Below are 72,089 nucleotides of genomic sequence, written 5' to 3'. Positions count from 1 at the left end.
AATTTGTCCGCCCAACTCCCCCCACAGTTTTCAAGTGAGGACCATCTTATTTTGTGGAGTGTTTGTATGGGTATTGAAGATGTGCATCTGGGGAAGGATTTTGGTTTTCTTTCATTTTTGAAAAAAATTACAGGTTGTTGAACTTGGTCCATTTTGAGGAAATCTCGATTTTTAAGCTAAGACCCTTTGTTCATATGAAAGTTTGTCACAGCCTCATGATGGTTGATACTACCTGAAGCAAAGTTATACAAATTATAGCACAAGAAAAACACCCTATGTAAGCATTTCACTGGCGTATTATGTACCGTTTGTGGTACTCTTGTTAAATGCAGGCAAGCTACTGACAAACAAGTTGATGGTGCAGGGGTTTCAATAGTCCGAAATATCTTAAGTTTTCCTGGCTTATTTATGATTTTGATATTACGTAAACTGGACATTCCGATTTATGGGTTCTTTTATCACATAAACAATGTCTTGAAAACATTTTAACACACTTTCGAGCTTTGTTTTGAGTCAAGTGACTCGTTCGCTCAAATGACAGCAAAAATTCGGTTGACTACAGTTATGTGCTTCTGTTATCGAATTTTGGAGTGATATTTTCCTTTAATCCATATTAGTAAGTACAAGAAGTATCGTTTTATGAATTAGTTGTGTGTTTATCATTGAATTCGGTTCGCAAGTATTTAAAATCGGTTCGAGAATGCCGCCTCCAGTGGGGGGCAGCGAAATTTCCAGTTACTGTAATGGCGCCGGTTCTGACGTTTTCCTGTCACGGTAAATATCAAAATCATTTTTTTAAAAAGCCAGGAAAACATCAGATATTTCGGACTAGGGTTTCAACAGTCTCGTTTATACTCAACATTTCGCAAATTCTATGGTCGTTATAACGATCTAGTTTGCCAATACAACCTATCATTGGGTCAAATGCTGTCTGACTTGTTTCATACCGACTGTTAGTCCATTCTTGGAATACTGATTTTGACTACGGATAGCTCCGTTTGCGTGGTCGGGATATAGGGCTCACGGCGGGTGTGACCGGTCGACAGGGGATGCTTACTCCTCCTATGCATCTGATCTCAACTCTGATATATCCAGGGGTTCATGTTTACCCAACTCTCTGTTTTGTATTGCTTATAGGAGTTGTGAGATTAATCACTCTTCGTTATTTTCACCTTTAATGAAGCAATTATGGGTCATTCTGCAGTCTGGACGCGCACAAATGTCGTTATTAAATCTGCGGCATGTTTCACGACCATTCGGTAGGAATGGTCCTCTTCCCCGCTTGCTGGGTGTTACTGTAAGAGAGATTCCCGGCTTGTCTATGGTAGCAGTGTGTTTTGTCATGTTTAGTAGAAACTGTGTAGTTGAATTATCTCTCTTAGGGATGAGATTGAATTCCCGCAGTTGGACACATGAAGTGTTCCACGAGTAGGAATGTCTTAATTGATTTTCACGGTACTCCTTATCATACAGTAAGATACACTGCCACACATAGTTAGTAGCCAATCTAAATATAGACTGGGTGTAGGGAATGTAATCAAGGGAATGATCAATTGTACATGACCCGTCTGCCAGCATCTCGAACAAAATCTGAAGGCTTGGATAATCCCACTGTTCAATAGTTACTTCCCCTAATGAAAGTTTTTTGTCCCCCACGTTTAGTTTCACATCGTTGCCTATGTCAATGGGTTTGGATTCATCAAGGTCAATATAAAATCTTGGATTTTTCTTGCCTTTTGTGACATTATTGTTACCTTATGAAACTGGAGGGCCGGGGTTGGTTGAGGGCCGGGGTTGGTTGAGGGCCGGGGTTGGTTGGGGGCCGGGGTTGGCTGGGGGCCGGGGTTGGTTGAGGGTCGGGGTTGGTTGGGGGCCGGGGTTGGTTGGGGGCCGGGGTTGGTTGGGGGCCGGGGTTGGTTGAGGGCCGGGGTTGGTTGGGGGCCGGGGTTGGTTGGGGGTTTTAGGGACAGTGCTGCTATACGCACCTTGGTTAGCTGTCGTCTGCGAACTCTGTGACTCGGCCTTCAACTACCGCTGCAGTTCCCCACATCTGTGTTCTAGTCTCATCAGTTGATTCTCGAGGTCATGGCACTTTAATTCAAGATCCGAGAAGTCCTTTGGTTTCACATACCCCTGTGCCCTTTGTGGTCGCACGCGTTGTCCCTTGAATTCAGATGCTCGTGATGGCGTGGAGAACGAATTGTTCTCAATGTTTGCATTATCTCTGACATTTTTTAGTCCGCATTGGGCCTACGGCCCCTGTCATGCAAAAATTTCTCACAAACAAGAGGCCCATGGACCACATCGCTCACTTGAGCAGCTGTTCCGAGCAATAAACAAGCTTGAGCAAAACTATCATTATACAAGCAGCTTGGTTCAATAAAAAAAAATTCAAAGGTAACGACTAAAAATTCATTAATCATCAAACTTAATTATTAAAGCTGTATGACCCGATGTTCATGTATTATTTTTGTGCATAATTACTTTAAAGCAGATTAATTACTTTATAAATTTATTAACTTTCCCTTAATTACATGCTTGAAAATATCTGCATGTAAAAGAAAACAGTGATAATATTATTTAGAAAGTAAATATAGTGTGGTACATAAATAATTATACAGTGTTAGACGTCTATAAATAGACCCACGCGCGTAAGGGGAATCCCAACATGATGTATTAACTCATACGCAACTGTCTAGTTTTAAGGCTGAAAGAGCGTAAAACAACGAGTTACTAAGAGGTATTTGATATTTTTATTTCTATTAAACTTATGGCACGGTACCGTCGTGACAAAATACACAGCTTTACACAGATAAGACCACCAATGATCTGAAAGTTTGAACTGGTCACGTGACTGCCACTTGAAATGGCAGAGTGACGCGGCTATTTGGAAAAACCGATTTAAAATAAAATAATTTTGGTTAAAACAGGTGAAATAATGTATGATATGTCATACAGCCTCATAACTACATACGTGCGATGATTTAATAGCGTTTTTACGAGATATAAAAAAAATATTGTAATTCGAACCATACAGCTTTAACTTGACTACAAATTCATTAGTTATCATATGCCCTTGTAGACATGTATCACCTTTCATATTTAATTTTTTTTTTTTATCTAAGAATGCTTTGTGTCAAGTTTAGTTCCCTATACATTCGCATGTAAAACTTTGATCCCCTATTATGGTCCCACCTTAACCCCAGGGGATATGATTTTTACAAACTTGAATCTCCACTTTGTAGGGAAGGTTCATGTATTTCAGCTTTCTGGCCCAGTGGTTCTTGAGAAGAATATTTTATAATGCCCAAGGGCTATTTTTGCATTTTGTGATTATCTCCCCTTTGAAGGGTGCATGGCCCTTCATTTGAACAAACCTGAATCCCCTTCACCTAAGGATGATTTGTATCAAGTTTGATTGAAATTGGCCCTGTGGTTCTGGAAAAGAAGATTTTCCTATATATCTGCAAGTAAATATTTGATCCCCTATTGTGGCCCCAACCTACCCATGGTGCCATGATCTGAACAAATTTGAATCTACTCTATATCAGGAATCTTTTACGTAATGTCAGAAAGCTTTCATATAATTGTAAACCTTTCTGGCCTAGTGGTTCATGAGAAGATTTTAAAGATTTTCTTTATATATTCGCATGGATAACTTTGATCCCCAATTGTGGTTCCAACATACGCCAAGGAGCCATGCTTTTAACAATATTGAATCTCTACTATATCAGAAAGCTTTCATGTGAATATCAGCTTTTCTGGCCCAATGAGTTCTTGAGAAAAAGATTTTTAAATTACCCAGGCTATTTTTTTTTTTTACATTTTTGTGATTTTCTCCCCTTTGAAGAGGGTATGGTCCTTCATTTGAAGAAACTTGAATCCCCAGTACCCACGGATGCTTTGTGCCAAGTTTGTTTGAAATTGGCCCAGTGATTCCGGAGAAGATGAAAATGTGACAAGTTTAAGCCAACGACGCCGACAGACAACGGACAAATTTCGATCAGAAAAGCTCACTTGAGCCTTCAGGTCAGTTGAGCTAAAGATGGCACAATAGAGGACGGTTAAATATACATTCATTCTTAATGGAAACAAGCATTCTGAAAGTGTTGCATAAGCAATTAATATATGTCCACTACTGGCACCCCATTAATTGACGACTGTACTTAATATTCGAGGAAATGTTCATTTGATGTTTGACCTTGAACTGTGACCCGATACATTGGTACCAAGTCACCATGTTTACCAGTGTCGAATTCATTTAATGTTTCGTTTATACCGTTGATGCGTGTAGTTTTTATCAGGGATGAAATAGTAGAATTTGCACAAAATACGTGGGGAAAATATCTAGATAATCGTGCAAATAGGACAGAAAACAACACACCGATAAAACATTGATATCTGTATGTTAAATACTCATAAAGGACTTCAAAATACTACTTACTACCAATAGCCGTGTTTCGAGTTCCTCCGGAACGCAGTTTTTATTCTGTATTTAGTCACGCCGCTTCATGGCAAATACACTACGCATTTTTACGCATCTCTGATAGAGTATGTGGAAGATTTATATAAGGGTTATAACATTCAAATGATAGGGGAAATTCAACAAATAAGAAAGAAAACTTTTGCTGATTAAAATTTTAAAGTGTTAAATATTATAATTTATTATTAAATTCATGGAGTAATAGGTTAATCAAATTGTATTGTATTTGCGATATTTTTGAATTCGAATTATATACCGTATTCGCTAGATATTGTGCCGTTTTCAAATAGTTATGTGAAAAGTCATAAAATCAGAATAAAGTTGACATAGCAAAAGATCATACAGTTGTTTGTAATATAGTTGATGAAAAAAGTTAACTTTTGGAAAACAATGTCGATTGTTATCATTGGTTTACGTGACAGTTCATCATCGTAATATTACATATAGATTTTATGACACGTGTAATAAAATCAACACATATATGATTTAAAATTAATTAACTTGATAACACAGGAACTTATTCCTTTTTACATATCTAAAATGAACGAAAACTAAACCATCATCAAAATGTGTCATAAAATATTTCATCGGGATGGGTCAAGATCCACTTGTCAGTGGTGTACTAAGCAGGGTGAAAAAAGGAGGATGTACTAGTTGTAACAGGCATTTTTGTTGTGAACAATGCTTCCGAGTATTTCACTTGAACATGAATATGTGAATTATATTGTTTCGAGTAAATAATTTCTTTAAAATGTTATAAAGTATTCCGTTTTATTTCGTTCTATATTATGGTAAATAAAAAGAGAAGTACTTGGCTTCAATGAAAACATTACACGATCTGACCCGTCTGTTTTCATTAGAATCTCTGTAATGTATTAGCATTTTATCATGACATTGACATCGAAATAAAGTGTGTATGACCTTGAACTTTGGACCAAAATTAAATCTAACTTATTTTTGTGATATTGTGACCTTATTAGCATATAATGAATAGTAGTTTGACTTCATTTGGCCCAAGTTCACACTAATCAACAAAAGTATGAGAACTCACTGTTCACAGTTCGTTATCTTCACCTTAGTTAGCAACTATATTATTTCTGTAATATATTTGTTTATAGTGTTCCCACAATACTTTCCATATATATATATATATGCATTTGATAGCATTGGTCTGATTTTATTATCACCATTTATTTCATATCTATAAGAAATGAAACTTAGAATATAGCTATCGGAATGAATTTCCACAGTATTACTCAGTTCTTGTTGCCATGGCAACAAAAAACTTTTTAAATGTCCTTTTCAGAAAGTTCACTACCTAACCTTTAAGGAAATATATATTTCATCATAGGTAAATAAGACCAAAGCTACAGAGAAAATACATTGATTATATATGTTGCTAATTTACAAGAAACACGCCGAGTTTTCTCTTACATGTAAGAGGTGAAAGGCCGATTTCGAATACCGGTAACTGCAGTATCAAGGACAAGTGACGCATGGCGGAGTCCATCCCTCTCCATGCCTGACCACAGCCGATATTTGCACATCCAAGTAGTTAAAGGCATGGTATTGCTTAATGATTTTATATAGATTTAGTCCATGTAGGCAATTTCAGCCCATCCCCTTTCAAATGTCTAGATTCAAGTGAACGAAATCCATTTATATTTACATTTCCAACTGTTTCATCTGTGATAATCCTTTTTTAAATGTAAATTTGTCACCTGCATGCAAATGTGTGTGTGAATATTTTTTTGTATTTGACCTTGTATCCATACTGTGGATCCGACACTTCTAGGTATCGGGAGTTGTTGGAACTTAGTGCTTTATATATATATAATATATATGTGTGTCATATATATATATATATATATATATATATATATATATATATATATATATATCCAATAATAAAAGTCAAGAAACACAAAACTCGAATAACATTTCACTGTTAGCGCTTTCGGCTTTAATGCCTCTTCAGACAGTTATAAAAAAATTTATAACTGTCTGAAGAGGCATTAAAGCCGAAAGCGCTAACAGTGAAATGTTATTCGAGTTTTGTGTTTCTTGACTTTTATTATTGGATGTATTTACTGTATCAAATACCGAATTCTTTATTTACAAACTATATATATATGTATATATATATATATATATATATATATAAAGCACAAACAAACAATTATAACACCCAACCTTACGTTTACCCCTAGGATCTAAACGATACATGTGATAATCAATTAATTAATATATAAAGCACTAAATAATCACAACTAGGTACTGAAAATTTTCGCCCCAGCCCGGGGTCGAACCAGTGACGTACGGCACCCACCGCCTAGCGAGATTGTCAAACCAGTGCGTAAGTCCACTCGGCCACAACGACTTCCCTTGTGGCCGAGTGGACTTACGCACTGGTTTGACAATCTTGCTAGGCGGTGGGTGCCGTACGTCGCTGGTTCGACCCCGGGCTGGGGCGAAAATTTTCAGTACCTAGTTGTGATTATTTAGTGCTTTATATATATATATATATATATATTATATATATATATATATTTGTGGGGATGTGAGGTAATTAACAGCAATTGGAAAACGTGGTAATTCAGGCATGATCACGAATTATAACGTTTTTCCATTAATGTAGTTACATATGTATATCGCCCCCTTATACTCAACAAACTAGACATGCAGGGATTTCTTAAATAGCCCCCATTTTTACACAGACAACGCTACTAATCTTGTTTGATTCAAACTTCCCATCCGATCTACATGTATAATGGCGGTTGGTTAATTGATTGTACAAAGGAGTGTATACCGAATTGGCAATATTTCAATCACAGGCAATTGCATCGTTTGGAGTCGAATTTTACTATTGAAGAGTGCAATTGCCTGTGATTTCGACAGCAAGCATAAACACTATTATGCAGATTCTGATTCAATGGCAGCCACCTGCAGACGAGAGAATGGAACCGCTAACAGAAATTCAATGTCCGCTAAAAGGGATTCAGTGTACACGTACACAAGGAGTATTCCAAAACTAATGTTACTTACATTGTTATCCTATACATCATTTTAACTTGCCCTGTCCTTCCTCATATCCTCCCTCACTATGTTCGTCCGGTTAAAAATTAGGCCCCAATTATCCTCTTAAATTTTTCTGTATTGATATGAAGAAAACAAAACCCCCAGAAATACAATCTGGAATGATGCTTGTTAGAACGTTCACTTGTAAACCTACAATCTTATCCCACCACCATGACAAAACACGAGTGCATGTAGTAGTTACCCCATATGTTATTGTTGGTTATGTGCAGATACCCGATGGGTGTGGTCATTATGATCACGCCCATCGGGTATCTGCACATAATCAACAATATCATATGGGGTAAGCCATAGGTAAGTGACTTGTACCATAGCTTACTATTATTCATTATATTTTATTATAGCTTTCGGAAGCGCGATCACCTGTTTACAATATTATGCCAATTCTTATGTCTTTAAATCACACTTTGTACACCATATATTTCTATCATAATGACTTTCTATCACCGAAAAATGTATGCTCATTAATTGTTTTTAAAAGGCCGTTTTTGAAGTGTGTATAAATGTTTGGATATTTTTTATTTAACATTTACGCATTCTCCGACTTTTAGTACCGGTATTGGCTTTAAAGAATTGAAATTTAAAAATTCAAATAAAATTCTAAGAATCCATATTCGTGCATTTTTCTGTTTAAAAATTTAGCAATATATTCAACTGATGATGATGGTTACTCTTTTGAAAATCCTATTTGATATCCTTCATTCTAATACATATTTTGACTAAATTGGCTGGATTTACATGTACATGTATATACAATAGATTTTTTAAAACAAAATGGTGAAACATAAGAGAGAGAAAAAAAATTAAGAATTGTAAGACGCGAAACCATAAAAGAAACACAAGTCTGATTCGCTCTGTCCGCTCAACAAGTTTATCTTTCAAACGCGTTCTTATCACGTTACTGGGTCTTTTATAAAACTCTTTATAAATGCTACCCGTATTTCTACGTACACGTGTTTCTCGACTTGAGGAGAATATGGAAATAGAAAGTCTTTGGGACGAGACCATTGACGATATTATCTTGTATCAAGGTTTAAGTGAGATTCAGTGCGAATATCTATAATGTATTTGGAGAACTTAGTCCGAGTCAGTTATCCGTGTGTGATATGTGCAATTTCGATCTGGAGGAACTTCATACAGTGGACAGTGATGTTTTGTTTTTTTTCTTTCGAGAATGTGGGCGGGGTTTGAAGAAAAGTGTGGGTTATGTACAGATAACCCACACTTTTAACAAAAGAAAGTACACCAAACTATGATACAACATATGATAACCTTACATATAAAACTGGTTTCCATAATCGCCACCCGATTCTTCGTTCTAAACGAGCTGTAGAATGACCTAATACAACGCGCATTTCTATTTATATGAACATATCACGTGACGCACTGCCCACATGGCATTGTACACCTGTAAGCGAAAGATGCCCATAACGAAAATAATATTTAAAATACTCTCCATCTGACGGAATACACCCTTTAAGTTGATCGATTTGAGGCACAGTTCATGCTCTTTAATGGGGGCACAATTCAGATGTAAACATACAACAGATCCATAGGGATTTATCGAATTATATCTCTTTCCAGGTACAGTGTAGATGAACAAAGTCGCACTTAAGCAAATCTGGTGAATACGGAGGACGTGGAAGGACTGTAAACTTCTCTGACTCCAAAATTCTGTCACAGTAGACACGGGAATTGGAGTCTCACTTCGATATTCTGCACAATCCATTGATAGAAATTATTTTGTACCAGTGTATCACTGTTTGTGGCAAATTGAAAGACATTACTGTGTCTTCCATGTCTGCTTCGTATTTGAATATTTTATTGAACATAAATGTTAACGGCAAACTAAAAACTCAACTTTATAACAAACGGTATAACTTCAGCTCCCCCACTGTCAACTTTCCACATATATGCAGCAATATTCCATTATCACCTGTATATATGACCCCATCCTCACAAGTCAAGGTTTTGTGATTATGTACTTTGTGTGGAGAGTACGTAATCACAAAACCTTGACTTGTGAGGATGATATGATCCTAATGTCTCTGATTCAATACGCAAGAGCATGTTCTGCATATGATCAAAATGTAAGTCGAGGCAGGCTACTAACATAAAATCGATGTTACAGAGGTTTCAACAGCTTCGTTTAAAGTCAGTATTCAGTCGCAAAATCTATGGTCGTTATAATGATATAAATACAACCGTCATTTAGTTGAATGCTGTCTGACTGTTTCATACCAATAGTTAAGCCATTCTTTACGCATTAATTTTGACTATGGATTACTCCGTTTACCTGATCAAAATATTTAGGCCACACGGCGGTTATGACCAGTCAACAAGGAGATGCTTATTCCTGGGCACCTGACCCACTTCTGGTATGTCCAGAAGTTCTTGCCTGCATGCCCTACTCTTCATTTTGAATTCTTTATAGTATTTACGAGGTTGATCACTCTTCGTTTTCATCACCCTTTCACATACTATTAAAGAATTGTTCTGTGCTTAAAATAACAGCTAGTTGTTTACGGTGTTTTGTCAAATAATCAATACTTTCATAAATAGTCATACATGAGTGAAGTTCTACATGTGAACAAGTACTTGGCATATTTTCAAAAAATTGGAGCCGGCGTAAAATACAGAAAATTTCCAGGAATTTCATAATTCGGAAATACTGTTTCAAAGGCAAGTGCACTTGTCGGGTTTCTATCGATTTTACTTGAAAATGAATGGATAAATAAATATATAAAAACCCTTGGAAATGACGATTTCACTCACTTGTACAGTGTGAATTATATTGACTTGTCTGAGTTAATGATTTTTGGCATGTACATGTATACCTCTAATGAAGTCATTCAATTATTATTGCTTCAAATTTATTTGATTGGGGTATTGGGGAGGGGTTTGTATTTTTTTTTTTTATTTACTCACAGGATTATTTCTTATTTTATTTTAAAACTATTGAATGAAAGTTTGCTCAGGTTGATTAATAACAGTTAATTTTCATTCGACATGCAACACATTTTACAAATTCTTTTTTCTGTGATGTTTGTTTCTCCATCAGTGTTACGAATGTTTTAAATATCTTCTACTTTCAATTCTGAGATCATGTGCACTTATTCTAAATTTACATATAATCTTTCTCTGTTCAAAATTACTTTTAAAATTTCATCTAAAAGTCAGCTTACCTGACAAACAGCCCCCCCCCTTTTTTTTTTATCTAAACAAGAATTGTTTTAAAAAATATATTTCTAATAATTTGTCAGTTTCGTTGACTTAAATGTATACCATATCCATCTTGCTACACAGGTTTGTTACGTTTTAAACCAACTATTCATACATTTTGTATGTTGCAATCATTTAGAATCATGTGTTCTTTGTATACACTATATAATAAATGATTTCAAGTTTATGCCAATAAGACAAAATCGCAATGATAATGGAATGATATATTGGTATCCTATATAGAACTGCAGTATCGTAGTTGTTACCATGTCCAACGATGAATTTGCAAAATTCCCTACGTAGATTTTCAGTCCGTTTTATAGTCTTTATCTTGACTTTCTGACCCATAGGTAAGTATCGATTGCTCTAATCATATGATCAAATACATGTAGATGTAATCAGGTTTTAATAGGTGGGTCAGTAGATTTTATATCTGTGTATATCTGACGACTTCAGGGTTTTGTTAAACAGTTGAGATTTTTTCTCCTTGAAAGAAGGAAGTATTAAACCCGAGTTTTTGTATTGTTTTACACATTCCATATCTATGTAAACTTTTTGGATATTGAATGCCCACGTTTGCTGAAAGTAATTATTTTTGAATTCCAAACGCAATTTTTTGTTTTTGTTTTTTGACAGTAGTTGTAAAAGATGTTGAGGTTTTTCTTACAAATATTGTTGATTATCAGATATTACTGCCAAGTCACCCGCAAGCAATAAACTTCGGTTGTGGTTAGAGTGTGTAACATTGTCCCGATTGATCGATATTTATAGCGCGCTTTTATATAAATACATCTCCTTGGTCTTACTCTCCTGTAGGGATCGAGTTATAATCGGTCCTCAGTACACCTCGCTTGTCGTAAGGGGAGACTAAATGGGGCGGTCCTTCATATGAGACCGCAAAACCCGAGGCCCCGTGTCACAGCAGGTACATATATGTCACAATAAAGACCCCTCCCTGCTCAAAGGTTATATGCGCCGAACACAGGCCTAAGTATTTTGCAGCCCTTCACCGGCAATGGTGACGCAAGGTCTTTTAAAATATAATCTCGAAAGGGACGTTAAACAATACACAATCAATAAGACAATCGAAACCATTCTTCAAAGTTTTTGATTACTTGTTATCCGCTCAAGTCATACGACCCAGTGAATCAGAAACCGCGCTACCATGTAGAAAGATCATATATTGTATATGTGGACCTTTAGGGAAACAGGAGTGTCAAATCTGACATGCAGTTTTTTGCATTTGAGGTCTACATGGAGTTGCGCGTCAGTAAAACCATGGGCTCCAAATAATAAAGGCCACAGACATCTTAATCTATTTTAAGCTATTGACAACAGATTTGGACGAGATAATCCCTTCAATGCATTTGTGTTCTGCGCAGTAGAATACCCTGCTTCGTATTGCTCAACAATACGTAAGTATATACACGTACATGTCACCGTGTAGGGTGTATATATAGTGCATAGTGCGTAATTCTTCTGGCTGCGGACACAAGGACCCATTGAGTAATGCAGGAAAGTCACGATAAACAGTAACTATAATACATTACTACCGCCTGACCGTGAATCATAGAGAAGTTCCACGAATTTAAAACATAGTCTGTTCATTGTGTCGGTAAAATTATGAAAAGACCGAAATTAAAACTCTCTCTCTCTCTCTCTCTCTCTCTCTCTCTCTCTCTCACACACTCTGTAGAGACTGCACGCATGTTATTGCAGAGGCAAAAATACCTCTAAAATTTATCTAGCACTCGCTTTCGATCGAATTCTGAAGAAAAAATTTTTTTGAGAGAGAATTTCAGTTGGGACATGTTCCCATACCAAATTGGTATATCTTGTATCTATTTCACATTTGTGGGTCATGTTTATGGGGCATAACTACAAAGACAAAATTGTCTTCAAAGTGCGTTCCTCGTGCACAACGCAGGGATTGTCCTCATTTTGCTCGTTTTATTAACAATCTCCTACACCCTCTCTCTCTCTCTGATTTCATCTATAAAATGACAGCAATATCCGTACACAATATACATGTATAGATGTGAATTCCACAACTCTCTGGCCTTTTGTTGGCCTTCTTAGTGGCGATATCACACCGACCTATCAATATTTACTTGTTGTCAAAATTAGGTCGGATCCTAGCCAACGAATCACACGATTGGTTAAATAAGACATACCTCCATGTACCACATTGAAATACACGTGAGTAATCCTCTGACATTTCCCTACGTTTTCAGTGAAAAACCTAGAGGTCGTTATGCAAACCTCTATGCACTGTTATCTGTTATTGAAAAAAGTAGGTAACTGTGTTAAATGTCTGAGTGCATGAGAGACGTAAACAAGATTTTTGTTTTTTGGTAAGTAATCTTTTTTCTTCTCCCATTAGAAAATGGTGCTATATAGAGTAACGTGCAGATACATGTATTTAATTATCTGTCTTATATCTATGGAAATGTTAATTGCACATAATTATGTGGCTGTACGAGTTGGTGAAGAAATTGTTTGACAATTTGACACACTAAGATTTACGTTATACTAAATATTACAATCACTGTTATAATTTATAGGATTAATAGAATTCAATATATCAGTCTTCATGATCATATACTGCGACTGGTATAAATTGGCAGTCTTTGACTATACCAGAGACATACATTGTATGTAAGCCTATACAAAACTTAATATGCCTCTGACCATATATATGGCTTTGTGAATGTACTGTCGTATTTCATACAAGCTATCAGGTACTCCAAATCCATTTTAACTGTCTATCTTTTGTCAGTTATATGGAATCCAAATTTTATACTTTATCAAATAAAAAAAGTGAATTATTTCAGATTTAGATCATTAGTTAGGCCTATTCTTCAGGCTGAACAAATATTCACTCGGCGTTTTTAAAATAAGAATCTGTGTCAGATGAAAAAGCAAATGAATGTAAAAACAACAGTAATTGTATTACTTTTTATTAGAAGAATATAAATGTCATAAATTCATATTGTGTGTGTGTGTGTTTGTGTGTGTGTGATTAGCCTACGTAATGTTAAATAGTGTGTGATTATACATGCAAGGACGAAGTTTCATTGCCGCCTATTTATAGAAGTGCCGCAAACTTCAGTTTTAATATCACTTGCTACAAACAAACCTTTTATCAAAAATTATGAAAATAAAGACAAAATTCATGTTTTTATACGTAAAATTGATACAGGTTACCGTATTGAATGTAATTTATGCAATATGTGAAAATTATGTCTCAAAGTTTGTGCATCATAAAATTTACAATCCCCTAAAAAAAAAATTTATTAACCCATGCATCCATTTTTCGTTTGTTTGATATTAAGTGTCCTGGGGGTGTTTTTCTTCTTGTCACATCTATTTGGACTTTCCCTGTCTTTTTGTCTGATGGTTAATACTTAAGTTTTAATTTATAGGCCCACAAGGGCCCAGAATTATCGTATCTATGAAAGATACAATTAAAGATATTTTTATTCACTAATCGTGAGCTCCTTGAGGAATAAGTTTACCTGTTATAAATGATATGAATTAAAAAATAACAAACAGGATATTTATTTATATATTTAAAGAAAAGGAGTGTGCTGTTTAAGTAAATAGCTTGAATTGTTTTAGTAATTACAGCTTATTTGTCTGCACATTAAATGATGTTACAAGCTTATAACGTGCCGAGTGCGTCTTTATAATTATATTATTATAAGATAGATCTACACTATACATTGTGTAATCTAGGCAATGAAGGGGTGATGGATTAGCTGTGTAACTACTGTATATAAATAATTAGATATGTTATTAATTGAGACCATCTGGTTAGTATTCACTAACATTTTATCAAATATTGGATCCCTGCATCATTGAGAGAGAGAGAGAGAGAGAGAGAGAGAGAGAGAGAGAGCGAGCGTGGATTTTGTCGCATAATCAATGATATATGTAGTTTATGTAACGTGTTATTCAGGGTTACTTATAAAGCGAGCATGTGATATATAAATTATATTACACACAGGTACATATACAGGTTTCATATTCTGTTGGAACGACTTGAAATAGAATCTATTTTAAACGTACAGAGATCATAATATAAAGACGAAACTGCGTCTGCGCACGTGACTAACTGTACACAAATGTTTTGAATGAACAACCTTTTTCATCATTCATTGTAATTGGCTATATTTAGATCTATCTATTTTTAAAAATAAATGTTATTTAGGTCTAGAAAAGTTTTCTTTTTTAAACGACCTAGTGATCATATTTATGAAATTATGATATAAATAATTATATATATATAAACATCAATTAGAACTTGTAAAATCGTCTCAAACTTTCCTTTGACTTTTAAACCACTCTCCCCACGATCCACCTATTCATTATTTGACCTTTCACCTCATGCGTCATGTGATCGGGTGATACTGAAAATGGTGGAATGACTGCAAACACAGCTCAGATCACAGGTGATATCACTTGGCCTAACGTTAGTGTGTGTGTAAATACGGTGTGTTTTGATACCTGCTTCGTGATATCAATTGTTATCTAGGAGAGAATCCTTAAAGGTAAACATCAGCTTGAGTTTGAGAGAATTCATTGTGAGGAGTTCTAATCGAAGTTTGCCGGCAAATTTTTTTGTGTTTTGCAAGTGTTGCAACTTGCCGAAAAATAATTAGAACAAAAATCTTTAACAAATGGAGTTTTCCGATGACAGGTTTGGTAAGCTTTTAGTAGTTTTATAAAATCTAAAGATTAATAAAGGCTAGTACGACGCAGAATTTATTTTTAGATTTGCCCCCGAGGGGTCGCATATGGCCTGGGTGGTGCTCATAAAGTGACATCGATTGTATGATTATTGTAAATAAAATCCCAGCTGACCAGACGGTGTTAGAAACCTCAGGGGTCCTCAAACCGAGAGAATAGAACCATACCCAGCAGAAGGTGTGTGTATAGGAAATGTTTATATTGTACTTGGGCAAGCAGCTGGCAAGTACAAGTGCTTCAATGAAGGACTGGCACCAGCAGATCAACTATTAAATGAATTTCTGTAACCAAAATAATCACTCAATTTATCTTTGATTTTATTTTTAGAACTGTGATATTCTTGTGCTACAGGTATCTAAATATGAAATAAATAGATACATAAATAGGAAAAGTACTCTGTTTGCAAATATAAATTAATATTGATATCTATATTTGGACCAGATTTGGCCCATTTGGGGCCTTATATTGGCCCCAATCCCAATCTGAAATTCCCTGAAATTATCCCAAAATCTGACCGAAAAATTCCGAAAATTCTTTGTATGCCGTATCTGAACAAAATGTTTATATTGTGTACACTTAATCTCTTTTAAGTGATGGCACTTCTGGTGATGAAAACCTTGTGATTTCTGGTACAGTGGACACTGTCACTGAACTGGTATTTATTAGATATGAAGCATGTTTGTTATACACAGGGATGTAGTTTTTCCTCTTTTCAGAGGAAATCCTCTGATTGGTTCAATTTTTGAAAAAAATTAAACACTCTGGGACAGTTTGGGTGTAGTCTAAAGTGATAGTGATAGAAAATGATATTTTCCTGGGTAGGGTGAGGTATTTTCCTCCCATTTTGACCAGTTTTCTTCTGATTTTTGAGATTAGATAAGTTGAACATGCTTTAAGATAAAAGGAATGTTGCTAAAAATAGGTAAAGACACATGACTATGATGACAATACATGATTGTTGCATCACTTGTATGTTAGAAAAATTATACAGCATATTATCCGTTAGAATTTGTTCACAATGATATTAAATGATGTGCTATCTTTTGTATGAAAAAGTTTACTTTTAACTTGACTGGGTATAAATTTTAAAAAATCTAATATTACTTACTTACTTTTAAATCCTCAGGGTTCCCTGAGGAACATAGGGCCGCAACCACACTCTTCCAACGTACACGGTTCTGGGCGATCCTCTTTAGTTCAGCCCTTGTCATTCCAGCAGCTTCACTTCTTGGTTTATTCTTCTGCGCCAGGTCTGTCTGGGTCTTCCTACTTTTCTTTTGCCATGTGGGTTCCATTCAAGGACTTGTCTGGTGACGTTTGACGAGGACTTTCAAAAAGTGTGACCATTCCAGCTCCACTTTCGTTTTCTGATTTCCAGGTCTATCGGAACTTGCTTGGTCTTATTCCAGAGTTCTGAATTTGGAATAACATCCAGCCATCTGCTGTTAATGAGGTGTCAGAGACATCTGTTGATGAATGTCTGGAGCTTGTGGGTGTTTGTTTTCGTTGTTCGCCAAGTTTCATAGCCTTAAAGAAGGACAGATTTTACATTGGTGGTTTTAGAAATTCTGATTTTGTTGTGGAGTGAAAGTGCAGAGGAATTCCAGATTGGTCTGAGGACAATATAGGCACGTCGGACTTTGTTGATGCAACTCTTTATGTCCTCGTCTGATCTAACATATTTATGTGTTAGTCAAAAGTGATTAGATTTCTTACTGCTTTCTGTATTTAAATACAAGAAAAGTTATTGAGATGTGTTATTTTATTTCTAAATTCAATGTGAAGTATGATAAGTAAAGGGAGTAAAATACCTCGGAGTGTATTTTATGTTTGATGAGATGTATTGATAGTTGAGTCCTTCTTGGAAAGTGTCACAGTATTTTTCTTGTGTACTTCTGTGTTTTATACATCAGAATATTGTAGGTTTGTAATGATGATTTAGACTCGCTAACAGTGTGTTGGAATATTGTAGGTGTGTAATGATGATTGAGGCCCGCTAACAGAGTGTTGGAATATTGTAGGTGTGTGATGGTGATTGAGGCCCGCTAACAGTGTGTTGAAATATTGTAGGTGTGTAATGGTGATTGAGGCCCGCTAACAGTGTATTGGAATATTGTAGGTGTGTGATGATGATTGAGGCCCGCTAACAGTGTATTGGAATATTGTAGGTGTGTAATGATGATTGAGGCCTGCTAACAGAGCGTTGGTAGGGAGAGGTGAAGTCACCACAGAGTATGAGTTACTTCAGCTATGTGGGCAGAATCTTCTCCAACGTCAAAGGTTTCTACAATGAGATCAACGCAGCTACGCTAACCGGTGCTATTGATGCCGTCATCGTTAAACAGGAAGATGGGTCTTATCTGTCCTCCCCGTTCCACGTCAGGTTTGGGAAGTTGGGGGTCCTTAGAGCTCGTGAAAAAGTGGTAAGTAACTACACAAGTACTTTTTGTAATTCTTGTAATTGAAAATGAGTCCCTGAATTTTCCCTTCAGCAGAGAATACAAGACTTCTGCAGCATATACATGTAGTAAAGATACTCAAAAGAAAGTTAACACTCTGTTGTGCAAGTATGATCCATCATGATGACAAACGGTCGGTCAGTTTCTTTACATACTGAGTTTATCTGGTGACAGGTTGACATAGAAATCAATGGGGTGCCGGTGGAGATGCAGATGAAGCTTGGAGAGTCGGGGGAGGCATTCTTTGTGGAGGAACTACCGGGGGAGGAGAACGAGGAGGTAGGTTTTATTTCCTGAAGAATCATACGATTTACATGTCTAAACAAAGATCATCCCTGGCTTGATGCAAAATGGTTGAATTTATAGGTTTATTTCCAGAAACATGCACTAAGCAGTAAACATGTAGGAATGTTCAAGAGTATGTTTATTGATAATGGGCATTTTGATATGTAATGTACACAAGATGATAGAAAGTAGAATCCTGGAGAGGTCCAGGCCAACTTTATAAATGTGTGTGAAAGCAACTGACTGTGGTAATCTTTGACTGTAGGATTTTCCTTCCTACTTGGCCACTTCCCCCCTGCCGTCGACCTCTGACCTGATGATGGAGGGGGTGAAGGAGATGAAGCAGGAGTATCTGAACACAGCAGGGAACACAATCCAGGTGATTCCTCCGCAGACTTCCGAGAGCAATATCAGCATCATGATAGAGGATGAGGATAGCAGGAAGAAGAAAGTTCGCAGGAAGAAGCGCCCTGTAAGGCGGACCTCCTCCAGCGAAGACACCTCTAAGGTGATTAAATGTGGTATCCCTTGGTACAGAAATCTGAATGGCACCCTTCTGTACAGAAATCTGGAAGTGGCACTCTCTCCATATGAAAATCTAAATATGGCACACTTCTGTACATAAATCTAAATGTGGCACCCCTCTTTAAAGAAATCTGAATGTGGCACCCCTCTTTACAGAAATCTGAATGTGGCACCCTTTTTACAGAAATCTGAATGTGGCATCTTCTCCATATGAAAATTCAGATTTGGCATTCCTCTTTTAATACAAAAATTTGAATGTGACACCCCTCAGTTCAGAAATCTGCTTCTTTGTGCAAGTTCATTTGAGTGTTATCAATAATATTGCAAACATGGTCTTTGAGGTTTGAACAAAAAATTTATGCTGTAATTAATGGTTTAAAGTGTTGATATTCTTAACAGCAAAGTGCATAAGATACAGTTATATTCCATTTAGGCAACTTGTATATGAGTTTTGATTTGTACATGTGTTGAAATGAATGTGTTGCTTTAGAAGGCTGTTGAAAAGTCTGGAGATGAGATATTCAATATGGATGATGTCTCCACGGATGATGAACTGGCCAATCTTGAGATGAGAAAACCAAACGTGTCTCCACGGTTGGGAAAGTCTGTTAGCCTGTCAATGATGGACGAGACCCAAGAAAGTCGTCTGGAGAGAACCAGTCAATGGGCTCTGTCTCAGTATTCTTTTGGCCACCCTTTTAGTGATACAGACATGTCGCCTTTAGCTAGGTGAGTCAGGATTAAATACACAGAGTCTGTAACACATACTGCTACTAAATTATTGAATTAGCTTCATGTTCTCTGCATTATATCCAAGTTATGAGAGGAAAATGACACCAGTCTATTTTTTCAGAAGCGAAACCTTTTGTTCATTGATATACAGTGTATATCTACATTTCCAATGTTTTTGCCTTTGATATCTTCACAAATTGTAATGATTGCCATTTCCTCATGAATGCATTGCAATTGTGAATAATGTGTGCATGAATCTTGATAAATAAAGTATGTTTGCTTTAACGCTGGGAATATTCCGTTGGAAATGAAAGTAGAATGGAAAAAAAAATGTATTTTCATTTTTACATAATTTGTGAAATGAAATTTATTTTTAAGTGTCATAGAGTCTCTTAATTTTGATTATTTAATTTGTAGCCCAGCGAACACTCGGCCCCCCTCCCCTAAAAGTGACACAGAGGTGGACCGTCAACGACAAGGAGAGGTAGACCAATCGATTTTGTCTGAGGAGGACAGCACGATGTGGGAGTGGGGAGACCTGCCCCGCCGCTCAGAGCACAAGGTGTTGCCCATCGAATCCGGCAATAAAGAGGCAGGAGCTAAAAACGGTGCGTATATCCATTACTTGGTTCTGTGTCCTATGCTGGTCTTTATTTTTATTATACCCCCCGCAACAAGTTGTGGGGGGTATACTGGAATCGGGTTGTCCGTCTGTCAGTCCGTCCGTCTGTCTGTCTGTAGATGCAATGGTTTCCGGGCTCTAAAGCATTATCCTTTCCACCTACCGTCACCATGTCATATATATGGACTACCCATGGGATGAAGATGTTCCCTATCGATTTTGGGGTTCAAAGGTCAAGCGCACTGGACATCGAAGTAGCAATATGGTTTCCTGGCTCTAAAGCGTTATCCTTTCCACCTACAGTCACCATATCATACATATGGACTACCTATGGGATGAAGATGTTCCCTATTGATTTTGGGGTCAAAAGGTCAAAGGTCACGCGCACTGGACATTGAAGTAGCAATATGGTTTCCGAGCACTAAAGCGTTATTCTTTCCACCTACAGTCACCATATCATACATATGGACTACCCATGGGATGAAGATGTTCCCTATAAATTTTGGGGTCAAAAGGTCAAAGGTCACGCGCACTGGACATCGAAGTAGCAATATGGTTTCCATTTAAATTCTTTAACGGCTTATACCTTTTGGATCATAATACTGAAGTTTTACCTATTAACAACACCCTTTGGGAGATTGGGGTAAGCGGGGGGGGGGGGGGGGGGGGGGGGGGGGGGGGGGGTATTCTTAGTGAGCATTGCTCACAGTACCTCTTGTTGTCCATTGTAAAAATTGCATATACTTATGTATATGCATATACATACAGATAAATAGAAAAGATTTCTGTGATTTCAAAAATATACACAATGAATTTTTATATACTCAGACATTCATACATCGACTTGTACGTTTTGTCAGTGGTTTTGTTGTCTTACACTGGGCTTATTATTCTACACTACACTAACAATTAGAGGGGATATTTAGTAATCATTCTCTCTATCCATCCAATTTTCCCTCTCTCTATCTCAGCTATGGTATTTTAACAATGAAGCATCAAGTTCTTATACTTCACACAAAGATGTCTTATAACCTAAGATTGTTTAATGACCTATGCAAGGTCATTTGCTCAAGTTCATGGTCACTGGCAGAAAAAGTTTAAACCTCGTAATTGTATGGACAGCAAGTTTATTACAAAGAAATATTTGACACTCTCTGCTTGACATAAAGGTTGACTTTGACCAAAGGATGTTTCATGACCTTGGCTGAAGGACATTTTGATAGGTGAAGGTCACTAACATGATTTATTTTTTGTATTTACCATATCTTTGGAAGAAAGCTGGACTATGGCAGATAGTGTGAATATGGCCCTTAAAGTTGAACTATTTCAAATGTGCCACTTCATTGGGGTATTAATCCCATTAGGAATACATAAAATTAGAATTCTCATGTGAAGTAATTTTAAATACTAGTAACTCAAACAGGACAATTAATTAGGCAATCTTTAGAACTCTGCAGAACTAAAATTTAGAAATGGGATTGTAATGGTTGAGAATTAGAGCTGTATAATATTCAGGACTAGGGCTGTAATGGTTGAGCATTAGAGCTGTATAATATTCTGGACTAGGGCTGTAATGTTTCAGATTAAATTATAAATTCAAAACTAGTACTGTGATGATTCAGAATTCTTATTGTTTCAGTATTTTTCATTATGTGGTTTAGTGTGATTAACTATTCTGTTAAATAAAATTGAAATCTATATAAACAATACAATCACCCATACAAGGAAATGAAGACATATTAAGACATACACACCATTGTTAGAAGAAAAAGAATCCCTACCTTCAAGGATGAAATTTTTAAGAAGATAATCAATTTACAAGGCTAAAATGAAATAGTAATGGCCATATCATGACATAAATATTAGTGGTGTTTGCAGAAAAAAAGGGTTTGGATGCAAGTGGAAATTTAAACTCTGTAGAAAGATGTCAAAATCTATAATTAAAACCTAGTCCAGCTGTACTTTTGACCACAGACAGTCAATATAATCATCATGATTTAGATATAGTTCTAGAATATTGTAATGATGTAAAACTTCACTTCTTTGTAGGAGAGTCCCAAGAAAATAAGGGTTTGTTCAAGTTCATGAAGAAGACAAAAGCTGTGCGACACAAGCCGGAGGGGGAGGGGATCTACCTTGATGACTTAAATCTAGAGGAGATGGACCCAGAGGTGGCCAAGTTGTACTTTCCTAAAAGGTACTCACTGTGCACAAAATCAGCTTCAGTGCTGAATTTTTTACAGTCAAACCTTGTTATCTCAAATTCAATCAGCCTCAGTACTGATTTATATACAGTCAGACCTCATCTGAAACTCAATAGCATTAAGAAAAACTAACGACATATCTGAGGGTTTGAGATATTGAGGTTGAAATACACAAAGAAAATTTAGTTGGGACTTCCAACTCACTTTGAGATGTCAGTAGTATTTGAGGTATCGATGTTTGAGATTATAAAGTTCCCCTGTATAGGTACTGTAAAAGTAGTTATTTATGCATGGGGGAAATTTACACTAATTATGCAGTCACGTAAAATGTGTGTAAATTTCCCCCATGTGTATAGTTTTAAATATTTGATAATATATATATATATATATATTCAGTTACTGGATATTTTTCCCCACGCATAAGGTTGGATGTTGAAAAATGCATGCTTAAACCCCAGCATAAATAACCACTTTTACAGAAATTGTAGCAATATTTCAGGAAGAAAAATGGAGAGAAAGATATGTTGAAGCTTTGTTGATATATTGGTCCTGTCTTTTTAATGACTCCTGGCATGCTTCTTGCATTTGTATGACAGTTTAGTCATGTCCTGTGTGGGATATAAAGATAATAACAATACACTGAAAATGCTGAGTATCGAACTATAAGTCCTGTGTATTATGTGTCGAGAGAATGCCGAATATTGGACTATAGGTCCTGTGTTTTATGTGTCGAGAGAATGCAGAATATCGGACTATAGGTCCTGTGTATTATGTGTCGAGAGAATGCCGAATATCGGACTATAGGTCCTGTTTATTAAGTGTCGAGAGAATGCAGAATATCGGACTAAAGGTCCTGTGTATTATGTGTCGAGAGAATGCCGAATATCGGACTATAGGTCCTGTGTATTATGTGTCGAGAGAATGCCGAATATCGGACTATAGGTCCTGTGTATTATGTGTCGAGAGAATGCCGAATATCGGACTATAGGTCCTGTTTATTATGTGTCGAGAGAATGCCAAATATTGGACTATAGGTCCTATTTATCACGTGTCGAGAAAGCCTGGAGATGCCTGACCTTAGCTTCAGCCTGTAATTCATTAGCATGATGCCTCCAATTTCATTTCAGACTTTCATATCAGTAAGTAATGCTTTGTTGCATGCATTTATCCCTATTTTGTGTTTAATGATGATACATGGTACTCAGATACACGTAAACTTAGAATTAACCCGAGTCTTTTAATTACCCACCTAGTTAGCTGGTTCTCTGCTCCTTCTCTTCTCTGTATACACTCTCTAGGATGAGGGTCGATGGTAATCAATAGGCCAGGAAATCCTGCAGCATTCCTCCAATAACAAGGCTGTCTGATACAGGGTTATAGCATTGCTAGTATAACTACACTGTAAGTTATTAACAAAACTTAAACAGTACTCCACAACCACAATCTATATGAATATATGAAATGTGAGGATTTGGAGAGTGTGTTTGTTTTGTTGAATGCTAGAAAAAGTATCCAGTGGCGGATCCAGAGGGGGGTGGGGTCCGCTGGTTGGAACCCCTCATTTCTTCAGAAACAGAAAAATTGCTTTAAAAAAAGTAAAAATAGAGCATTTTGAGGGTGGACCCCCCCCCCCCCCTTTTAAAAACCAAAATTAATGGTAGACACCCCCCCCCCCTTCAAAAATTGCTGGATCCGTCCCTGCTATTATTCAAAATCTTTCTCAACTGATTTAATAATAGAACATAATCTGAAAATTTAAAAAAAAATATAATATGGAAATACAGGTAACCAACTTTGTTTTATCCTTCATGTGAAAAGACAGTGCTAAGGGTACGTTTATAAAAGATTTAACTTTCCTTGCACAAAGTTGGCCATCTAAGAAGTAATTTTACAGAAGGCTGATTCTGCTGGTTATTATCAGATCTTAATACACTGGACACTGTCCAATTTAGCACTCATACGATCCGTTTCACTGTGAATTATGTCCCACACTGGACACAGTCGAATCTGACACTCTCACTGTGTATTTTGGATGAGACAGATTTTACATGAGTCAGTTTCACACACAAAAAGGAAAAATTGTAAATCTGCAGCTAGAGGTGACAGATACAGTATAACATGGTTATAGTGAACCTCCAGGGCCAGCCAAACACAGTTCATTAAAACCAAACATCATTATACAGTAAAACACGGTTATAGCGAATCGCCAGGGCCAACTTATAACAGTTTCTTATAGCCAGATTCATTATACAGTAAAACACAATTATAGTGAACCTCCAGGGCCAGCCAAAAACAGTTCATTATAACCCAACATCATTATACAGTAAAACACGGTTATAGCGAATCGCCAGGGCCAACTTAAAAAACAGTTTCTTATAGCCAGATTTCATTATACAGTAAAACACAATTATAGTGAACCTCCAGGGCCAGCTAAAAACAGTTCATTATAACCCAACATCATTATACAGTAAAACACGGTTATAGCGAATCGCCAGGGCCAACTTAAAACAGTTTCTTATAGCCAGATTCATTATACAGTAAAACACAATTATAGTGAACCTCCAGGGCCAGCCAAAAACAGTTCATTATAACCCAACATCATTATACAGTAAAACACGGTTATAGCGAATCGCCAGGGCCAACTTAAAAAACAGTTTCTTATAGCCAGATTTCATTATACAGTAAAACACAATTATAGTGAACCTCCAGGGCCAGCCAAAAACAGTTCATTATAACCCAACATCATTATACAGTAAAACACGGTTATAGCGAATCGCCAGGGCCAACTTAAAAAACAGTTTCTTATAGCCAGATTTCATTATACTGTAAAACACAATTATAGTGAACCTCCAGGGCCAGCCAAAAACAGTTCATTATAACCCAACATCATTATACAGTAAAACACGGTTATAGCGAATCGCCAGGGCCAACTTAAAAAACAGTTTCTTATAGCCAGATTTCATTATACAGTAAAACACAATTATAGTGAACCTCCAGGGCCAACCTAAAACAGTTCATTATAACCCAACATCATTATACAGTAAAACACAGTTATAACAATCCTCCAGGGCTAGCTAAAACAGTTCGTTATAACCAAATTCTTCATAATACAGAAAAGGATGGTTGTAGGAAACCTGTAGGGCTAGCTAGCCAAAAGCAGTTCATTATAACCAAACTATATCAATAAAAGTTTGGTTGTTTTCCTTTCATAGGGAAATAAATATCACTTCACAATAATTGTGAATTTGTTAAATGCATGTTCATTATAAACATGTTTTACTGCAATATATTTGATGAAAAATAGATGTTGTACTCATTACAGATTTCACAGCAACAAGTTTGTATCAATCAAAGAGAGAACAACAGATCAGGATGAAGATACGGAGTCAGGGCGTGGACCTTCACTTCCTGTCTCTCCACACTCGGTAGAGGGCGCTATTGGGGGCCCACCAGGGGTCAGCTTCCTGAAGTCAGAGGTTCAGCACCTGGGTAATTACTCGCTGTCCCTGTGTGGGGGGCTGAGTGACCCAGATGGTGTGAACCTCGAGAAGTTCATGACCCACATTGTAACATTTGGAGATCTATGCGAGAACTTCAACATGATCACAAATCCTGACCTTGTGGTCCGCATTGGAGAAAAGTAAGAACTTTGAATGTTTGAAAAATTTACCCTTTGGGAGTAAAACAAAATGTTGATAAAAGAATATATTTATTTATTGATTTTCCGTGATGTGTGCTTTAATGGCAAATTATGTTTAGATACCATTTCATGACGTTTAGTAACTTTTGATGTGATGATTTGCTGTCTATATTTCACTGTACTGACATCTTTGGTTTGTAGCTATTACAACTGGCAAACAGCTGCTCCGATTATACTGTGCCAGGTCTGCTTTGAGAAGGATCTGCCAGAGGTAAGTTACACTCTCTGCTTTGAGAAGGATCTGCCAGAGGTAAGTTACACTCTCTGCTTTGAGAAGGATCTGCCAGAGGTAAGTTACACTCTCTGCTTTGAGAAGGATCTGCCAGAGGTAAGTTACACTCTCTGCTTTGAGAAGGATCTGCCAGTACATGTAGGAAATGGAATTCAATAAAAATTTCTTGGAAAGATTTCTTTGCATGGAAAAGAAATAAAAGTCTACTCCATATATATGGAAATTCAGGGGACCAACCTGAATTATTCATTATATCCAAAGGCCAATATAACAGATAGTACAATATAACCTACTTCAAAATAACAGATTTTTCAATATAAGTGACTTAATACAACAGATAGTTTAATATAAGTGACTTCAATATAACAGATAGTTCAATATAAGTGACTTCAATATAACAGATAGTTCAATATAAGCGACTTTAATATAACAGATAGTTCAATATAAGCGACTTTAATATAACAGATAGTTCAATATAAGCGACTTCAATATAACAGATAGTTCACTATAAGTGACTTCAATATAACAGATAGTTGAATATAATGGACTTCAATATAACAGATAGTTGAATATAATGGACTTCAATAAAAGTGGAGTAGATTGTATCATGATATTAAAAAAGTTGTAGAATTTTATTGAGTACAAAAAGACGTGTATATGAAGTGGAAATTCATGTCATCAATATTTATAAAATCTTGTCAGGAACATAAGTTATGCCTAGCTTTTCTTTTAGTAATAGAAACTTCTTTGTATTTCAGAAAAGTATGAATGACCTGATGAAAGAACACATGCCTAAAAAGAAAACAAAGAAGGGGGGCATGTCTTCGTGGTTTTCATGGCGTCGGACAACATCAGATACCTCTAACCCTGCATCAGCTGCCAGTCCTGAGACAGACGTACACACTACTAAATCGGTCAGTTTTACAATAGAAGATATTGACTCTGGTTCAGTGATAAAACTAACATTTCATTGAAACTAAGGATCTATATGTTGTTTTTTGTGCAGGGTTTGGTTGAAATTCATTACAGTAAAACATGGTTACAGTGTACAGGCTTATAATGAATTCATGCTTACACTGAAGTGATTTTCATTCCCTGTAGTTTTAAAACATAAGTACATGTATGAACTTAGTGGATCTAATAAATTATGTTTATAATAAATAGTTCATCCTTAGCTCTTCACTTTAATCGTGTTTTATTGTAATTGTTGTAAATATCATGCACTGTAGAGGAAAAAGCATTTCGATTATTTTATACTAATGTAGATCCATTTTTTCATCAAAGAAGCTGAATCAATTATCATTGTTTCTTTTAACGTAAGATCTGCTTATAATTTGTAAATTTCATGTTGTCGACAGGCCGAGAGCTCCGCTTCCATGACTCCACCAGTCAGTCAACCCGGAAGTCCTCGCAAATCACAGCGCAGAATCACAGACGAGAGGTAGTTAATTCACATTGTCAGTTATTACATGTCCTGAGACGAGAGGTAGTTAATTCATACTGTCAGTTATTACATGTCCTGAGACTAGAGGTAGTTAATTCATATTGTCAGATATTACATGTCCTGAGATGAGAGGTAGTTAATTCACATTGTCAGTTATTACATGTCCTGAGACGAGAGGTAGTTAATTCACATTGTCAGTTATTACATGTCCTGAGACGAGAGGTAGTTAATTCATATTGTCAGTTAGTTCACATTCTGAGTCGAGAGGTAGTTAATTCATATTGTCAGCTAGTACACATCCTGTCAGAGCTTAACATTGCTCAGTAGCATTCATATGATAGTAAAATGAAATATTCTTTCATCTGTTTAGTGCTTGCATATTTGATAATATGATAATGATATTTTCTGTGTGGTTTATTTTAATCGTAAATTTTCCTTTAGTCATCTGTTTATTGATTGCAATGTGATTTTGATATTTTATGTGTGCTCTATTTTGCTCCTTTAGTCAGAAGAGTGAGTGTAATGACACGTCCTGTGATGACCTTGACACAGAGGACTCTGACCCAAGTGGTCAGTCAGCTCAGCCCAACTCAGAGAGTCCCCTTAGCAGTAAACCCATCGATGTCAAGCCCTCTAAGGAGAAGTTCAAAAAGACCCTCCGATTATCCTCAGATCAGATAGTAAGTATTTAATTGTAAAGTAATCATGAACGTTATTGTATGTGTATGAGCTGCATAGGTTCAAATAGATTCAGATGTGGAGCATATGGTTCTCTGATCACAGGTGTTCGATCAGTTACCCAGCGGTTTTATTGTGCTCTCTGATCACAGGTGTTCAGTCACCCAGAGGGTGTATCATGTTCTGTTATCACAGGTGTATGGTCACCAAGAGGGTGCATCATGTTTTGTTATCACAGGTGTATGGTCACCCAGAGGGTGTATTGTGTTCTGTTATCACAGGTGTAGGGTCACCCAGAGGGTGTATCATGTTCTATTATCACAGGTGTTCAGTCACCCAGAGGGTGTATCATGTTCTATTATCACAGGTGTTCAATCACCCAGAGGGTGTATCATGTTCTATTATCACAGGTGTTCAGTCACCCAGAGGGTGTATCTTAGCCTTGGATATTTAATTCAGACAATATTTTATTATGTATAAAACATAAATGGATTGGACAACAGGCATTGCCTATATAAGCCCTTGCCTTGGATATGACATAATCTCTGTAGTTCTTTAGGTATTTACTTTGGCTTGAAATAAGCATGTAATGGACCTGTGTCCAATCTAATGGTTAGATAGGCATGACCTGCAACGGATCTACAGTCAATCTAGAGGTAGGCTGCAGGGCAACCTGTGATGAGTGTCCCGTGTCCCATCCAAAGGTTGGCTTGGAGTTGACCTGTGGTGGTTCTGTATCACATCTTTTTGTTAGCTCGGGAACTGATCTAGAAGTACCTGTCAGGTCCTACACATAGCACCATGGCAACTGGAAATATGATCTGGCCTTATGTCAAAGTCTGAAGGCTTTAAGTAAATGTATAAAGAATTCCAGAAAACATAGAGAGAAAAATAGGAGTGGGGTCCATTTTATTCTTATGATGTTACAGAAAAAGCTCAATTTACACGAGGGTCAGAACGAGATCTCCTTCTCGGTGACGACGCAATTCCAGGGTACAACGCGGTGCACATCACACATCTACCTGTGGAGATACGATGATAAAATCGTGGTCTCGGATATTGATGGCACAATCACCAAGTAAGATCTTGTGTATTTATCGTAGCAAAAAATTCCTCTCTTTCTCCCTCTCTGAAAAAGAAAATGCCAATGTATAGTTACATACATTTTTAGCGAAAGCTCCAGGGCCAGTGGAAAACAGTTCAATATACCCAAACTGTTATCTCTGATAAAAACAGTTCAATATACCCAAACTGTTATCTCTGATAAAAACAGTTCAATATACCCAAACTGTTATCTCTGATAAAAACAGTTCAATATACCCAAACTGTTATTTCTAATAAAAACAGTTCAATATACCCAAACTGTTATCTCTAATAAAAACAGTTCAATATACCCAAACTGTTATCTCTAATAAAAACAGTTCAATATACCCAAACTGTTATCTCTGATAAAAACAATTCAATATACCCAAACTGTTATCTCTATTAAAAACAGTTCAATATACCCAAACTGTTATCTCTAATAAAAACAGTTCAATATACCCAAACTGTTATCTCTAATAAAAACAGTTCAATATACCCAAACTGTTATCTCTAATAAAAACAGTTCAATTTACCCAAACTGTTATCTATATTAAGAACAGTTCAATATACCCAAACTGTTATCTCTAATAAACAGTTTAATATACCCAAACTGTTATCTCTAATAAAAACAGTTCAATATACCCAAACTGTTATCTCTAATAAAAACAGTTCAATATACCCAAACTGTTATCTCTGATAAAAACAATTCAATATACCCAAACTGTTATCTCTATTAAAAACAGTTCAATATACCCAAACTGTTATCTCTAATAAAAACAGTTCAATATACCCAAACTGTTATCTCTAATAAAAACAGTTCAATATACCCAAACTGTTATCTCTAATAAAAACAGTTCAATTTACCCAAACTGTTATCTCTATTAAGAACAGTTCAATATACCCAAACTGTTATCTCTAATAAACAGTTTAATATACCCAAACTGTTATCTCTAATAAAAACAGTTCAATATACCCAAACTGTTATCTCTATTAAAAACAGTTCAATATACCCAAACTGTTATCTCTGATAAAAACAGTTCAATATACCCAAACTGTTATCTCTGATAAAAACAGTTCAATATACCCAAACTGTTATCTCTAATAAAAACAGTTCAATATACCCAAACTGTTATCTCTAATAAACAGTTTAATATACCCAAACTGTTATCTCTAATAAAAACAGTTCAATATACCAAAACTGTTATCTCTATTAAAAACAGTTCAATATGTGGTGTCGGTTGCTGAGTGGTTAGGCCGTCAGATTCTCGACCGAAAGGTTAAGGGTTCGAGTCCTGGCCGCGGCAAGGCTGACGTTGTGTCCTTGGGAAAGGCACTTTACATGAATTTCCTCACTCCACCCAAGCGTAAAAGGGGTACCTGGCTATAGACAGTGAAAGATATTGTTAGAATGTTAGTGCTCTAGCGCTTGTAATGGCAGCTTGCACTGTATGCTTCCTAGGAGGCTGAGAAAGTTCTAGATTGATATAAGGTCTGCTGGGGTAATAATGTACATTGATTATTGTAAAGCGCCTTGAGCAGCATACGCTGGAAAAGGCGCTATATAAAACCAATCATTATTATTATTATCATTAATATACCCAAACTGTTATCTCTAATAAAAACAGTTCAATGTACCCAAACTGTTATCTCTATTAAAAACAGTTCAATATACCCAAACTGTTATCTCTAATAAAAACAGTTCAATATACCCAAACTGTTATCTCTAATAAAAACAGTTCAATATACCCAAACTGTTATCTCTAATAAAAACAGTTCAATATACCCAAACTGTTATCTCTGATAAAGTTTTCATCGTTTTCCTTTCATACGGGAATAAATATCACTTCACAGTAAGCGTCAATTCATTATAAGCATGTTCGTTGTTAACTTTTATTGTATCTTTTTCGGAAAGATGAAATTTAGAGAAAACTGTAAATGAAAATGAGTTGAAAGTATTTTCAGTATGTGTGTATATTGAGTGTTAAATTGATCATAGGTCTGATGTTCTGGGACAAATTCTCCCCATCATTGGGCGTGACTGGTCCCAGTCAGGCGTGGCTCAGCTGTTCACACACATCAATAACAATGGTTACAAGTTCTTGTACCTGTCGGCTCGGGCCATTGGTCAGTCCAAGGTGACCAAGGACCTGCTAAGGAGCATTAAGCAGGAATACCATGTACTACCAGATGGGCCATTGCTTTTGTCACCAACATCGCTAGTCAGTGCTTTCCACAGGTAAGAATTGATATAATTACAAATATTCTGTCTTCAACATCACTAGTCAGGGCTTTCCAAAGGTAAGAACAATGGCAGATGTTACAGAATCAGCATCATTTGTCAGAACTTTTCAGAGGTAACTAGTTAAAGACATGATGTAAATGGTGAATTGATGTTAATTTCTGCTGTTAATTTCTATTTTTCTTGACAATAGCAAACTAGAAAGCTACTCTGTCTGATATCTTTAGATTAAAATTCTTTCTGACGTAACGGTGATGTTACACAGACGAATCAATAAATCAAACAATGTTTTCTACTGCTGATGATGTGGTGAATGTTGCAGGGAGGTAATTGAACGTAAGCCGGAGGACTTTAAGATAGCCTGCCTGCGCGACATTGGGGAGCTGTTTACAGATAGCCAGCCATTCTACGCAGGATTTGGCAACAAAATCAATGTAGGTCATCTTTTGATTTATCTGTTTGTAATTCTCAATGTTTGTTTCATTACAATTCCTCTGTCCAAGCTACTCTCGGTGTTTGTTTTACTGTAATTTTCAATAATAAGAACAATATGTATTTTTGCTAGCTCACTAACTTTGCACAATCAATCTATACCTATCTAGTTTATAAAAACTGCATTTGAAGATGAAAAAAATCTCTTTTAAAGACCTTCTGAAACATAAATAAGGAAAGTAAGGGGAAAGAAAGATAACTCTGCTATATTGTGTTTTTAGATGGGAGCAGGCTCAAGACCTCATTTATTATTTTAGATATTTTTAGGTTGCAATTGGTTTTCGTCCGTCGTGCGTTAACAATTGAACATTTTTAACTTCTTAATAACTACCAGTCCAATTATTTTCAAATTTGGTATGAAGCATCATTGGGACAAGGGGGACATAAATTGTAAATTTCAGGACTCCAGTACCTCTGGGGGCCCTAGGGGCGGGGCAAAAACTGACCAAAATTGACAAATTTTCAAAAATCTTCTTCTCAAGAACCACACACATGTAAGAAATACTAAATGCATAGTAATGTAGAGCAGGAAGGCCTCTACCAAAATTGTAAATTTCATGATCCCCGGGGTAGGGGTTATGACCCCAAGGCGGGGCCAAACTTGTTATATAGTGTTTATGTGTAAAACACTTAAATAACATTTTCTTTATTGCTTTTGATACTAAATTGAAACTAAATGGATAGAGCAGGAATTGTAAATTTGATTTTCCCCAGAGTAAGGGTTTTGACCCCAGGGTGGGGCCAAACTTAGTATATATAGTATTTATGTGCAAGTTTGTTGATACTGTATAAAATCTAAGTGCATACTTAGAAATAACAGAAAAGGATGTACAAAAAATGGTGAATTTCATAACCCAGGGTTATGACTTTAGGAGGAGTCCAAATTAGTCATATATTTTGATGTTTTAATGTTAATACACCTATTATTTAAAGCTTTCATCAGTGTATGCTCTTTTGAGGGCAGTGAAGTTTTAAGAACACATCTTGTTTTATACTGTTGCTGAACATTAGAATTTAGCTTAGGTATTCAGAACAGGAATTTTTTTCTAGATTTCATAGCCCATGGAAGTAGTGATACTTTTTCACTAGTATTCAGGTGACCGATAAGGCCTGTGGGCCTCTTGTATATGAATAAATGAGATCATTTAAAATATGTTGCATACAAATTATCTAAAACAAGTGAAACATAGCAGACTATATAATTACTTTCAATCAATTCTACTCGGCTTGCTGAAAATAGCCCACATGGCGGATGGTAAACATTAAACAAAATCTAAAGTTGGTTTAGCAAATTGTTAAGAATAAAAGTTAATTTCATTTATCTTCATAACAAATGACCTGCATCAATGCTTTCTGTTCGATTTATACAATTATAACTAGCATTTGCAATGATACCCAAACCCTATTAATCTCATAACAGTGCTAGAAATAGCTGGAAAATCTTCACCCTATATGTCAAATTGACATATAGGATTTTTCTCAGAAAATGGCTATAAGTGAGTCTTTCTCTCTATATATACTCCACATCGACCCTATTTCTGAAATTCACTGTACATACAATTCTTTTGTCTTTGCTTTTCTCAATGTTTGTTTTTATATGTGTAATGAGCAATTTCTTTACAAATGAAATTTACCTGTACAATTAAATGTCGTGTTTTTCAGGATGTATATGCATACAAAGCAATAAATATTCCTACCATAAGAATATTTACAATCAACCACCGTGGGGAACTGAAGCAAGAATCTTCCTACACATTTCAATCCTCGTAAGGACCTGCAAATTTTATAACTCCAGTTAAAATCCAGAAGTTAAAGAAGTGCATCACTTTCACTTAGGCTTAACGAAGTGAATTACTTGGTTCTCAGTCCTGTCTGCATCTGTTTCAACAATGCACATTAGTCATTTTTATCCATAAAGGAATAAAATAAAATTTCTCTCATGTGCACTTCTGATGCTAAAAAAAAAAGTAATTCTGGAATCCCCGACCACATTTTAGATACTTGCGTATGTAAATGTATGACCAAGTCTGGGTCATCCTGATGTTTGCATTAACAGTTAAAATTATGCAAATGGCCGAAATATTGTAAGTTCCAAATATTTCTTTGCGATGTCATTAATGTATGTACAGATACAAATAGGCACAATGATTATTCTTCCATGGCACATTGTAGGAGGTTTTTCCAATGCTTGTTTTATGTTGGAACTGCTTACATGTAAGTGTCGTGAGTTTTGAATTGAAAAAAATAAAAATCCCCCTTTTTTATTGGATAAATATATAGATATCCCCTATTCTATCTTCGACAAAATTGGCCTGAGAACCAAGTACATTATTTTGTTTTGGCATTAAATACCTATATATCTCATGATTTTTATGAATTTTGTCTTAGTACGATACAAGTTATGAATGTATTACATTGTATGTTTGGCTCTACATGGTAGGTATTACAGTCTGACAGAAATTGCGGATCATTTCTTCCCACCACGGGAACGGCTGGGAGTGTACGACAGCCACTACAGCACAGTGAGATACTGGAGGGATCCACTTCCCAAAGTGTTAGACCAGGAAATCTCCATAGTTGAGGTGGGAAAGAAAGAAGAGAAATGACAACTACCAGCCATAGATAAGCAGTCTGTCTCCGCCCCAGTAGATGTGCCCCGGGCCACGCCCCCCAGAAAGAGTATCCTTCAGAGTAACAACAGCTACGATCTCCTGGAGACTTTTTCTGAAAGTGACTCCGATGAGGAACGGAAATTGAAACTAGCTCTGGAGCCGAGACGTGAATTTCAGAAGACTGGGAAGTATTGGATTATGCCCTTTAGTCTCTATATGTAAAAATTAGAAAACTTCTCTACATTTAAAAGTTTTTATATTGCTACATGTAATAGTTTGAGGATCTTCCAGTAAAAACTCCCCCTACTTCTATTTACAATGAAACTTGTTTAAAGTAGATTACATTAAGAAAAGAAAATTGAAAAGTTAAGAAAATATCTAGAATACAGGCTATGTCTTATATTATGAAACACGATTTATTCTGTCACTTCTAATTGGTCGAGAGTACAAGTAATTTCTGTTAAGTACCTTGCAGTATCAGGAAATTTCCTCTGGTCCGTAGAAATTGGTGCCAGTCTTGGTGTATTCAGATTACAAAAGATCTACTTTATTTGAATTACAAAATATCTGCTTTAGGCAAGTTAATCTGTACTGAAAGTAGTAAGTCATGAAAATTAACTCTCTGTTTTCCTGATTAAGTTGAGAAAAGTTGGTGTTAATCTTTTTACTGTAAGTCACAATTTTTTGTATTAAAAGATAACTATACATTTGTCTTAGTGGGGTATTTCCTATGGAAAAAAAAAATCATTGTTTTTACATTTTTGTGGGTTTTTCTTTTTGTTAGAGATTTGGCAATCTCATATTTTTTTTTTCAAAGTTAGGGATTATTGTGGTGTGTTTTTTTCTTCTTGGAGAGTTGAATTAGGTTGCATATTCCCAGTGAACTAACAAGAAACACTGTTTGTCTATGGTAGTATTTTTGCATTTAGCCTTTTTTTTTTTTAGATACAATGAAAGGGAACAAGATTTATTTGTACATGTATATGTTTTTGCAATTCATCAAACAGTTCATGAAAAATGGAAATGGCTGTCTGTCACATAAATTAGGCAGCTGAGATTGATTCTTTGGGAGTTAATTGATGTTAATTATTTGTCCTCTGTGATGGAAATGTGGTACATGTATTAATGATATACTACAATATTGCATGTCAGTCTGTATGCATCTTGATCCGTGCATGTGTGTCACTGGGGTATCAAATTTAGTGAACAATTTTATATATGTGTTCAGTTTAGAGGGTTTTCAATTGATCCCCCGTGTTTTCAATTTTTTCTTTGTAACTGTTTTGTTCTATTATATGTTTATTTTAAGTTTAATTTGTGATGTGATAAAAAGCTGCAAGATTTAGCTCACAGATTTCCTATAATTTCTAAGTGTTCCCAATGATCTCCTTAAACTAACACTGGTATTTTCCATGCACTTTTACTAACAACTTTACCCAACAAAATTGTTTAAGAATTGTTACACAAAACACATATATATTTACTTCTGTATAATTAAACGTTTGCTATATGCATTCCCCGGCAGGCACAATGCCTATGAACTAGTCTTTGTGATTACTCAGGTGTGATAATAAAATGTGATTTATTTAAAGAATCTAATCTAAGGTTAAAGGTCAAATAAGGAAGATGTTTTACTGTGTATTGAAATTTTATAAATGTGATTTACAAGTCAGAAATGCATAATGTGATGTTATGTTTGATACATATGGAAAACAATGTTATTTGTTTGAGTGAACCATATGATGTAGTAGATTGGATGATTAGGAAAAGTGTGTTGTGTAGGAATTTCAAAGTCGGTGAAAAAGTCCCTTTACTAGCAGAGGGAGGGGTTTTGTGGAAAAGTAAGTAACGAGGTGCTAATTAATGTCATTTTCTGCCAAGTTTTTATTGAACAGTGTGATAAAATAAAATTCGAGAGGAATATAGTAAATAACCAAATACGAGTAAGCATTCTAGATGGAGTTTGGCATTGGTATGGTCATAATTTCTATTGGAGGTGTGATAGGAAATGTCTAGCTGATGTTTTAACATATTTACAATTCCATTGTGAGCTCTGTGGGATTCTTACAATAGCATTATGGTGGAAAAAGTGTAACACAGCAGGTGGCATGAAACAATCGGATTTAGAATTTTGTCCAGACTCTGGTGCATTTTCTTTATTTAGACTTGGTATTTCTTGGCTACATGTTGTAAATATCGATGAGTGCCATGAGTTTTGTTTTTAATTCTGAATATGAAGTACCTGGATGGTTTTTAGTTGAGTTTTGTGTCCTGCAGACACCTGTATATACAGTGGATGAATGATATAGCACTGCCTCTAATAGAGGTCATGTGCTCACCTATGGTGCCTTGTTTGTCCACAAATATCTCTAAATTTGTGAAAATTTAAGGCATGCTTTGAACCAAGGATTTAGTAGATAGTGTGGTGGATCTAGGTTATATGCAAATCCAGAGTTTTAAGTTTTCTTTTTCTGTTTTAGAGAGAATGTTATTATCAGTTACAAATACCTTACATCTGGAAATTTTTGTGTCGGTATATTTTTGCAAAATTGGGACAAAATGCTATAAATTCATTATTGTCTCCAAATTTTGGGAATCACTATTTTGTTCCTAAATGACGTGATAAGTATTTGTTAATGATATTTTATTTTTGCGAAAATAATTTTATGAATTCAACAGACCAAGAAAATTGTTTAAAACTGAGTAACTTGTACACTAGAAATAACTTTATTTATTAAATTATGTTACAGTGTTGCTTTGAACAAATGTTCTCTGACTCTTTTGACATGCACATGCAAGAATGAAACGTTTGAAAATGTTGTACATTATAAATCATGTTGTTGATCAAATCATTTGTAGATTGTATTCAATTGAAAGTCTTCGTCTGGTGCATGTCCATATCTAATAATCTAATTTTGTTCCTACATATATTGTTCTTGTGATATGATTTATGTTGGAGAGTGTCTCACATTATTTATTTGAGAATAAACTCCTTTTGTTGAAAATAAAGTTTTGTTTTGGGTTGTTTTTGTTTTTTAAAAATGGAGGAGTTCAATACTTGTATTCTCCAAGAATTCTGACAATGAGGTAATTTTTGGTAAGATATGCAGCTGGTATGAACATTGAATCTGGCCTCTATGATGTAAGATCTGCTGCGGTTAATTGACATTGAACGTGGCCTCTAATCTGCAATAGACCTCCTGAAGTAATTGTGGTTTATGAGTGAAGAAGTTTATTTGAAATTTTAAACTGCCAGCTTCTTGTGATAAGTAAAAGATAATCAAATTAAGAATGGGTTGAACAGATACGCAAACATTAGCTGTGACTAAGAGTTTCAAATTAATTTAATAATGGGGTTTGTTTACAGTAATATTAGAACAGAAACAAAGCAACTAGCTAAGAAATACATCAATACAATGCACGATTTAGGAACATGCACTTTCAAGGGGACATCTAGACATTTCCCAGGGGATGTGGATATTTACATGAAGGACACCTGGACATTTCTCGGAGGACATCTTGACTCTTCCCAGGGGACGTGGATACTTCCCAGGGGGCATTTTCGGGGGGGGGGGGGTATGCGAATGATTCCCAGGGGACATTTGGATGCTTTTCAGGGGACGTTGACCCCAAACTGCAGTGTGCAGCGATGATGGAAGTGTTGTTTCTCAGGCTGACAATGAAATAGTTCTGGATGACATACTACAAACAATGGTTGTCTTAGTCGTTAATCCTTTAGCTGTGTATGTGGCGCATCGAACTTCCACCAGAGGTCGTTTGCACACAACTCTGTGTGAGGAGACGCATAGGACTATGGATAGTATGTGTTGCATTTGTCTTTTCACTAAACGTGTTTGAAAGGAAATCGTATGATTTCTAATTATAGATTTTCTCAACCTGCAATAAATATATGTATAGAGGACCCTTAATACAAATATGTCCAAATCGGTGTTGGGGCGTTCGCTTTGTAACCGGGAGGTCGTGAGTTCATGTTGGTATCAAGAGTCCTTCACACAAGTTGGCTATTGTTTTCTTTGCACTGGAATCTAAATTATTGACGCAATGGACTAGTAGTCTGACATAATCTTTAAACGTCTTATTCTGTTATTTACAGGTAACCTGTACTGATATATATAGAAGTGTCGTCACTGTTACATGTACCAAACACAGCAAGGGTCTAATAATCTTAAAACCTCATATTGTACACTATACATGTATTACCGATACGAATTGTAGATCTTCCTTTTAATTCAGTTGGATAAGAATGGTATAGAAGAAAGGTGAAAATAACGAGCGGTGATCAATCTCATAGCTCCTATAAGCAATACAAAATAGAGAGTTGGGCAAACATGGACTCCTGGATATATCAGAGGTGGGATCAGGTGCCTAGGAGGAGTAAGCATTTTCTGTCGACCAGTCACACCCGCAGTGAGCCATATAGCTTGATCAGGTAAACTTCCGTAGTCAAAATCAGTGTGCCAAGAACAGTCTAACAATCGGAATGAAACACGTCAGATAGCATTTAACCTAATGATATGTTGTATTGGCAAACTAGATCGTTATAACGACCATAGAATTCGCGAAATGCTGATTTTAAACGAAAGTGTTGGAACCCCTGCACCATCAACTCGTTTGTCAGTAGCCTGCTTCGATTTAAAAACTGACCATACGCAGAACAAACTCTAGCGTATCGAATCAGTTGAGAGATGTAAACACCATATGCAGGTGATAATGGAATATTGCTACATAAATATAGGAAGTTGACGATGGAGAAGTTGAAATCATCCCGTTTGTCATAAAGTTGAGTTGTTAGTTTGCCGTTAATATCTACTTTAATAAAATATCTAAATATGAAGCAGAAGTGGACGACTCTGTGGTGTCTTTTATTTCGAGTTCATTGGGATATATAATGAATCGGCATATGAATGAAAATTATTGTTAATAGATAATGCATCGTCGAGATATCTAAATGTCGAATTGAAGGCCACAGCAAGAGATCTATTCTTTTCACGTAGAAGTTTTTGAATAAATTCTCCTTAATTCATAGGAATAAAAAAAAAACTAACAAAGGAGCACAATTCGTACCCATGGGGATTCCAACAGACTCTTGGAAGACCTGATCACCAAAGAAGACGAAGATATTGTCAATTAGGAACTACAGCATATATTTTTTATTTCAACTTCAGAGCACTTGTGCGTGGAATCATAGTGGCGTTTAACAAAGCAATTTTTTGAATGACTGATCACTAGATAGGAATATTTGCGTTTTCCATTTTTGTCGAATAAGAACTATATCTGATGTCAAAAAGTCTAGTCTTTAATTTATCGTGAGGAATGATCGTATAAATAGTTGAAAAATCATAAGTTTAGATGTTGATTTGAGAAAAATTTTGTGATTTCAAGTTTACTAAAAGTTCTTTAGAATTTTATAGAATCCACATTTGATTTACACCACTTCTGTCATATGTAGTCGCACAGTTTGAAGTTTCTCCTTCACATCTGCTAATATTTTCGTGAAAAGCAAAGATAGAGGTTTGGTAGAACATTTACTGGATCCAGCAATGTATCTTTGTAAGGGTTTTTATGAGGTTTAGGAATCCAGTATAGGTACGGTAACCCATTCATCCGCCCCATTGGCTGGGATATTAAATGTGTCTAAAACTGAAACATGATTATGAGGAATTTCCTCTTTTGAAAGGGCAGTTGGAGTAAAGGTACAAATACCAAAAGTGGAAGTAATGCCAAGTTCGTTTAAAATACAGTTGTAACAATGAGCCTTACAAACAAAGACAATGTTGTTACAAGCTATGTCAGCTGGAACCAAAACATACTTCTCATGTAACATAAAATTTCACGCGTTTAAGTGTTACGCATTAGCATGAAATTGTTTTCTCCTAGTTATTCGCTTCTCCAAAAGGGGTCGCTGTTTTTTGGTGGATTTTTTGTTCGTTCTGCACGAACTCGCTCACTCAGCTTGACACAGTCAAGGTGTTCACACGTAAATTTTTAATTTTTCGTAACTGAAACTTTCGTGTAACAATGGTGGACAGATCAAATTTTCATTTGCAATGTTATAATAGGACTGGACATGGGTGTCATTTTTGTATACAATTAAATTATGGTTTTGCATGTACACATTTTTTCTAACGCCTGTACACAATTATTAAACACCAGGCACGTCCTGCTATCCACTTTACAAGCTGTGTTTGTGTTTTCTTTTGGAGTTAGATTTTAGGTAGGAGAACTATTTGATTCTTTTATCACTTCTGGTTTACTAAACACAGAAGGATAGACGGTACGTACTTTTGTTTTCATATGTCTAATGCGGGATTTTGATCGATCTAACAATGTATCAAGTTCTTCTTTTTCATATTTAGACCATCGTCTGGCAAAATCCTCGACATGATTCATAATAGAGATGAAGTTCTGTCGCCAATTGAAAGACCGAGTTCTCTGTATTTAGGACCTTTCAGAATCGGTGATTTGAGGTCCTCATTCTCAACCATATCAACATCACCAGTAATGACATGTCCTACCAGACTTAGTTGAAAGAAGATGAAGAACAAGAACACGTAGGTTGATTAAGTATAAGATGGTCTATATCTAGGCACTGCAAATGTTGTTGTTTTTTTATAATTAAAAAGTTTGGAAGCAATAGTAGAAGTATAGCTGTAGGAAATACTGGGTGTAGACTTAAACTTTAAATAAGTTGCAATACGGGACTGAACTCTTTTACATATATGACAAAGACTGTTACTTATGTTGACGCATCTATTCCTTTGTTTGTAAATTTTATCTTAAGGAACTGGCGGCATGATTTGGAAGGAATATCACCCATGAACCGTGGTGGTTTAAAGAGCCTGTGATTGGCAACATCCATAATCATAATATTAGAGTTCAGTCTATATTAAGGTGTTGAAAAATCCAAGTATAGACTAACTGTGGCTTCTTGAAATAACGTATGTAAAACTCTCAATGGAACAGAGTAAAGTTTTGTGCGAATATGATGTGGACCTAATACGCCGGTTTCGAGATACGCCCGAGTTATTTCCCTTTGGAGAACTCTCGTACATAGTAAGGCGCGAAAGAATTTTTTTACTCCCGGGAGTGGGACAGATATTCATCACAGTGTAAGTGAATGTACTCAGTAAGTTTCTCATACGCTGTTTGATAACCCGAATTCGACTGATACACAAACTAAGTAAGTGATAAGTATTTAGGGAGTAATTAAATACATAGAATTCTTATCCTATCACGTTATTTCGCTGGTCATAAGTACCATATCCAAGATATTTCTTGCAAATATGACATTGTTTGTATGTTTCCTCTTCGGTAAAACATTTTTTTTCGATAGTATTTAGTATTTCCCACATTTACATATTTAAAGAGAAGCCGCTTTTAATACATTTCATCGTCTTCCTCGTTGGGTGCATATCCACTCTGTCCCACTTAGGCATTCAAAGTTCCACTAAATGCATCTCCTATACAGAAGAGTTCGTATCTCGAAACTGGCGTATTGTCTGTTAATGTAAGGTAAAAGTGAATCAAACGTGGCATTATTTATTCATGTACTTGGTCATTTATATGAACGATGTCTATGACTGCGTTCCGTCTTTGAATATTGGGAAAGAATCCCATCACATTCACGTTATTTCCTTGTGGACTAGTCAAATTTACCAAATCATATACATTATCATTGCATCCATATGGAATTGCAGTACCAAGGGTCCTAATCCAGTGATCATCTCGTTGTCTACGAAAAGAGCAATCTGATTAAAATTGCGAAAAGAGGTACTTAATGTTGGACTATTTCTGTGATGGTAATTTTTTTTTTTTAAATCTTTGCCTTCATGGAAAAGATGGAATGGTCCGGTGAATCAAAATGATTGTAAAGAAGTTAGTTACCACCATTATTTATTTGAAATATGTGCCCCGATATTCCTTTATTAAGTGAACCCTTAGTTTTTCCTACATAAATTAAGCCACATACATGTAGGTTACACTCAATAACGTAGACAACGTTAGAAGATTTACAAGTTAAGATATCAAGTTTTGATACAGAAACTACGTCCAGTGAGATGTAATCTGATTAACAAAAAGAGAATAGGATGACCTTTAAAATATATTAGATTAATTGAGCTTCCATACATGTAACGGAAGGGGAGAAAATGCAGTAGACCAGACCGGACTATAAACCCTGGCCCTCAATCTACAATCAGGTACTCTACTAACTGAACTACTGTATCTAACCACCGGCAATTGAAACTGTCTGACCGCTACACACCAACAAGAAGCGCATTGAAGCTTCAACTATAGAGAAAAAATATCCATGTGGCATTGAAAGAAATGAGAGACAGAATGTAATATAAGATGTACACGTATTTAACACCAAAAGGGATACGTAATTCATCTTGAACCTAGGTCGCTCTACAGAGGATCCTAAGTCCAACACATGTTTATACAATCTGTACCCCTAAATGTAACTACGAGAAGCCCGGGACTTGTATTTAACTACACAGAATTTAAAGGGAAATGGGAACGATCTGAGCTGAACATTTTCAATTTCTATTTTTCCATTTTTTAAGGTTTAGAATGCTTAACTAAGGTATTTCTAATGTTCAGCAAAAATTTGAATGTCAGTTGTCGAGGTACATGGGAGATACACGATTCTTTGTTAGGTAAACAAGGCTCGTGCCATGTTTTTGTTTACATAGGTTAAATATACGTATACAATGATCTAGTAAAAGTTGCAATTCAAGCAGATTTTTGTTTTCAATTTACAAGCTAATTTTTGAAGAAAATTAAATTGTTTCTTGTGTTTGGCACATCTCAATTTGTTTTAAACGTGCTATTTCCTATTAAGCAATTTATATGTAAAACATGTCATGAGCCTTGTTTGCATAAAATAGAATTGTGAGTGTTGGATCTAACTTGTAACTCAAGTACTGATATTAAAATTAGAACCATTAGAAATACTTCAATTCAGCATTGTAAACAATAAGAATGGAAGAATGTTCAACTCAGATCGTGGCTATGCCCCTTTAAAGCGAGCATTGAAAGTCTTGAAGAAAAGAAACAAGCGAATGACCAACAATAATTTGCAAATAATTTGTTGAGAGATGTATTTGTTATACTGTAATTTAGAAGAATTTGGCATTATACCTTTGATTTTTCAGCTTTTTCAAAACATTAAATTCTTCAAAATCCCGTTTCACTTTAAACACATTTGTTGTCCCAGTTAACGGGATGAAAGAAGTTACGTACAATACCTATAGTATATTGGGATGTTTTACTGAGCATTGGTTGATTTTATATCGTTTAACTTCCCGCTCGAGAATTTTTCACTCATATGGAGACATCACCAGTGCCGATGAAGGGCTGCAAAATTTAGGCCTACTCTCAGCCTTTATGGCCTTTAATAAGGGAGGAATCTATATCATGCTACACCTGCTGTGACATGGGACCTCGGTTTTTGCCGTCTCATCCAAGGAACCGCCCATTTTAGTCGTCTCGCACGACAAGTAAGGGTACTGAGGAGCTATTCTAACTCGGATCCTCATGGGATAATAATTACAATTAGAAAACATAGATAATTTTGACTCTTTGTCAACAAGGAGGCGGAGCATCTATACTCGAACCAGCACCTTGACCTGCTGCAGCTGCGGGAAGTATTCACATTTTTATTATTTTCTCAACATTTTAGTGAATATTGTTTACGGAAATTAAAAAAACCACATCGGTTTTTTCAATACATGTAATTTCAAAATGATTTTATGATTATTAGACAACTACACCGTTGGATACTCTGAAAATAAAGATCCACTGAATTTGCGTTAAATAAAGCACGTCGTACATTAAATAGCTCATCCCAATTCAGAAATATAACGATCTACCATTGTAGTAAACAATCAGCCGGAAGTTGTGTGGAAATATCCATGTTGTCATTTTAAAGTGGGTAGAGTGTCCTTACTATGAACCAGTGGTGCAGTGGACTAGCAGTTTGATATAATCCTTTAACGCCCTATGCTATTATACATGTAGTCTGCACTGCAGTTTGACATTACAGAATGCTGTATACTGTATAATACCAATAAGAATTATAGAAATTGCTTTTAATTCAGTTGGAGGGGAAAACTTTCCTCTGAACTACACTATGCTATTTCATTGATTTCAGCAAAACTTTTAACAATGAGAATCATTTTAAAAGAGAAACTTTGATTAACATTGAATTCTGATATATTTTGAATTTAACTTAAAATATTTTGTGTCATAAAATTTGCACAGTAGCTTGGTAACAGTATACGCGTTCCCTTTTAGTCCTGACATGTTGAATATTGCAGACTACAGCATCCTACATGGGAAACAGTTTGAATATGTATTTTATTACAATGTTCAATAAGAACTGCATTTCAAACAACTTGATATTTTTATTTAAAATATCAAACAAAATGTGACATTTAAAAAACAACCCAACTATTCACATATGTATTGCTAGTAACCCTTGATTTAGACTGTTGATATAATTGACACATGCCTCAACATTATGCAATTTGTATTTGTTCATTCTATAAAAGGAAGAATAAACTGCGTGACTTCAGAGTTCGGTGTATAATACACATGGTGGTTATTATAGTGCAATTGATACATACAGAAAACTATAGTAAGACGTGTCTCATTCATTAATCGAAAAATAACATCTCTCTAATCTAAAAATATATGAGTATCTCTGTAAGCGAAATAGATATCTCTTTAGAAAAGTCACAAAATACATTATATGTATATTGTAAACTTAAAGAGATATTTCTCAAAGTAAAGAAATATATCTTTTACAAAGAGATATATATCTTTCTCTTAAAAAGATATCTTTTTAATATTAAGATATATCTCTTTCATTTAAAGATATATCTCTTTACTTTCAGAAATATCTCTTTAAGTTTACAATATATCTCTGTAACTTAAAGAAATATCTTCATAGGAATTTGTGCAAGACAAAACCTTAAAAACAAGAAATCTCTAGAAACCTCCAAATGAGATAGCTCTCAAACAAAATAGATAATTCTCTAAGTTAAAGAGAGATTATATCGGTTATCTTAATTCTGATCGAATGCACTCGGAATGCTCCGTCAGCTGAAAGTCTGGGAAAATCGTTAACTGTTCGTTATCTTCACCTTTCAATATTAAGAGTTGGGCAAACACGGATCCCTGAATATATATACCAGAGGTGGGATCAGGTGGCTAGGAGGAGTAAGCATCTCATGTTGACTGGTCACACCCGCCGTGAGCCCTATATAATGATCAGGTAAATTGAGTTATCCATAGTCAAAATCAGTGCGTAAAGAACGGCCTAACAATTGGTATGAAAGACGTCAGACAGCGTTTGATCCAATGACTGGTTGTTTTGGCAAACTAGACCTATATTAAACTTGATTCTACTAGTTATTAAATCGATTACTAATAATTTGGGTGATTTAAAATGGATATTGTTGACGTACAACTTGATGTGGTAATAATGGTAAAGGCCCGTTTGATGTTCTTGTAATATTTATAAACATATCCAAGTACAATAGATAATTTATTTTGCAATATATGCTATTCCCCGTATTTTTTAAAAAGAATATTGGGGATAACAATACTCGGATATGTAAATGTAAGTTTAATTTCCTTTCATTTCCTAAACAAATCCAGAGAATCCAAATCTGAAGTATTATCACACAACTCGTTCAGCAGGCTCAGCCTGGTGGCAACTGATTGATAATATTCCAAAGACTTCCTCGAACTTTTCCACCATTTCTGTAATTGCGTATTACGTTACAGAAACGGTGAAGGTCTTGCATGGGAGAGATATGGTAGTCTAATAAAAAATCTCTCTGCAGCTTTATGAGATGTTTCAACAGTCTCGTTAAAGTCAGCACTTCGCAGTCTATATGCAGTTATAACGATGTAGTTTACCAATACAACCTATATGTATCATTGGGTCAAATGTTGTCTGACGTGTTTCATACCGATTGTTAAGCCGTTATTGGCACACTGATTTTGACTACGGTTAACCCCATTTACCTGATCAAGATATAGGGTTCAAGGCGGGTGTGACCAGTCGACAAGGGATGCTTACTCCTCCTAGGCATCTGATCCCACCTCTGGTATATCCAGGGGTCCGTGTTTGCTCAACTCTCTATTTTGTATTACATTATATATGTTATGAGATTGATCACTGTTAATTATATTCGCCTTTCTCAAAGTTAGATAGATATTTCTTTATGGTAAACAAAAAAGTAGATCAAAAGTAGAAATGTTCAAATAAAGTACAGTTTATTATGAACTATATTTATCTAAACTGTTTTGCGGGACAAGATCCCCATCAACCGTGCTAGCTGGTATAATTATCTGAACATACAAAATGCTCATGTTCTTGTATTATTACGATGTATAACTTTACACCCCTTGTCATTTAAAATCCTGAAACCTTGTCATTTGAGGATTCCCTTTTGTCGCTTTGAACTTGTTTACAAATATTACCTTACTTGGGGTCTCGTCCCGGGGAACTATAGATTCGTCATGCACCAATTTGTAGCCTCCGATTATGTAATGTTTTGTACAGGGTGACCCAAAATATTTACCATCTCTTTGAGGATCTCAAGATTGCCATTTGGGGAGAAATTTGAAGTGATTATTTAGGTGTCCCTGAATGTGATCAAAAACGTTTGATTTAACGGGAGACTAGACGTAGTTCTCAACAAATGTGACACCATATTATACAGAGTAAGTCATGTTGTGTTGTAGGATACAGAACATACTATGCTGTGTTGTTGTAGGAGACAGAACATACTATGCTGTGTCATTGGATACAGAACATACTATGCTGTGTTATTGGATACAGGTCAGACTATGCTGTGTTATTGGATACAGGTCAGACTATGCTGTAGTATTGTAGGAGACAGAGCAGACTATGCTGTAGTATTGTAGGAGACAGAGCAGACTGTGCTGTGTTGTAGGAGACAGCGCAGATTATGCTGTGTTGTAGGATACATAACAGATTATGCTGTGTTGTAGGATACATAACAGACTATGCTGTGTTGTAGGATACATAACAGATTATGCTGTGTTGTAGGATACATAACAGACTATGCTGTGTTGTAGGATACATAACAGACTATGATGTGTTGTAAGATACATAACAGACTATGCTGTGTTGTAGGATACATAACAGACTATGCTGTGTTGTAGGATACATAACAGATTATGCTGTGTTGTAGGAGACAGCGCAGACTATGCTGTGTTGTAGGATACAGCGCAGACTATGCTGTGTTGTAGGATACAGCGCAGACTATGCTGTGTTGTAGGAGACAGAGCAGACTATGCTGTGTTGTAGGAGACAGGTCAGACTATGCTGTGTTGTAGGAGACAGCGCAGACTATGCTGTAGTATTGTAGGAGACAGCGCAGACTATGCTGTAGTATTGTAGGAGACAGCGCAGACTATGCTGTGTTGTAGGAGACAGGTCAGACTATGCTGTGTTGTAGGAGACAGGTAAGACTATGCTGTGTTGTAGGAGACAGGTCAGACTATGCTGTGTTGTAGGAGACAGGTCAGACTATGCTGTGTTGTAGGAGACAGGTCAGACTATGCTGTGTTGTAGGAGACAGGTCAGACTATGCTGTATTGTAGGAGACAGGTCAGACTATGCTGTGTTGTAGGAGACAGGTCAGACTATGCTGTAGTATTGTAGGAGACAGACTCTGCAGTTTATAAGATGGGTAAACCTTTGATATAACTACTATGATATCATATGTTTCCATTGGTGATATTTTAGTGCTTTGTTAGTATGCACAGTAGGATAAGAATTTAGGAATCACCCTGTACATGTACTTTATTGTTGAGACTCTATAGTGTACCTGAGGATTTACTGCACACCTGTAAAATACTTTGGACTATTATTTTCAACACTGGAGTTAGTCGGTCTATGGAGAGAAATCATAACCCGTTCTAGAACGACATCGGGACACCTCCAATGTAAGGCTGCATTAATTTAAACTACTTTCTCTCTCTCTTTCTCTCTGACTTACTTGCATTCTAAGTGTACACACTGTGTACGATATATAGTTGGATCAATTTGTACACTTTATTAACCACGAGACAGTGTATGAATAAGTTTACGTTAGGTAGTATGAAATGGGTAGAAATCACAATCACACTTTAAAAAACCCAATTCGATTGAATTTGAACAATAATCGTAAAGAAAAATTATGATGAGGCATTCTCTCGTCACATGTTTTTTGGGGCACAGACTACACTCCCTCACACATAGCTCTTATCCTTAGACGAATTTGACTCCACTTTTTTGGCACATTGTTTTTCCTTATAATAGCTCTAAAACTTCATTGTTATTTCGGATTTCAAACATTTCGGTTGAGCATCACTGAAGAGACATGATTTGTCGAAATGTGCATCTGGTGCATCAAAATTGGTACCGTATAAGTTTTACATTATGACCCCTGGGTCGAGGCCTCTGCTGGTGGACTGTTAGTCCCCGAGGGTCTCTCTACAGCCCAGTACTTCGTTACTAGCTTGAAAATACGGATGTATATTTAATTGTTGTTTTAAAATTTAGAAATTCATTTCAAAATTAAGGATTATCTCCCTCGCGCATAGCTCTTATCTTTAGACGAATTTGACTCCACTTTTTTGGCACACTGTTTTTCCCTATAATAGCTCTAAAACTTCATTGTTATTTCGGATTTCAAACATTTCGATCAAAGATCAACAATCAAGATGTTTAAAATATTTCTTCTCAAGATCAAACCAGTGAAGTAGGAGCATGCTACATACCTCTGGTTGCAGATATGTAGCTTTCTGGGAAAATCTTGTGACAGGCCAGAGAGCTACAAATTCAGTCTTAGTAAAACAAACTTCGATTCACGGCGCAGGTTTTCTGTGCATGGTTAAGGTCTTATATCACTGTATTCTTGCATCGCCATCTTAACATTTTAATATTAAAAAAATCCCTAACGTAATTTCCCAGCATACCCAAACATGTATTCAAACATTCAGCAAAGCCCTACGCGCACAAAAAACTCAAATTATGAAATTATTTCATTTGTTCACACAAAGCTGCTTTAGGTCATGTTGTTTTGCAAATTTGATTCCATCGTAAGGAGGTTATTTTTCAAGTTTGGACAATACACAATTAACGTACCGCGAAACCACGCCCACCGTGCGAGGGGCGATAATTCCGCTGATGCTCCGACAAACATGACGAGTAAGGAATCAACACCGGCTGATCTGTCCGACGTTCCCGATGATTTTGCCGCAAAGTACTTGCCGTATGAACCTACACTGAGACAAAAACAACGGGCAAATGCTTTTAATAAAGGATCAAACTTGCATTCTCTCAAAATTTTCAAAACTATTTCAAGTTTAACACTTTTTGGGAAAATATATCGTAGCATGCGCAAGTCCGAGTCGCCACACACTGTCCACATCGACGTTGAAGAAGACATGAAGAAAATTACAGATGCGCATTGCGATTGTAAAGCTGGGTAATCAATGAATTATATCTACGATTTTTAAATATATTATATGCTTACTTAATAACACCATTAAAATAATTTTCCATATACAAGTCTGTTATTGGTAACTCCGACCGAATTTGTTTTCTTCGTCAAGTTCTGGTGGAAAATGTGCACACGTTTTGGCATTAATAATGATGATCGAGTCCTGGAAGATGTGCGGGTATAGAGATATTCCTGCAGAACCCTCATCAACAAGTCTACCCCAACAATGGGATAAACCAAGAGGCCCCAAAATTAAAGTTGAACCAGTCTCTCAGATTGTTATTGCAAGACCTGGTAATATTAACAGGAAAAGGAAGCCAGTTATGGCTACCTATAATGACAACACTTTTACAGGTACAAGGCAAATGATTCTGATTAATAATTTATTGGCGTGTATTACATATAGTATCAGTGCACACAGACAGTATACCCCCACCCCCCCCCCCTTCTGATTTTTTTTTGCGCGGACAATCTCTGAAATGTTTGTATTCCCTGTCTATCTCATACCAATTGTGATTTATGTATTCGTTTCACTCCTTTTGTAAGCTTTAGAGATTGCATGCTTTCTACCTGTATAGTTTAAGAGATTAGCCTTTTACCTGTTCTATATATAAATGTTTAAGAGATTGGCCTTCTACAGTGAAACAATTACATAAATCAAAATTGGGATGCAATAGATGGGGAATCCACACAAATCGATGAGAAATTACCCCCCTCCCCCTGTAAAAAAGGAGGGGGGGGGGGGTAGTTGTCTATGTTAGTACACAAGTTTATACTCAACATCACGTAATAAAATCTTCAGTTTATATACACACTGGTTGATACCGGTACATAGCATCAATTATTAATATCACATGTAATCACATTTTCAGTTTATATAAACACTGGTTAATACATGCACATAGCATCACGTTGTAAAGGGTGAGGGGGCAGAGAAGTAGGCTTAATAAGAAAAACAACATTTATTTTATGTGTTCAATTCAAACTTCATTTCCAAAGCCATTGAATACTACCGTAAAATAAATCCTGAACTTTCCATATGAAAATAACAGGAACAATATAATGTCCAGGGTGGGGGTGTTGTGTTGTTATGTGTCTTTAGTAAATGACTAATTGAACAAGACAAACATTTCATTGAAAATGTATATACACATGATATTTCAATTTGGTATAAAAATATTGATTTGTAGAAAAATTAACCTGGAAGAGTCTCACATTGCCATATTGAAAAATCATGTGTCTGCACCAATATCATACATTGTATCAGCACTAAGCCAAATGGTTGATGCTGGTCAATCACAACAGCCACTTGGATCAGCATTATCATATCATGTAAGGAAATCTACATATTATTCAATCCTGGATAAGGAAAGGCATGAAATTTGTTAAAAAGCAACAAACAAACCAGATTTGATTTATCGCACTAAATAAACTAAGGTCGATTCTGTTGTCCATTATTTTAAACTTCTTTACTCTAGCAATAGCTCTTTCTACATGCACCCTATGAATAGCAACCTTTTCTGTCATTTTCACATCAGATGTTTTCATCTGGCCTGAAGCAGGAGCAAAGGGTTGTATATTTAACTTAAGCCCTATCTTTTCAAGGTCATTTTCTATACGAAAACCTTTATCAGCCATTACCCCATCTCCTTCATGTATTTTACCTTCTTTGATCATTTCTTTCAAAATCTTGAAAAATCCACTCTGATGGGTAATATCATTGTCAGAAATTGAGCCTGAAAATAGCATTGAGGCAAATATAATAGATCCTCTAGGATCAATACCAACTAAACCCTTGAAAGTTGTACTGGATTTATAGTCGGAGTAAAACTGACTCTGTTTTGTTAACGAACTAGGCCTTTGAATTTTCACCTCAGTACCATCAATGATGACAAGAGTAGTAGGAAATTCTTCTTTAAACTTTTGTGGCATTTTGTCTATAATAATACTTCTGTCTGGCCAAATAGGTACTGATCCAAAGCGGTAAAACATGAAATTTATCCAGTTACTAAAAATAACACTGCAGTCTTGAGGTGAAATTCCAAACAGCCGAGACATATGTTTAAAGTCAAAATTTTGTCGTAATTTGATTAAAACAAATAACAGTTGATCCTTCATACTAAGAATTCTTAGACTACTGACATTTTTCGAGTACTCAAATGGCTCATCCACAGGAACTAAAAACTGGTATATAACATTAAATGTTGCTGATGAAAATCCTGTATAATACTTTAATTTTTCTGTTTTTAAGTTATCATATCTCATACTCGACTTATTGCTTAAACTGTCTTGTAAATGCATTTGTTCACATTTTAATTTGTTGTTTTCTTCTCGGAGAGTTACTATGACTTCTTCCAACTTCCTCTTCTCAGCAGCCATAGCTAATACATCAAGACTGTTTATATCTGCAATAAAAGAAATGAGTTTACAAAATATTGAACAATATTTGTAGTGGTTCATGTGTTTACATATATAGGCTCCCTTGATAACACCTACTGAACAACCTCATCCCGAAGGAGCAGATGTTTGTGGGCAGACAAATTTTCCAAAGCCATACATGATGCTTAACCTTGAGAGTACTGGACTTTGTGACAAACAACACAACTGGCAAGACCTTAATGTATCATTTGAAAATTGTGAGATTGAACAAAGCACCAAATGTCAGAGCAGCAGTGCAAGATGGTTTGCAGAAAGGAAGGGACGAATTACCGCCTCTAATTTTGGTTCTATCATGAATAGAAAAAAGGAAATTAATGACACATTTGTTAGAAATAGTTTTGACAAGAAGTCTTTTACATCAGCACCAACTTCATATGGGCAGGCCAATGAAAAAACTGCAAAACAAATGTACATAAAAAGTTCTGGAAACCATATACATAATGTTGGATTAGTTGTAAATCCCCTTTTCCCATATTTAGGTGCAACACCAGATGCCAAAATCTGTGAAAAATCTTTGACAGGTATTCTTGAAATTAAGTGCCCCTAGTCAGTAAGAGATTCTACTTTGCTGGAAGCTTGTGAAAATCAAACATTTTTTCTAGAAATTTCAGGTTCAAAGTATGTATTAAAAAGGTCACATTCTCATTGGTTCCAAGTTCAAGGTCAGCTCTTGATAACTGGAGCACCTTTTTGTGATTTTGTTACATTTACTAGACAAGAAATTAATGTTGAACGAATTTATCCATGTATTGATACCATGCTTTCACTGTTGAAAAAAAATGAGTGATGTGTATGTCAATCACTTTAAACCATATTTTGCATTGAAAAAATAAACTTAGCACTGCATACCATTGGATTCTACTGATTCTTTTCCAGGTTGACAATCTTTTGACACAACACTGTTATCTGTTGGCACTACTGTCGAATCCTCCTGTGTCTGTTGAACTTCAGTCTGTCCATTTTCGAAAACCTTATACAGTATACAAGATCTATTAATAATTTAAGTATATTGTAACGTGTAATGTGTGCATCTAATTTTTGCATAAATATTTAACATTTTGTTAATTCCTACGCCATAGACACATTTCACAGTTAACATGAATTAATATAATCTAAATCAATACCTGACTTCAACTGAAAGCTTCTTTGGCTCTGGTGTGTTGTCTGAACAATCAGGACGAGAAACGCGAGTCTTAATCAGTCTAGTGAATCAATCTATTGGTGTATACATATAATAACTATCAAATAAATGCATTCATTCATCATTATTATCATACCTTTGTGCATACATAAAAGTGCTTTGATTAATTTCGATCTTTCAAAAGATCCTCGTTAAGTTGGTAGGTAGGCCTGCCACAAAGTTTAATCCACTGCTTGCATTTCTCAAGATTTGTTGCCGGTTTGGGAAACGGAATGAATTTAACTCCCCCCTCTAGCCTCTCAGGATACCTGTCGTCGGTGTTACACGTCCCCCAACTGCATCTTTTCACGATTTTTGTCTTCGTTCACTGGATTTGCTAATATATCTATCTTGTTCGTTCTGCGATTGTTTATCGGAGCATATGGCGGAGCACGAAAATACCGCAACGCGCTAAATAAATGCAATTATTTCATTGGTTGAAAATTTACTTTGATTGACAGCCCGCGATACGCTAATTGTGGATTAGAAGCAGTTATACACATCTGAAAACCAAGATACCATATCGTATTCATATCCGGAATTTGCAACATTTTTTTCAAACCTTTTAATTGACATATTTCATTGACAGGTCGACAGGGGATGCTTACTCCTCCTAAGCAGCTGATACACCTCTGGTATATTCAGGGGTCCGTGTTTGCCCAACTCTCTCTTTTGTATCTCTTATAAGAGTTATGGGATTGATCACTGTTCGTTATCTTCACATTTTCATGTTTTTGTAGATGGCGTCGGGTTTCATATATCATGTTGCCATCCTATTTTCCCTGCTGTGTCTGTGTATTGCTGAGGACATCACCATCAACACCAGACTAGGGCAAATAGTGGGTACAAAGGACGCATACGAGCAGAAGACAGTTTCTATCTTCTATAACATTCCATTCGCCAAACCTCCCGTGGGAGACCTCCGTTTCGCTCAACCTGTGCCCTACGGAAACTGGACTGGTACTCTTAATGCTACCGTGTTTGGGAACCAATGTATGCAACGTGATAATCCTGTTTTACAATTTCTAGGAGTAGAAAGTTCCGAAGATTGTCTGAATCTAAATATATACGTACCAAACAACGTCAATGAATCTTCGAAGAAACCCGTGATGGTTTGGATACACGGAGGAGGATTCACTAGCGGATTAGCACAGATTTACGATTCAAGACCTCTAGCACTACATGGAAACGTCATTGTGGTCACTATTCAATATAGACTCGGTATCTTTGGATTCTTCTCTCTTGGTAAAACAGAAGCACTTGGTAACTACGGTATATGGGATCAGATGCTGGCGCTAGAGTGGGTTCATCAGAACATTGACTCTTTTGGCGGGGACCCAACGTCCGTGACAATATTCGGACAATCTGCGGGAGGAGCAAGCGTCTCACTTCTGTCTCTGATTCCCAGAAACAGAAATAGATTTCATCGAGTGATCGCTCAGAGTGGTACAATGACAGTACCATGGGCTATGACCAATGCTACAGAAGCCTCGTATGCTATAGGGGAACTAGTCGGGTGTTCAAGAAGTCTCCAAACTACTGCGTTCGTCCGTTGCTTGCAAAGCGTAAATTCCAGCACGCTCTTTAATAGTTATTGGGAATATAGTTACAGAGATCCCTATGCGTTTCCATCTTTTCCAGAAATCGGTCCTGTTATCGATGGCGAATTGTTCAAAATTGCACCGGCAAGTATTCTGAAAAACCATTCATCAGAAGAATATCAATTTTTCTCTTCTTTAGATTTTATGACAGGAACACTGAAAGCAGATGGTGATCTTGTACTAATTTCGATGACTGAAGCCTTTCAGAAGCATCATGGTTTTAATCTAACCACAGGTGTATCATTCGATGAGTTTTGTGACATAATTGTAAGTGCCTTTACGCGCAATTTCTTCAAAAATAATGCTTTTGTCTTCAGAAAAATTTGCGACGAGTACCAAAGCAAAAACAATGTTTCTGAACAGAGCCGTCAAATGGTGGAGCTATTCACAGATTTTCCGTTCGTTTATCCTGCATTTGAAAGTCTTCACCACCACAGCCAAGACAATATCAAGGCCAACACTTTTCACTACGTGTTTGAATTGGATGGACCACCATTAACATATTTATCACCACCCGACTGGTTTATCGGCCCTGGTCATGGATATGAATTAAGGTACTTATTTCCTGTCAATCCTCCATCCTCGGAGGAGTGGAAATACATTTCATCTGTTATGATGGCATACTGGACGAACTTTGCAAAGAATGGGTGAGTTCTATTTTACTGATTACCTCTAATGATTGTGCAATAACAATGCTTGATAGTGTATATCTTGTATCACATTTGAACAATTTCATCTGATCGTTCTGACATGAACTATGCATATAATTTTGACGGTGCAACGATGATTGATAAAGAAAATACTAGTGTAAACTTTAAAAAGAAATGTATAATCGCTATAAACTCATCGTCAATTTAAACAAAATAATTATGCCTACTCTTTGTTTGAGTGATTGCTTGAACAATCTTCATTGTAGCAGTGATCGTGAATTTAACCATATAACTCTCGTTTTGCATGGAGAAATTTGAGAGAAGCATTCGAACCATCTCGAATCATCTTGTGATATTCATGTTAATGTTGAAAACATATGACATATAGAAATAGCAAAGTTGTTTGTAGTAAATTACGAGATATACATGTCAGGTACTAGGGAATCTTTTTCTTGCAAGACATAGACATTCTGGCAAAGGCATATTAACAATTTGATAGACACTGCTTTCGAAACCACAGTAACACCCATTTCGGAACGAGGAAACCCTACACGGCCAGGAACAAAAGGAAATAATAGACAAATTCCATTGATTATTTCCCTACAATCCTATCACTGTAGAAACAATAATAAGCTCAAAGAGAAATCCAATAAAATATGTGAATTAATCACAAGTAGACGTCAAATGCAAGAAGGTCAGAATTCACTAACAGGAGCTTTATGAGACCTAGTGTTTACTTTTTTGTTCTCGTAATTCTCCTTCAATGCAGAAATTAAAAATATGCGTCCAAAATAATTGGAAATGCTACAAAACTCGGGTTCGATTCTCTTTAAGATTAAAGGTCACTTACATTTTACAAATACATTTAGGCTATTTCTGACAATATATTGGCTAATGTAAAATATTTTATTCCAGTATTTAACTAATCTTTCTGTTTAGCAAGTGTAATCGCTATAATTTTCTCTACTGGTTATTGGTTAGCAAATTCCCACAATATATAAATGCAGAAACCTACTATTTATTGATTCCGTTTATTGATCTAGCTGATATGATCTTGCATATGAGTATTGCATACTTTTTCACTTAATTTCTAGGGATCCAAACCACTCTTCGCTAACAAACTGGCCAATGTACGATAATCAAAAAGAGGGTTACCTGGCTATAAATAGCATCCAATCAACAATGATGAAATATAAGAAACATCGAATAGAGTTCTGGGGAAGAGATATTCCGTATTTAATGAAATCGGCTCCCACGGGAACGGTCACAATTCCCACAAAGCTTGGTTTGATGATCGGTAACATAAACTATCTCAATAACGATCACCAGAAAAAAGTTTTGACGTTTTACAATATTCCGTTTGCCAAACCTCCCGTGGGAGACCTCCGTTTCGCTCAACCTGTGCCCTACGGAAACTGGACTGGTACTCTTAATGCTACCGTGTTTGGGAACCAATGTATGCAACGTGATAATCCTGTTTTACAATTTCTAGGAGTAGAAAGTTCCGAAGATTGTCTGAATCTAAATATATACGTACCAAACAACGTCAATGAATCTTCGAAGAAACCCGTGATGGTTTGGATACACGGAGGAGGATTCACTAGCGGATTAGCACAGATTTACGATTCAAGACCTCTAGCACTACATGGAAACGTCATTGTGGTCACTATTCAATATAGACTCGGTATCTTTGGATTCTTCTCTCTTGGTAAAACAGAAGCACTTGGTAACTACGGTATATGGGATCAGATGCTGGCGCTAGAGTGGGTTCATCAGAACATTGACTCTTTTGGCGGGGACCCAACGTCCGTGACAATATTCGGACAATCTGCGGGAGGAGCAAGCGTCTCACTTCTGTCTCTGATTCCCAGAAACAGAAATAGATTTCATCGAGTGATCGCTCAGAGTGGTACAATGACAGTACCATGGGCTATGACCAATGCTACAGAAGCCTCGTATGCTATAGGGGAACTAGTCGGGTGTTCAAGAAGTCTCCAAACTACTGCGTTCGTCCGTTGCTTGCAAAGCGTAAATTCCAGCACGCTCTTTAATAGTTATTGGGAATATAGTTACAGAGATCCCTATGCGTTTCCATCTTTTCCAGAAATCGGTCCTGTTATCGATGGCGAATTGTTCAAAATTGCACCGGCAAGTATTCTGAAAAACCATTCATCAGAAGAATATCAATTTTTCTCTTCTTTAGATTTTATGACAGGAACACTGAAAGCAGATGGTGATCTTGTACTAATTTCGATGACTGAAGCCTTTCAGAAGCATCATGGTTTTAATCTAACCACAGGTGTATCATTCGATGAGTTTTGTGACATAATTGTAAGTGCCTTTACGCGCAATTTCTTCAAAAATAATGCTTTTGTCTTCAGAAAAATTTGCGACGAGTACCAAAGCAAAAACAATGTTTCTGAACAGAGCCGTCAAATGGTGGAGCTATTCACAGATTTTCCGTTCGTTTATCCTGCATTTGAAAGTCTTCACCACCACAGCCAAGACAATATCAAGGCCAACACTTTTCACTACGTGTTTGAATTGGATGGACCACCATTAACATATTTATCACCACCCGACTGGTTTATCGGCCCTGGTCATGGATATGAATTAAGGTACTTATTTCCTGTCAATCCTCCATCCTCGGAGGAGTGGAAATACATTTCATCTGTTATGATGGCATACTGGACGAACTTTGCAAAGAATGGGTGAGTTCTATTTTACTGATTACCTCTAATGATTGTGCAATAACAATGCTTGATAGTGTATATCTTGTATCACATTTGAACAATTTCATCTGATCGTTCTGACATGAACTATGCATATAATTTTGACGGTGCAACGATGATTGATAAAGAAAATACTAGTGTAAACTTTAAAAAGAAATGTATAATCGCTATAAACTCATCGTCAATTTAAACAAAATAATTATGCCTACTCTTTGTTTGAGTGATTGCTTGAACAATCTTCATTGTAGCAGTGATCGTGAATTTAACCATATAACTCTCATTTTGCATGGAGAAATTTGAGAGAAGCATTCGAACCATCTCGAATCATCTTGTGATATTCATGTTAATGTTGAAAACATATGACATATAGAAATAGCAAAGTTGTTTGTAGTAAATTACGAGATATACATGTCAGGTACTAGGGGATCTTTTTCTTGCAAGACATAAAGACATTCTGGCGAAGGCATATTGACACTGCTTTCGAAACCACAGTAACACCCATTTCGGAACGTGGAAACCTACACGGCCAGGAACAAAAGGAAATAATAGACAAATCCCATTGATTATTTCCCCACAATCCTATCACTGTAGAAACAATAATAAGCTCATAGAGAAATCCAATAAAATATGTGAATTAATCACAAGTAGATATCAAGTGGAAGAAGGTCAGAATTCATTATAACAGGAGCTTTATGAGACCTAGTGTTTACTTTTTTGTTCTCGTAATTCTCCTTCAATGCAGAAATTAAAAATATGCGTCCAAAATAATTGGAAATGCTACAAAACTCGGGTTCGATTCTCTTTAAGATTAAAGGTCACTTACATTTTACAAATACATTTAGGCTATTTCTGACAATATATTGGCTAATGTAAAATATTTTATTCCAGTATTTAACTAATCTTTCTGTTCAGCAAGTGTATTCGCTATAATTTTCTCTACTGGTTATTGGTTAGCAAATTCCCACAATATATAAATGCAGAAACCTACTATTTATTGATTCCGTTTATTGATCTAGCTGATATGATCTTGCATATGAGTATTGCATACTTTTTCACTTAATTTCTAGGGATCCAAACCACTCTTCGCTAACAAACTGGCCAATGTACGATAATCAAAAAGAGGGTTACCTGGCTATAAATAGCATCCAATCAACAATGATGAAATATAAGAAACATCGAATAGAGTTCTGGGGAAGAGATATTCCGTATTTAATGAAATCGGCTCCCACGGGAACGGTCACAATCCCCACAAAGCTTGGTTTGATGATCGGTAACATAAACTATCTCAATAACGATCATCAGAAAAAAGTTTTGACGTTTTATAATATTCCGTTTGCCAAACCTCCCGTGGGAGACCTCCGTTTCGCTCAACCTGTGCCCTACGGAAACTGGACTGGTACTCTTAATGCTACCGTGTTTGGGAACCAATGTATGCAACGTGATAATCCTGTTTTACAATTTCTAGGAGTAGAAAGTTCCGAAGATTGTCTGAATCTAAATATATACGTACCAAACAACATCGATGAATCTTCGAAGAAACCCGTGATGGTTTGGATACACGGAGGAGGATTCACTAGCGGATTAGCACAGATTTACGATTCAAGACCTCTAGCACTACATGGAAACGTCATTGTGGTCACTATTCAATATAGACTCGGTATCTTTGGATTCTTCTCTCTTGGTAAAACAGAAGCACTTGGTAACTACGGTATATGGGATCAGATGCTGGCGCTAGAGTGGGTTCATCAGAACATTGACTCTTTTGGCGGGGACCCAACGTCCGTGACAATATTCGGGCAATCTGCGGGAGGAGCAAGCGTCTCACTTCTGTCTCTGATTCCCAGAAACAGAAATAGATTTCATCGAGTGATCGCTCAGAGTGGTACAATGACAGTACCATGGGCTATGACAAATGCTACAGAAGCCTCGTATGTTATAGGGGAACTAGTCGGGTGTTCAAGAAGTCTCCAAACTACTGCGTTCGTCCGTTGCTTGCAAAGCGTAAATTCGAACACACTTCGAAATAATTATTTGCAATATACAGACAGATATCCCAATGCATTTTCCTCTGTTGCAGAAATCGGTCCCGTTATTGACGGCGAGTTGTTTAGGTTGGCACCGGAAAGCCTTCTTAAAATATATTCATCAGAAGAATATCAATTTTTTTCTTCACTGGATTTCATGACTGGTACAGTCAAAGCAGATGGCAATTATGTGCTGCTTGAAATGTCTGAATCCCTTCAGAACATCACGGTTTCAATTTAACTAACGGCATATCATCCGAACAGTTTTGTGACATAATTGTACCGCAATTGACCTTAATTTACTTCCAAAACAATTCATTAATTTCAGATAAAATTTGCGAAGAATATCATATAAAAAATAATATCTCCCAACTGAGTCGTCAAATGATTGACATGTATACCGATTTCATCTTTGCTTATCCAGCGATTGAAAGCCTTCGCTCTCACATTCATGATAACGTCCAATCGACCACGTTTCATTATGTGTTTGGATTAGACGTGGGATCGCTGTTATTAACCTCCCCTCCCCCTTGGTATATAGGTCCTGGTCATGCAGATGATCTAATATGTTTATTTCCTTCTATTCCTCTTTCTGGGCATGAGGAGTACATTTGTTCTGTTATGCGGAGATACTGGATAAACTTTTCAAAAACTGGGTAAGTTTTCCTTTGTTTTAAACTTTTCTTATTGATTTTTATCTAGATCTGCAGAATTGGAACAATAGATATTGACTGGAAACATTTCGTTTAGAGTCTTGGGATCATTTCTTTGTGCTTCAATTTGTACTTTACATATTCGTTTGAGTATATATCTTAGAATTACCTGATAACATAATTATTAAAGGATATAACGCATGTTACTAAACTTTTTTTTATTTTTTCAGCAAATTCAATTCTTTTCATGCCTAAAAATACTTTAAATGTGTTTTTAATGAAATGTTTTGTGCAGTTTTCGAGTTTTGAAAGCGATGAAATTCAAATCTTGCGATATGTGTATTTACTTTTTATATTTTACCTGTCATTCATCTTCGCTAGCCAAGGGTAGCGAAGATGCCTGTCATTGTGTTACGTCATATGCGTCCTTGGGTATGAAAACATCTGTCAGCCTTTTCATTTACAGATTAGATTTAATCGACACAAAAAAACTAACAAACAAGTGTCACGTTAACGGCTTGTAAATAACATTGCATTAAGGTGTTTTGTGCTATTTAAGGTGTGCTAGTTGCCGGTAGAAAGGATTTAAACTGATTAAAAAAAAATTGGTAAGGAAGATGTTAGAAAAAAGACGTGGATAATTTTTTGTTTGAGTAAGGAGTTTACCTTTAAAACACCGAGTCACATTTGTCCATGTACTTTTTCAAAAACCACTTGGACATAGACCCAGATAAAGTGCGAGAAATTGAATATAGCTAAGCACTGCTAGGCCTACAGCATATACATTCAGTTCTGGTCTTCAATTCAATACACATTCGGATCAACTGACCTTCACCTTGTAACAACATATATAACTTCCAGTTTCTACCAACTGGTAAATTTACAAAAATTTTAAATATACGAAATAATGAAACTTTCAATCATAAATAATGAAATATTGTATTTCATAACTTTAAATTGAATTATAGAATTATGCTTCATTTTTGTTCTCATCAAACTCGTAACATCAAAAACAGTATTATATATAAAACGCCGTGCTCCCACTTCTTAACGACGTGCAGATCACAGTTGAAAAACAATAATAACCAAATTGCTTTATCAAAATAAAGTTTTGTGATTTCCACTTTAAATTTGATCATTTTTATTAATTTTTGTCGAAATCCTCCCGTGACGGCATACTATAAAACCTGGCCTGGCCCCATTGGCCTGGCCTGGCCTTAAAATTGGCCTGGCCCCAATTTTGGCCTCTAATTATGCTCCATCCCAAATTTTGGCCTGGCCTCAAAAGTAGGTCTGGCCTCAAATTTGGCCTCTAAAATAATTTTTGGCCTCAACTAAAAAAAAATTTTTTTATTCAAAATTTCGATTGAATTCATTGATTTATTATTGGTTTTAGTTTTTCAAAGTCATAGCAGATAAATGATATGTTTCTGTTGTTTTGTAAATGTGCATTTTAAAATAATCATGAACTACCACCAATCTGATTGATTTTATTGAATATCTATTGATCAGTTTATTGAATAAATCATTTTCTTTTCCCTTCATATCTGTATGTACCAAAACAGAAAAACAGATGCACAAATAATGTACCAAAACAGATGCACAAATAATGAAACAATTGGCATATTGATCCCCCCCCCCCCCCCCCGAATTATGATTGATTTCATTCATTTATTATTGGTTTTGTTTTTTCAAAATTGTTGAATATGAATCTGATTGATTTTATTGAATATCAATTGATCAGTTTATTGATTAAATAATTTTCCCCTTCCTAACATATGTACTAGTACACACTAAAAAAAAGTATACGGAACTAATGAAATGATTGGCTTATTGATTTTTTTCTGAATTATGATTGATTTCATGTTTTATTATTGGTTTTGATTTTTCAAAATTGTTTAACATAAGTGATATGTTTGTGTTGTTTTGTAAATATGCACATTGAAAACTCTCATTTTACTAATGATCCATTTCACTTATTGATAATGAATTTAAAAAACAAATTCACACTAGCGTAATGATGAATCATCACACTTCACACACTGTAATGTTAGAGTACCGCCATCAGTCTCATTGATAAGAACAATGAGTTTGATATCTAGGTATAAAAATACTACCATAAATCATACAAATTTGAAACTACAACTTTGATAAATTAAGGATGTTCATATCTGTTTAAATTATTTGAAATAAACATTGAAGTCAGCATTTCGCAAATTCTATGGTCGTTATAACGATCTAGTTCGTCAATACAACCTATCATTGGGTCAAATGCTGTCTGACGTGTTTCATACCGATTGTTAGGCCGTTCTTGGCACACTGATTTTGACTACGGATAACTTCGTTTACCTGAACAGGATATAGGACTCACGGCGGGTGTGGCCGGTCGACAGGGGATACTTACTCCTCCTACACACCTAATCCCACCTCTGGTGTGTCCAGGGGTCCGTATTTGCCCAACTATCTATTTTGTATTGCTTGTAGGAGTTATGAGATTGATCACTGTTCGTTATCTTCACCTTTCATGTAACACTAGTACTGTAATGGGATATCAGATTATTTACAACATATTAATTTAACACAGAGTTCTACAGCACAGGTCTTGACAGGAAGTCAAGGTTGAGGTTAATCTATGATATACGGGTTTGAAATGTCACACAGCTCTGCACAGAACGTTATTTTCAATAACTATCAGAATGAAAGATGATTTTGACGATAGTTTAAAAACGTTAAGAAGTAAAGCACAAAATTAAAACTTTGTGAATTTGTAGATGCATAAACCTTTTTTCTCCATTATAAAACATTATTATGAGCATTACATGTATCTGATATTTGCTTAGATGTGGAGGTACAAACGATTTTTTTTTTGCTAACTAATGCAGGCTTTGATATAAAATAAGAAGATGGTAGACATATTCAATGTAATAATTGTAATTAGTTCTGTTTCACTGTTGCTTTATCGCAAAACCAGAAAAAAAATCACAATTTTGAAAGATCAGACAGACAATTGTGATAACCTTATTTAGTTTAGGCACAATCTTAAAATGAGTTACTAATTAAAATTTTCTGTTGTATCAAACACACCCTATTTGCAAATGTTGGACTGTTCCATTGTTTCTGTATAATGGAATTTCCAACTTCAGCAAATGTTTTCATCACCATTCTTTAATATGGTGATAGATATTGCCTTTATCCTGACAGGGCAGGCCTTCATAGCATATTAACTTGTCACTTTTGCTATGAGTATTGAAACTTAATTATGAAATCAAGAAAGAAATATTTATAATACATTATATCCGTTTTAATCTACATTGTTCATTCTACGTAAAGCATAGATAAATGAACACTATAATACAAATAGAAAATCCTTAGTTTATTAGCTATTATCATTATGCTAGCAAACATTTCACTGTGTTTATTTTGATTTTTTAGAAATGTCATTTATCATGCTTTGGAAATAAACAAGTAACACTAAATGCGTGCTATCAGCACATGGAAAACATTAAGACCACATGCTCTGTTCTGAATGTGTGCTGCTCTAAAAATCAAATTCATTATAATGACAACACTTTTATAATATGTAAATTGATATCAAATTGAATTCTATTGCATACAAAAAATATCAATAAATCAATCATTTCATCAGTATACTTTTTGGTGTACTAGTACATAAGTCAGGAAGCAAATAATTTTGTCAATAAACTAATCAATAGATTATCAATAAATCAATATTGGTAGTAGTTCATGTTTATTCTAATGTACATATATCATTTTATTTCTACAACTTTGAAAAACTAAAACCAATAATAAATCAATGAAATCAATCATAATTCTGGGGAAAAAAATCAATATGCCAATTGTTTCATTATTTGTGCATCTGTTTTGGTGTGGACTAGTACATACAGATATGAAGGGAAACGAAAATGATTTACATGTATTCAATAAACTGATCAATAGATATTCAATAAATCAATCAGATTGGTGGTAGTTCATGATTATTTTAAAATGCACATTTACAAAACAACAGAAACATATCATTTATCTGCTATGACTTTGAAAAACTAAATCCAATAATAAATCAATGAATTCAATCAAAATTTTGAATTTGACAAAAAACATTTGGGTTGAGGCCCAAAAAAATTTTAGAGGCCAAATTTGCGGCCAGGACAACATTTGAGGTCAGGCCAAAATTTGGGATGGGGCATAATTAGAGGCCAAGATTGGGACCAGGCCAATTTTAAGGCCAGGCCAGGCCAGGCCAATGGGACCAGGCCAGGTTTTATAGTGTGCCTCCCGTGACAGTAGAGCTGTAGGCTTATTGTCAACGATGTAACGGATCATAATTTGTCTAATCCAAAAAATAAATAATAACTGCACTGTTCATTTTAGAAAAAAGGAGCCAATTACATATGTTTAAGGGAATAACATTGCCAAATAGTGTGTAAACAGCGACACACATAAACATTATTCAATCGCAATTGCCAATTTCATACTCGCTTTCCTCGTTATATGTCGGTATTTACTTCGCTATTTGTATGCACTGGTGACTAAAAAATATAAGACTCTGGAAATTTGTCAACATCGATTTAAATGTTATCCATGGTGTATGAATTAGGCCCCTAAAAGCTGATTTTTAAAAAAATATCCAACACATTTTCACAATCAATTGATCGAAGTAGGGCGGATGTGACGTCACTGTACCACGTGACTACCAAACCAATTAAAGATACCTTTTAAAATCAGGGCTTGGATTTAAATCCGTATTGTGGCTAGTTATTGCAATATTTCGGCGAACTATTAGAATTAATTACTATAAGCACAAGAAAGACAAAATGCATATAAATTTGTATACTTTTGAAACATGCGATGTGTCCTTTAATTGTCTAATCATATAGCGAAACTGACTTGGATTTATTGGGAAAAAACCTCCAACTTACTTTTGGGTTTTCCTTTTATCTGAGTAGCCAATATTTGAGTAAAATCCCAGATTTAAGTCCAGTTTCGATTTTTTCTCTGGAGAAATCCAGACCTGAATTAGTTATAGACCACTGTGATACTAACCAGTACGACATGAACGTCTTTTGTGTGAATTCGTAGATTAATGTGATAATCTGGTTATTGTAAATTAAGGAAACTACATCATACTTACAAAGATTGCTATCAAATTGAGATAGATTTATCATATAATGTCACACATTTTTGAATCAGTTTTGTTAACATATATAATAAGTGGACTTGATGCCCCGTAGGAATCCGGGTTAGAACAGATCTTCAGTACCCCTTGCTTGTCGTAAGAGGCGACTAAATGTGGTGGTCCTTTGAATGAGACTGCAAATAAAAACGAGGCCTCGTGTCACAGCAGGTGTGGAACAATAAAGGTTCCTCCCTACTCAAAGGCTGTAAGTGCCGAGTATAGGCCTAAATTTTGCAGCTCTTCATCAGCAATGGTGACGTCTTCAAATTAGTGAAAAATTCTCGAACAATATATACTAACGAAAAAAAAATTCAAAAGTTAAATGATAACATTTTTTTTTATCTCTCTTTATTCTTAAAGGTATAGTTTAATATATTAAACGTGTGTTTGAGTACTCAATTTGTTAAATTTCGCGATTGATTTGCCATAATGGTCACGACACTCTTTTCTGGAGTTTCGAGCCTAAGCGATCACATGGTTAGTAATCGATTAGATTTTTTGTATTCATTGACATTATTCAATGTATTGATACAATTTTAATCTAGTTACGAGGTCGCCGAAACGGGAACACATATTTTCGATTCTGGCGGAACTCCATTGGTTTCCCATCCATTACCGACCCCAAGGATGACATGCTGAACACAGAATTATATGATTTGCTTTCCTCTATCATAGAATATAATTATGATTTTCCTATGCCTACGAGAAGTTCTCAGGATGTTGTTGTAAATAGTTTCGGTATTTGTTTTACATTGGTTAGTAAGACGAACACTGGGAAAACGTTAAAAACTGCTTTGTGGATAGATAATTATCAAAATATGGCATTGATTGTCAAATGTTAATTTTTATTAAGTCAATGTATTCTAATATAAAAGCATGTGTAAGACACAAGAACCAGTTGTCAGAGTTTTTCAGATGTCAAGAGGGTTTGATGCAAGGGGAATAACTCTCCCCATTGTTATTTTCCTTCTATATAAATTGTTTTGAAATGGAATTTATTGAAAGCATGTGTTTACCGTAGAAACTAGAGAAATGGCTTTATTTTTGATAATTTATGCTGATGATATTGTTTTATTTTCTGAGACGGAACAAGGTTTGCAAGATATGCGTAACTGTTTGTATCAATATACAATTAAGTGGAATATAACAGTGAACGTAGATAAAACTAAAATTGTAGTATTTAGAAATAGTGGTAGATTAAAACAAATTATTGTTGGAAATATAATTGTGAAATTATTGATATCGTAGACAATCTCAACTACCTTGGTGTTACTCTGAATTCTAATGGTATATTTAATGCATTATATTAAATAATGATATACATAATGCAATATATGTACATGAATATATAGATGAAATCACTAAAGTACACATTTTTTCCACAATTGTACAACCAAGGCTTCATTTGCAAATTCATTAAACCGGCAAAATTGCCCAAATTTTACTCGCAGCAAAGAGAGACTGGTAAACGATAGTCTTGTACCAGTATTTTTTGACACAAATTCGTACTGAAACACGTTTTTCATTACCCAAGCAAACTAAACTTAAATTGGACTTTTATAAACATCAAGAGAAAAATTATCCTTAGTCTGTACTATGTATATCAAAGGGGTGACTCTAAGTCACATAAGTTACACCATATCATTAACTGTCGATAATCTTGGTTGATATAAGGACAAACTTTGATAACTTTGTTTATCTAATCTTATGAAATTGTTCTTTAAAACAGTAATCCTAATGGTCCATCTCTACCACTCTGGCCGACGTACGACGCCTCTAATCAGGCTTATTTAGCATTAGATGACAATCCGATAGCAAGGATGAGATTTGAGGAGAGACGCGTCAAAATTTGGATGGAAGACATACCAAGAATTGCTGAAAGCACAACCGTCTTCAATACGGTGGTTCAAACTCCTGTAGGCCAAATCCGGGGAATAGAAAGAGTTCTACCAGAGAAACCAAACACAAAAGTGCTAGTATTTTATAACATTCCGTTTGCCAAGCCGCCTGTGGGGGATTTGAGATTTGGTAAACCTGTACCTTACGGTAGATTTGACAATACGTACGATGCAACAACACTTGGTAGCGCTTGTATACAGTCAGCAGTTTATACAGACATTGAAGAGTATAGTGAAGATTGTTTACAGCTTAATATATATGTACCTCACGATATATCTACATCCAGCAAGAAATCCGTGATGGTGTGGATTCATGGAGGTGGATTTGCGCAGGGATCCGCCGTTCAAAATGACGGATCAACCTTGGCTATCAAAGGAAATGTTATTGTGGTTACTGTAAATTATCGTCTTGGAGTGTTTGGTTTCTTCAGTTTAAATGACGCTGCGTCGAAGGGTAATTATGGCATATGGGATCAAATTCTAGCTTTACAATGGGTGAAAGACAATATTGCATCCTTTGGCGGAAATCCAGACTCCATAACATTATTTGGTGAATCCGCTGGGGGTTACAGTGTATCTCTTCTTTCTCTTATACCACAAAATCACGGACTTTTCCATAAAGTTATAGCTCAAAGCGGAACAGCTTTCTCTCCTGTGGCTTTTGGCGATTCTCGTTCTGCAACAATCGAAGTTGGCAAATTATCTCAATGTGAACATAATTCTGATAGTGTGAAATTTATCAGATGCATGCGTAATGTATCTGCAGAGGACATATTAAAGCATTACTTGACTTTCATAACCAGTAATCCTTCACAACTATCCCCCCATATTGATTTCATGCCATGCATTGACAATGAATTGTTTCGACAAACACCGTCCGAAATTCTTAAAAACACTTCGTCTCAAGGGTTTAAGTTCTTTTCCTCTCTAGATCTGCTTTCGGGAGTAATGAAACAGGAAGGATCTGTTCTCTTTAACCACATTACTCCCAACATCGAGAAAAAATACAACTTTGACTTGAGTGTTGGCATACCAACTGAATTCGTTTGTAACTTTTATATTCCCGCCTTTTTTTATTTATCCACCTCTCTGGAAACCGACTGTTCATGAAATCTGCAATATGCGACAAATACAGGGATATTCGATCTCAGGCACAGCAGGCAAAACTAGCGATGGACTTCCTTGCAGACGTAATGTATATCGTACCAATGGTCAAAGTGCTGGACGCTCATAGCGCTGATAACATATACTCCAGAACGTTCCAGTACCTTGTAACTAAAGACTATCCTTATCCATCCCACACGTATCCCAGCTGGTTGGAAGGTCCAGCTCACGGGGATAACGTTGGTTTTATATTCCAATACTACATTCCTCCCAAGGATGGTGTGCAAGACTATTTAGCAGTGTCTGATAAAATGATTGCTTACTGGAGTAATTTCGCAAAGAATGGGTAAAGCATGCACAGTATTAACTTATTGGAAAATTATCATGAACTTATGATATATCACAATAAGAAATTGATTGCAAAAATATTGGTTTATGGATATTTCATATGACGGTATTACTTACTTTGTTTCTTTTTTTATTTCTTGGAGAAAAATGAGTCCCGACAATATTTTTATTTTATTTACAGTGACCCCAATGACAACTCTCTGGTGAGATGGCCAGCCTACAATCCTGAAAGTAGAGGCTTTATAATACTGGACACGGACATCAAACCCGACCTAAAATACACCGACTCCAGGATCAAGTTTTGGGTAGAAGAATTGCCTGACATATTGACCAACAAACCCGCTACCACGCCTGAGATAAACGTAAGAGACAACTCAGCAGCGGACCTTGAATACAGTTTTAGAAGCTTCATTTCTATAGCTATTTTACAATTTCTTCGAACGCTGATATTGTGATAAGGCGGATAAGTCAGAACTTACTCTCTGCACTAGATCCGCAGTGTTTGAGAATGTCGAGATGACGTGTAATTGATCAGTATCAACATTAGTCATTGATTTGTACGTTTTCTATAAATGCGTGACAATATCAATAGTCTTCCTTTTCCACTATCATATCTGCATTTCATACACTATACACATTTTTCCATCTAGACTACGCATATGTCTATCTATTTATCGATCGATCTATCTATCTGAAATACGTTAACATCATTATCAATATCAACATATATATGGTATGTATTCTATATATTGTATATCACTTGCCTGCGTATATGTACATACATTTCTTATCATTATACTATACTGACCATTGTCCTGTTTTGGAAGAAGGCTTATGTGGATATCTTTTGTCTAATCCTAAAATGTTATATATAATAAAATATGTCTTAATCAAATCGTGTTTATATAATGTTTCTATCATTAACCACTCTCCAGTATCGTGTTTGTTTAATGGGTGAGACAATTGTCCACTATCCAGTATCGTGTTTGTATAATGTGATTGACAATTGCCCACTGTCCTGTATGATGTTTGTATAATGTGTGAGACAATTGTCCACTATCCAGTATCGTGTTTGTATAATGTGATTGACATTTGCCCACTGTCCTGCATCGTGTTTATGTAATGTGTGTGACAATTGCCCACTGTCCTGCATCGTGTTTATGTAATGTGTGTGACAATTGCCCACTGTCCTGCATCGTGTTTATGTAATGTGTGTGACAATTGCCCACTGTCCTGCATCGTGTTTATGTAATGTGTGTGACATTTGACCACTGTCATGTATTGTATTTTATCATATACTGTCCTTTAGCCTGCCTTTCCGAATTATGTTGATTTGGCTTTGATTATTTTTCGGAGAGCGATGAGGTAGTACACGGCATCGTGCTGAAATACAGTGTACCATTTAATTTGAATTGCCCTCAAGCAGCAGGAAAACTATATCAAAAACGTTGTGGTAGAACATCTAAATTAATACTTGTTCAGATCATGGTCCTGTTCAGTTTGATGTGTAACCGGAATCGGTTTAACTAAGGACGTACAGTGTGTTCAAATTGTCCCAAAGTATACAGGGGTCAAAGGTATCTTTATCAAGTGGGATTACGTGATTGATATTGTCAACATAGTTCCCTGTTCCTATACAACAACCCAAACTTGGACTGATTGTTCAACACCTTATATTAGAATAAAGACACTGATTAAAGACAAGATTTCATCATGAAAATTATACGGAATTGATAACAGATGAATTTCCAAAATAAAGATAAATGAGCAAATTAATGCAGAATAATAGAGGAAAACACGCCTTTTTTACTTTGGAATGGTGCATGAAAGGTGAAGATAACGAACAGTGATCAAT

At 35.9% G+C, this 72,089-nt stretch overlaps 4 protein-coding genes across 17 annotated transcripts; all 4 read left to right on the top strand.

The window, feature by feature from the left end:
• Positions 1 to 12,264: 12,264 nt before the first annotated feature.
• LOC125645916 (phosphatidate phosphatase LPIN2-like) lies at positions 12,265 to 37,869 on the top strand. Of its 14 annotated transcripts, none has more exons than XM_056140029.1 (18): positions 12,265 to 12,333; positions 16,145 to 16,208; positions 17,722 to 17,976; positions 18,187 to 18,291; positions 18,563 to 18,805; positions 19,313 to 19,551; positions 19,972 to 20,162; positions 22,226 to 22,373; positions 25,703 to 26,020; positions 26,222 to 26,291; positions 27,071 to 27,226; positions 27,671 to 27,753; positions 28,262 to 28,436; positions 29,364 to 29,512; positions 31,514 to 31,753; positions 32,079 to 32,190; positions 33,911 to 34,014; positions 34,689 to 37,869. In XM_056140029.1, exons 3-18 carry the CDS (start codon positions 17,788 to 17,790, stop codon positions 34,852 to 34,854), a joined length of 2,688 nt encoding a protein of 895 aa, XP_055996004.1. In that variant the 5' UTR covers positions 12,265 to 12,333; positions 16,145 to 16,208; positions 17,722 to 17,787; the 3' UTR covers positions 34,855 to 37,869. The 14 variants fall into 14 exon arrangements, with proteins under 14 accessions (XP_055996004.1, XP_055996003.1, XP_055996007.1 ...); XM_056140028.1 differs by lacking the exon at positions 16,145 to 16,208 and adding an exon at positions 14,691 to 15,354 and having other exon boundaries at positions 12,283 to 12,378; XM_056140030.1 differs by lacking the exon at positions 12,265 to 12,333 and adding an exon at positions 15,194 to 15,354 and having other exon boundaries at positions 19,316 to 19,551.
• Positions 37,870 to 48,550: 10,681 nt separating this feature from the next.
• Positions 48,551 to 61,896, top strand: LOC125647249 (uncharacterized). The gene is made up of 4 exons (XM_056140026.1): positions 48,551 to 48,870; positions 54,771 to 56,278; positions 57,376 to 58,992; positions 60,081 to 61,896. Exons 2-4 carry the CDS (start codon positions 54,771 to 54,773, stop codon positions 61,276 to 61,278), a joined length of 4,323 nt encoding a protein of 1,440 aa, XP_055996001.1. The 5' UTR covers positions 48,551 to 48,870; the 3' UTR covers positions 61,279 to 61,896.
• On the top strand, positions 51,607 to 53,695 carry LOC130046853 (uncharacterized). Its single transcript, XM_056140027.1, has 2 exons — positions 51,607 to 51,743; positions 52,888 to 53,695. The coding sequence occupies exons 1-2, from the start codon at positions 51,690 to 51,692 to the stop codon at positions 53,395 to 53,397; spliced, it is 564 nt and encodes a 187-aa protein (XP_055996002.1). The 5' UTR covers positions 51,607 to 51,689; the 3' UTR covers positions 53,398 to 53,695.
• Positions 61,422 to 71,129, top strand: LOC125667730 (carboxylesterase 1D-like). Its single transcript, XM_048901343.2, is given in 4 exon segments — positions 61,422 to 61,693; positions 68,614 to 69,854; positions 69,857 to 70,232; positions 70,416 to 71,129. Coding segments are annotated over 4 exon segments (2,163 nt in total). The 3' UTR covers positions 70,690 to 71,129.
• The last annotated feature ends 960 nt before the right edge of the window (positions 71,130 to 72,089 follow it).

Source organism: Ostrea edulis, chromosome 6 (assembly GCF_947568905.1).
Source record: "Ostrea edulis chromosome 6, xbOstEdul1.1, whole genome shotgun sequence".
Lineage (NCBI taxonomy): Eukaryota > Metazoa > Mollusca > Bivalvia > Ostreida > Ostreidae > Ostrea > Ostrea edulis.
This window is presented reverse-complemented; position numbering and strand designations above follow the sequence as displayed.

Bases quoted from the DNA above. Each gene is read 5' to 3' on its own strand.
- LOC125645916 (XM_056140029.1), top strand. From the start codon at position 17,788: ATGAGTTACTTCAGCTATGTGGGCAGAATCTTCTCCAACGTCAAAGGT. The intron at 18,292-18,562 runs GTAGGTTTTATT...CTTTGACTGTAG, and splicing joins CGGGGGAGGAGAACGAGGAG to GATTTTCCTTCCTACTTGGC. The intron at 29,513-31,513 runs GTAAGATCTTGT...AATTGATCATAG, and splicing joins ATTGATGGCACAATCACCAA to GTCTGATGTTCTGGGACAAA.
- LOC125647249 (XM_056140026.1), top strand. From the start codon at position 54,771: ATGGCGTCGGGTTTCATATATCATGTTGCCATCCTATTTTCCCTGCTG. The intron at 56,279-57,375 runs GTGAGTTCTATT...CTTAATTTCTAG, and splicing joins ACGAACTTTGCAAAGAATGG to GGATCCAAACCACTCTTCGC. The intron at 58,993-60,080 runs GTGAGTTCTATT...CTTAATTTCTAG, and splicing joins ACGAACTTTGCAAAGAATGG to GGATCCAAACCACTCTTCGC.
- LOC130046853 (XM_056140027.1), top strand. From the start codon at position 51,690: ATGGTTGATGCTGGTCAATCACAACAGCCACTTGGATCAGCATTATCA. The intron at 51,744-52,887 runs GTAAGGAAATCT...TTACATATATAG, and splicing joins GATCAGCATTATCATATCAT to GCTCCCTTGATAACACCTAC.